The sequence below is a fragment of the Morus notabilis genome, unplaced genomic scaffold (genome assembly GCF_000414095.1).
Source record: "Morus notabilis unplaced genomic scaffold, ASM41409v2 Scaffold384, whole genome shotgun sequence".
In the NCBI taxonomy this organism is placed as follows: domain Eukaryota; kingdom Viridiplantae; phylum Streptophyta; class Magnoliopsida; order Rosales; family Moraceae; genus Morus; species Morus notabilis.
The window spans coordinates 909,020-973,766 of NW_010387635.1; the positions used below are offsets into that span (position 1 = coordinate 909,020).

The 64,747-nt window shown below is 32.4% G+C and overlaps 4 protein-coding genes across 4 annotated transcripts; all 4 read right to left on the minus strand.

Annotated features, from left to right (window-relative positions):
- Positions 1 to 14,794: 14,794 nt before the first annotated feature.
- Positions 14,795 to 16,798, minus strand: LOC21409315 (thaumatin-like protein 1). The gene is made up of 3 exons (XM_024177116.1): positions 16,664 to 16,798; positions 15,887 to 16,577; positions 14,795 to 15,436 (listed from the first exon to the last, which is right to left on the minus strand). The coding sequence occupies exons 1-3, from the start codon at positions 16,722 to 16,724 to the stop codon at positions 15,295 to 15,297; spliced, it is 894 nt and encodes a 297-aa protein (XP_024032884.1). The 5' UTR covers positions 16,725 to 16,798; the 3' UTR covers positions 14,795 to 15,294.
- Positions 16,799 to 22,909: 6,111 nt separating this feature from the next.
- LOC21409317 (cold shock domain-containing protein 3) lies at positions 22,910 to 24,214 on the minus strand. The gene has a single exon (XM_010115038.2). The coding sequence runs from the start codon at positions 24,083 to 24,085 to the stop codon at positions 23,309 to 23,311; it is 777 nt and encodes a 258-aa protein (XP_010113340.1). The 5' UTR covers positions 24,086 to 24,214; the 3' UTR covers positions 22,910 to 23,308.
- A 4,888-nt stretch (positions 24,215 to 29,102) lies between these two features.
- LOC21409318 (ferredoxin--NADP reductase, leaf isozyme, chloroplastic) lies at positions 29,103 to 33,843 on the minus strand. The gene is made up of 9 exons (XM_024177058.1): positions 33,645 to 33,843; positions 33,282 to 33,510; positions 32,749 to 32,882; positions 32,337 to 32,415; positions 32,017 to 32,108; positions 31,821 to 31,898; positions 31,653 to 31,715; positions 31,319 to 31,553; positions 29,103 to 29,442 (listed from the first exon to the last, which is right to left on the minus strand). The coding sequence occupies exons 1-9, from the start codon at positions 33,750 to 33,752 to the stop codon at positions 29,375 to 29,377; spliced, it is 1,086 nt and encodes a 361-aa protein (XP_024032826.1). The 5' UTR covers positions 33,753 to 33,843; the 3' UTR covers positions 29,103 to 29,374.
- A 6,453-nt stretch (positions 33,844 to 40,296) lies between these two features.
- Positions 40,297 to 43,055, minus strand: LOC21409319. The gene has a single exon (XM_010115040.2). The coding sequence runs from the start codon at positions 42,636 to 42,638 to the stop codon at positions 40,665 to 40,667; it is 1,974 nt and encodes a 657-aa protein (XP_010113342.1). The 5' UTR covers positions 42,639 to 43,055; the 3' UTR covers positions 40,297 to 40,664.
- Positions 43,056 to 64,747: the final 21,692 nt, after the last annotated feature.

Genomic DNA, 64,747 nt, shown 5'->3' on the forward strand with positions numbered 1-64,747 from the left:
TGCCGTTATGCTTTTGTCTTTTTAAAATTTAAATTTTGATTATTTTAATATATATATATTGTTTGAAACTTATTCACCTAAAGTATTGAAAACGAGTATTTACACAACACGTTACATATAAGTAATAGGGAGAGACGAGTAAAATAAATGTCGTTATGCTTTTGTCTTTTTTTTTAAAAAAAAATTAAAATTTTGATTATTTTAATATATATTATTTGAAGCTTATTCACCTACCCATAGTGTTGGAATTTTAGATGGGCCTCCCGCGACCACCTGAAAAAACTGAACTTGTGCCTGTTTTCTGAGCCCGCCTACCCAAAAAATCCGGGATGCCCGCTCGAACTCAAAAATCTTCTTGGACGGGTTTCGAGCAAGTCTTGACTGCCCGAGCCCGCCCGGAAAAGCCCAAAAATATATATATATATATTAAGTTATTTATTGGAAAAATTATATAAAAACTATAATTAAGATTAAAATCAACACACCCTATTAACACAATTTAAAAAATTAATTTTGTTTATTAATTTTTAAATTTGTAATTCATGATTGCTTCATTAAAAACCTTACTAAGAAAAACCCAATTGGGATAAAAACTTGGTAAGGAAAAAAAAGTGCAATCATTTTGTGACGAATTATAAATTTTCTAAACTTACAAAGTCTAAAGATAAAATATTACAATTACAATGTCCAAAACAAATAAATATTTACAAATTACAATTTAATATCAAGCTGAAGGATCGTCTTCAAAAGTAAATATTAATACATTAAATTTATCTATCCATTCTGGCTTGCAAGCGAAACTATATCTTGTAAACGTTGATCGGCACGATCCCAATCCTTAATGCACACCAAAGCTCAACAATACCCCTTTGCAATGCGTTTCGGCGTTCCTCAAGTATTTGGCCGGTCATACTGAAGGCTTGTTCAGATGAAATAGTGGAGACTGGGATTGAAAAAATATTCATTGCCAATCGAGTTAGGAATTGCCAAGTTAATGCTCGTGCCCTCCACCCTTTAACTAAATTAAACGCTTTACTACTATTGTCGACTACTAAGCTCTCGCTAAGGTACGCCATAAGCTCGTTGAACCTGCCACTGCCGCCGCCACCACCTCTTGATGAATATCCACTCCCAACTTCTCTTTAAGTCTTCTTCTTCTTCAACCCGAAAATATTTAGAAATGAATGTGGGTTTTCATCTCTTTGTTGCGGTTCCTCTCCTCCATGAGTGGTATTTCTAAACCTATTCTCATAAAAACTATAAAGAGAAAATATGTTATCCTTTATTAAAGGACATTGGTCAGAACAATTGATTTATAAAACTACACCAAAGTTTCCTAAACCACTTTCTAAACCTTCTAATTTTAATTTAAGATCAAAAATAGTACCAAAACCATACAACATTGGTAATTGAGACCAATATTTTTTAAATTTTATTTCCATAGAAGCAATAGGAACTCCTAAAATTGGGTCCTCCCTAAATTCACTAAATAAAATACTAATTCTTAAAATTTCACCTAAAGCTAAAGGTGATGTTGGGTAATATGTTCCACTAAATTTTAAAGTAACTTCATGAAACCTACCTAAAAATTGATACAAAGTTTCGGTAATTTACCAATCATATTGGTCTATATGTCCTACTCCTAATTTTACATTGATATAGTTTGTTATAACATCTTTATAAGAGAGGTATTGTTGAAGTATTATATAAGTTGAGTTCCATCTTACAGGCATATCTAGGGTTAAGGCTTTAGGAGTTAGATTTACTGCTTGTCAGAACCTAAACCAATCTTGTTCTATTTGGTTACTACCTTGAATCCATGTAATATTATCTCTAATTCTTTTAATGTGAGTAGCCATTGATTTCAAACTGGATTTTACTATTAAATTAATTACATGATATGCACAACGTTGGTGAAATATAGTACCATTACCAAATAAACTTAAATCATTTTCAAAATATTCAATTGCTTTAGTATTTGCACTAGCATTATCTAATGTTATAGCAATCACTTTATCCCTTATTCTATATTTATCAATGACATTTAAAATTATATTATACATTAGATCGACACTATGTGATCCTAGAACACATTTAAAACGTAATATTCTCTTGTTTAAATCAAAACCTTTGAAATAATGTCTGGTTACAGATAAATAATATTTATTAGCAACGACAGACCAAATATCTACCGTGAACGCAACGCAACCGCTAGTAGAGTGTAAAAGGTTGATTAATGCTTGTTTTTCTTGTTTAAATAATTTTAACAAATCTTTCCTAAGAGTAGTTTTCAAAAAAAAAAACTGCGCATTAGGATTGTGTACAATTTTAATATAACGGAACGAATTAGGATGCTTGACAAAACTAAGTAGTTGATCTAATGTTGCTATCAATCAAGCAAGTTCCATACGATCGACTTACGGATCGTATTTCTAAGTAGTTAGACCACCAGTTGCGCGATCAAATGATTATTGTGTTTGACAGAGTTCGGATCCTCCGGTTTGGCCATGCTTTTGAAGACACTTTTCAGAGTGTCTTCTCAAGTGTGTTGTAACATGAATAGTGTCACATTGTAAATTAGAATAGCAATATTTACATTGAGCTATGTGTTTAGTGTTACCGTCCTTGTCGACCTCTTTAAATCTGTCGAAGTGTTCCCAAACTGTGGAGGTGCGCTTGCATTTTCTTTTGGAGGTTGCAACACTTGCAGTAGCACTTGCCTCTCCACGCCCACCATTGTGACCACGACCTCCACTACATCCACCACGGCCGGGATTTAGAATTGGACATTGTTCTGGTGCTTGTGTTTGCGATTCCAGCGTAGTAAAAACATTAGTAGGAAAAAAAACAACCAAACCAAAGGATTCCATTAGAAAAAATAAATTAAAATTAATTTAATAAGAAAAACACAAAAAATAAACAATGAGCTTGAGAGAGCTTGAAGTTGAAAAGAGCTTTGAGACTTGAGATGGGAGCATTTTGAGAGAGAAAGAGCTTTAGGATTTTGTGTGAGCTTGTGAAAAAATTGTAAGAGAGATTTGAGAGCAAATGAGATAGATTGAGAGAGAATGTTATGAATGTTGTGAATAAAATGTTTGGGGGAGCGGGGTATTTATAGGAAAATTTTTAGGTTAAAAAAATCATTTTTCCCCAAAATTTGACCTCCAACGACTATTTGTTTTGTCTTCGGCGGGGGGCTTCGGGCGGCGGGTCGGGCATCTCAGGCAACAGTACACAATTGAGCCGTTGTAGTTGGACGGTCGGATTGGGCATCTTGGACAACAGGCACAAATCTAGCCGTTGAAGTCGGGTATTCGAGCGGCGGTCAGGTCATGCATAAATAGTCACAAAACTACCGTTAATTCGGGCTTTCAGGCATGCATATCAGCGGGCATCGGGCAGGGGGCTTCAACAGGCGGCGGGCATAGTTTGTATTTTCTTCTTCGGGCTGCCCGAGCCTGAGCCCGATTAAGGAAACTTGACAGACGGATATAGGGTCATGCCGGCTGAACCCAAAAAAATTTAGATATTGAGCAGGTTCACCGCTCGAAGTTCCAACGCTACCTACCTATAATGATTACTGACAGCCTATAGGTCTAAGAAGGTTTTGAGTTTGATAGCCTGCCCCCGTTGCTCTTTAACCCTCCGTATATAATTCAACGGTTAAATGTCATCAGCCTGATCAATTTGCCTGCCGGATGAAATACTTTTTCTAAAAGATGGGTCTCTTTTATAAGTCACCTCTTTTAATAGTATTGTTCACGACTCAAAGGATATACATGGAATTAACTATTATACATTTTGATGGTTCGTGAATATCATCGGAAATGGATGAGGTTTTGCTTCGAATTAGGAAGCAAGTCACATGGCGTAAATGTGGGGCTGTTTTTGGTGTTCTTCCAATCCCCGTCATGAAAAATGGCAAAAAAGAGCTTGTTTTGTTAATCTTTTTTTTTCCCCCCTTAAAGTTGATTTGTTGATCAGTTCAATGTTGCATCAAAATAAAAAGGGGGTCCCATTTTGCATGTGATTTATGTATTTTCAGTTGTAACGTTTCAGGAGGCTTTGTAATAACTTGCCCTAGTTGGTTTTTGTTGAGAATTGCAATACACAGTTTGGAAGTATGCATCTTTGGTCCAGATATTTTGTTCACTTCATGCATTATGATATGATTTTGAACGGTTCAATTTGGTCCATGTTGTATGTGATAAGCTTAAATTTGGTATTTGTATATATAATATACATATATAAAAAAATGAATTTTGTGAATATTATATATATATATATATTATGTTCTAATAGGATCTAATGTCACAAGTAGCGCAACCACCAATTTCAAGTATTTTTTTTTTATATACCTACCAAATAATTCTCTAAATTCACTAGGCGAAATCTGAAACTTTTTTTTTTGTCTACAACATGTTAGACGAAAGAACAAGTGAATTGGGAAGTGACTAATTCAGTCCAACAATCCCACATGGGTGATGTATGAATAACATCAATAAAATGTCCAAAATTATCTCTGCCCAACTTTTACACAAAGGATCAAAGTTTCTAGCTTTTAGTATGCAACTTCTAGCCTATTTCATTTGCTTGTATTCTATAAACTTGGAACTTTTATCAGCATCATCTTTTTAAAAAAAAACTTGTCGGTGGGACAACTCTGTCTTTCTTTGCAAGTAACAAAGCCACATTATATACATGTAAACCTCATTAAATCCAAACCACAATTATGAAATGTCTAAAATCTGAATCATAGACCCAATAAGATTTTGTCACTGTTAACAATAATGTTGCTGAAGCAAATTGTAACTCTAAAATTAGCCTTTTTTGTTATCCGAACTTAGTGAATTATGGGAAAACAATTGTTTCTAAACTTAGATGAATCAAACCGATATCATATTGTCGAATGACTCTCGATTTCACGACGCTTCTAAAAAACAAAGGAAATTTTGTTAACAACATTTAAAATTAATGTTTCTCAATTTCCACCCATGGAAGTTTCCTAATTAATATGAAAATGGGGTTGATGTGTGCAAAGTGCCAAAGATGGATATGGTTGAAAAGAAACATTGTGGAACCATGTGAAATTGACAAGATTCTCCATCATAACTTGTCATCATTACCAATTCAATGGACTTAGCAATTGAATTTAAGCAAGTATTAAGCAAGAGCTGCCCCACCCCAACCAACTTATAAAAAAAAACATACAATATATACATGTGTTGCCACCTACTTTTTTTTGTCCGCAAGTATGAATTCTGTGGTGCATATCCTACATTTGCAATAAGATAAACATTTCATAACATGGATTGTTGAACTTTACTTTGTAATAACAAAAAATTAAGGTCCCGTTCATTTCACCGATTCGAGTTTAGAATTCGAGTTTTGTTATAGTGAAAAGCTCTCAAAAACAGTTACATCTAATTTTTTTGCCATAGTAAAAAGCTCTCATATAAAATTATATCTCAACTTGAATTAAAAACTCGAATCAACGAACTAAACAAGCCCTAAAGAATGATGATAAGTACTTGATAAAACTTATCAAGAAATTACATATCTCACTTAAAAAAATTGTGACTACGTATCAATGGGAGCCCTCAAGACAAAATACTCTCTCTTTCCTCTTCTAAATTCTGATACTTTCCATGAACATCTAGATCAGGGTCTCCACATATGCCGTGTAAAGTGTCCCATGTAGATAAGATTTTTTACCTTTTCCTTTTCTCATTAAGCATCACCCTTTTCTCTTCCCTTTTCATTTTTTTTTCCCCTTCCTTCAATGTTAATATATGATCGTACTTTATTAAAGATTTTCATCACCCCACTATAGTTTGTGATTTTGAGACTGAAAAACATTCTTTCTGGAAAAAGGGGTTTAGAGGAATCCTTTGTTTCTTAGGCTTTCTTCGATCGGATTGTATTATACGATCATCGATGACGACGGAAAGGGAGGGCTCTAAAAGAGAGGTTGGGATGATCAAAGAGACATCACAAGAGAAGGGAATAAGGAAAGATTAGTTTTTTAATGTGGGAAAGAGGTAACAAAAATGATTCGCTTAAAACAAGCCATAGTGTGAAAAGGAACCAAGAGGGGGCAAAAGTAGTATGAATGAAATAGCTTTTGATATATATATATCTTGCTTTAGTTTCTTATTCTTAACATGGCTTGTTTATTGCACCATTATTGTCCAAGCACTCCAAATTTTACGCCTTCACCTTGATGGATGGAATCGGCAACCTTTTGATTAGCCGGAAGAAATTTTAAGGTTCATTGAATAACTTATGTGCAATGCATTAAAGTAGTTATTTTACCAAGACCTATAATTAACGATCAACCAACAGTCTTTTTTTTTTGTTTTTTGTTTTTTTGTTTTTGTTTTGGCTAGCTAGCCATATGTGATATAACCACTCAACAATTGGCCAAAGTAGGCAATACTTTTCTTGTTTGTAAAACCTAACTAAAGGGAACTTTTATGGTGCTAAGAGAAGAATCTATCAATATTAGATACTAAAAATATGATAAGTTTACACAATATTTTACATTAGAACTAGTGAATTTTAAGCGTTAGAGTTACATAAATTATGATAGATGACTTACAGATTTTATAAAAGAATGTAATAACTTGTGTATTTAAACGTTGATTTTTTAAAATTATAATATACATGCAGACCAGCACGAAACCATGCAGGACTCCTAATTAAATCATGGGCAAATTATGCTCTATATGTTACTAGGGCGGGTAGAGCTGTGGCTCAAGTAGTCAACTAGGGGCAAAAGAGAAACTAGATGGCTTTTAACTTTTCTAATCTTTTATTGTTCTCCATGCGAGTCATTCTTTAGCTTGGCAACTTTTTATCTTGAGATTTGTGGACGTAAACCGTTTATCTCGATTTGGCTATATTATCCTACACTTGGTAGACATGTCAAATCCAATGGCAATAATGGGGTTGGCAAGTATGAGGCTTTTGTCATAGACACTTCGGTCGTGTTTGAAATTAATTTCGTTTTTATTTTTTACGTTTTTTAAAAAAATAAAATAAAAATATTTTTAAAACGGCGTTTGACGTAATAAAGATAAAAAACAGAAATAAAAATAATTTTTTAATTTAGTGTAAAATGAGAGAAATGAAAAATGACTTTTAATCGTTTTTCATTTTTTGTTTTCATTTTCTCCTCTCTTGAGCAGAAAGAAATAGAGACATTAATAGATTTTTTTATATTAAAAATAATATTTTAATAAAACTATTAAACGCATTTTTAAAAATATTTTATGTATAAAATTAAAAATATTTTTATTTTCATTTTCATACAAAAAAAATAAAATTATTTTAAAATAAATTTTAAACGCACCTTTCAATTTTAAAAACATGGTTTATGTGGGGTAAAGGTACTCGGAAGTAGGAACAGACCCTATAAACAGTTGGGAAATATTCGTTGGCTACGGTTGAACATGGCCAATAACAGTGAGCTTGATTGTAAAAAAAAAAAAAAAAAAAAAAAAAAGACCACAAGTTTTCAATAAAGTTGGTGGGCTTCTTTCTTTTTGGTAGCCTTTTGAGTTGGCATTGACTTTGATGAAAGCCCACATGAACACTTGCCCGTTAGAGAGAAGCCCATAAGGTACACCAATTAATTCTTTTTTTTTTTTTTTGGGCTAGAACATAAGGTACATTAATAATTTTCTATAGAGAATAGGCTCCGTTCTTTTCGCTGATTTGAATTTATAATTTAAGTTTTGTTACAGTAAAAAGTTCTCAGAAACTGTCACATCTAACTTTTTTGCTACAGTAAAAAGCTCTCACACAATATCACATCTCAACTCGAATTAAAAACTCGAATTAACGAACCAAACGGGCCCAAATCTTTCGGTCTATAATTTTATCTTTTATTCTTGATAAATACTCCTTTATTAGTGTAATTATTTGATTAGGGGATGTTTGGTTGGAGGATTCAAACTATGATTTGAATCGTAATTCATGGTTCGCTACAGTATTTTCTCTTACAAAAAATACACGTAAATCGAAAATGATTCTAATCACATGATTCTAATCCATGAACCAAACATCTCCTAAAAATGTTATGAATAAAGAGTAAATGATAAAAATTTTGACTCATGCACTTTTAAAAGTATTTGTCAAGATTATCTTAATTTCTTTCAAAAGTTAATTGATATTGACGACCTTATCCATTTAGAGGCAGCCACAGAAAGATTAATTTCAAAAATTATTTCCTCTGTGTTGAACCTTTATTTTTTTTTTGGTCACAATGAAAGTGATTAATGTTTGAAAATGTACTTAGCAAAGGCGAAAGAAAATGAATGTAAGCCAAAAGTTCAACGTGACAACTCGTGCGTACGTGTAAGAAACCGATTGACGTGCATGTTTTTGCAGCACATGGGGAAAGAGAAACGACACGTTTTAGTAGGTAGTTTTTGACCATGAAGAATCCGAAATCATTTTTGTTTTGTTTTGTTTCGTTTTCCAAGTTAGCAAATATTTTAATCGCTTACAAAACTTTTGGAAGAAATTAATAATTTGAATCCGAACAAAAATGAATTGTGACTCACATTCCAGCGTTCTAAAATAAAATGTGATCATTTTCTTGCTTTTGTATAGGCCAGTACGATCTTTGATGATCACAAGGGTCAAGAATCTTCAAACTTTATTTTATAAGTTCAACACTAATTAACTATAAAAAGTCACAAATATATTGGAAGATGCTCTGACCTATAAAAAGTCTAGGAAGTATTCCAATACCCCTAAACGTTTATTAGCCAGAAACATATGAGAGAGATGTTAGAATAATTGCTTTAGGGTGAAAACCTTCACCAAATACCTGATCGTTCATGTTGTACCATTAAAAATTTATAATCTAAACAGAAACATACCCAAATCAGTCATGATGGAAGCAAACCACAAGCCTTGTAGTTAGTCTTCCAAATCTACACGTAGCTCTTTAGAGTTTCCTTTGGATTCTCTCTATTCTCTCTGATGATGGGATGTCAAAAAATAGAATGAAAACGTACGTGTGATTTAGGGACCATAACCGTATATAAGTTAACTGTCTATTAACTTTCATTATTTCTAAGTTGGCACATCATAAAAATAGAAATAATGATTTAGTCTCTACACATAAAAGGTCCACACTTAATTAGATACATTAAAGCCCAAAATACTTAAAACCTTATCAGATTACTTTAAATGGGCTCAACCTAATATGATAGCCTCTAACACAATAATAAACATATAAGCTCACATGGTCAATTAAAACCTAACAAGAGAGAGAGAGAGAGAGAGAGAAATCTAGAGAGAGAAAGAGAATCTGTTCCCATGCCTAACAGAAACATTCATAGTTGGTCTAAAGAGGCAAGTGGGAAAAAGGGACGTTCGACTAAAAATGTTGCTTTCGAATCGATAAAAATCAAATTCCTTAAGGAAAAAGTAAAATAATTAATTGGTGTTATCTTACTCAAACCTCGCAATAGTTAACTTGCATGCTTGATGAAATTATTAAGAAAAAGTCAGAAAAGTAAATGTGCATGTCTAGATAACATGTCATTTGTGTAGTAATAAAGCTAGAGGCTACCAATAATAATCTAATATGGCGTCGAGTTTACTTTTTAAGTGATTTAGTAGATAAAATGTCTCAAGTTTGAGTCATAAAAACAATTTTCATATTATTATTTTTAGACTACCCTTTCAATCTTTTGATAGAACCAGGTCGTTGAGATAAAAAGTGGTATGATCTTTTTAACACAAGTAGGTATAATTTAATGCAAATATCGCTCAATATAAGGCGGTCTCTTTTAGTCTTGTCCGGTAAAAATAACTATAACTGATCATCTTTACTTTCTTCCACCATAAAGAAAGTTAGAGGCAAATAAAGAAAGAATGACATAATTAGGATATGTGGAATGCTAAAAGTTAATTTTTTTTTTTTAATTAAAAAAAGTGGATGAATATGAAGAAAGACATACGATAAAAAGGGTTAGGCAGCAGGGGTCAATTAGCAGCCAATTGCAGAAGATTTCTAGGTGTAATTTGCAGTATTGTTTAATCCTCAACCTTTTTATCCAGCCGCAGACATTTTGTAAAATAAAGCAAATTGTTATCTAGTCAGTTTGTCTTTCGTTAATCTTTATTAGTGGATAATCTAACCAATGTACGATTTAAATACCATATCCCTTAATTTCTTGAAGGTAAGCGTTCACACACAGATATATATATATATATATAATGTTTACGTACACAATTTATAGTCTTAATACGGGTCTTACTCGATTTTCTTTTTCAACTTTTTGGAATTAAGAATTAAAAATATGTTGGACGGTCCAACCAGATCAATGTAGACTAGTGATATAGGAATATAGACTGCTTAGTGCTTAGGCAATTTTCCCCTTTGCAACATTGTTGCAGTAGTTTTGTAATGCGCGTGCTGATTTGACGATGGTTGTGTTAAATAGATAGTGAAAAATGATGTTCGTTAAAAAATTTCAATATTTTAATTCAAACGATAAAATAAATCTCTCTATTTTTTTAACTCTCAATCGCTGAAATCTGACAAAAAATTAAATCAGAGTGGATAAAATAAGACAAATTGTAATAACTTGCAAATTAAATGGGCATATTATTAAGATTAGAAGTTACAAGGGCATGTTATTAAAACCCTACAATTCATGGAGCAAATATGTAATCACCCTATTTTCTTAACAGCACTCAATTTTTTTTTTATCTTTTTCAATTTTTATTGGGACCCGCCATATTAATTTCCTTCACTAATGAAGAGAATTTGAGAGAAAAAAGTTATAACATGACCTAAAATAAGATATAATTACTTATTTAATCTCATTTTCAATCAAAATATCATAAACAAGAAGGTAAAATAGTAATTATACAATAGCTTAATTTCTCTCCCTTTTACACCAAATAACCAAAAAAAAAAAAAAACTATTTCATTTTCTTTTCCTCTCCTTATATTTTTTCTCTCTTTCCTACCAAACTTAATTTTAAATAAAAAAAATAAAAATAAAATTAGATTATGCATTCAATTTTTAGTGTCTCAAATGAGGTCTGGAAAGCCGCCTTAATCTATTCCACCATCCCTCGGGGGCAAATTGCCGTCCTAATTGATTGTGACAAATTCGTATTAGCAGCTTCTGATGTGTCCTATTTCACAAAACAAACATTAATTAATCATAGTTCATATATTGGAAGATTTTTCTGTCGAACGATCGTTTTCTTACAAATGTCTGGTCTAAAACATTATCATTTTTTATCTACTTGGCTTTCCCCACTAAAACATATCACATCAAATGAGCATGATTAATTATGAAGCCAACGACTTGATAAATCAACGTCATTATTTGAGACGTTGGCCTTAATGTAAATAAAAAAATGTGTACTTCGTGTAAAGGGTAAAAACAAACCCAAATCTCAAATCATTTAAATATAAAATCATGTAAAATTCAGAGTAAGTATCAATTTATACGGATATTGAACCACCTTACTTAAAATGAAAGTCCAAATTCATATAAAGTCTAATTTTCCATTAATTTGATCTTATAATAGTAATGATATTAACAATAACAATAATAATTATTATTCTTATTTATCAGAGAAAATTGTTGAACTTATTTTTAGAGCGCACGGGTCTGGATTTTTACCTATTATTCTTGATTAGTACTCTTTTAACTAATATAATTATTTGACTAAAAATAATATTAATCAAGAATTTAAGGGTAAAAATCCAGATTCATAAACTTTAAAATTTATTTATTTTCCTTATTATCATCATCATTATTATTAATTATTAATATCATTATTACGTAGAGTACTAGAGATCCATTTGTATATCTGGCGTGTGAATCAATAAGCAACATGCCTGCTTCATGCAATTCCCACCATGTATCCATCAATTTCCCTCATAAATTAATCTTTATAAATGACAAATTAAAATTAAAAATGTTGCTCTTCCTTTGTCAAAGACTACGATTAGATCACATCAATATTTCTTTTTAAGCAGACTCCAAAATACGTTGGGACGAATAATATATATTGTCCCCAAGCTCTACTATATGTAACACTTATATATATACATGTTTTATTAATTACTCTAATATTTATCTATCAAATGGATGTTATTGTTTTAACCGTGTAATATTATTAGATGATTGTAATAAATTAAGCAGTTGATTAAAAAAATGCATGACATTTAATGAAATTAAATTCTTAGCATGCCAATATAATCAAAACATAAACATTAAAAACTATCAAATTTACATATTTAATGGTAACCACTGATGAAAATATAATCATTAAAAATAAGTCTATATATATATATATGGTTTCAAATATAACTGTCTTTAATATAAATTGTACTGTGGGTTCCTTGTTTCTCCATTAATTGCCATTAATTATCGATCACGCATGGGGCTGCATGCACTGATCATGTTGTTTTTATTTAGGTGTCGTTTGGCATAGGATACTAATTATTAGTTGCAAGCTAATTAAGCACGTTCAAGCATGATGCTTGCAGTTAGCATAAAAACCATACTTGCAATTAAAAATTCATAAAATGAGACTCAATAATTTGAAGATGGATCTGAAATGAATAATATATATATATATATAATGCAACTTTTACATGACATCAAATCCCACACGCATATATAATTAGTCCTCTAATTAAATATTAATGGCCGTTAAAACAAGCCAAAGGAGATAGAACATTATCACATTAATAACTATAAAGTATATAAATAACTTATGAATATATATATGCTAAAAAAAAAAGAAGGGATTAATACTAACTCATGATCTCCTTGGCACTAGTGATGCAAGCCAAGAGTGAGAAAACAATTACATCTTTCTTTTTTCTTTTTTACTATTTGAATTTTGGAAAGTGACCACATATTAATAAAAGGGAAATAGTAGAAAATAGACTAATATAAAAAGCTTAAAAAAGTATATAGGTCAATTTTTAATTATAGAAATTAATATGCTATAACTTGTCAAATTATGGTTCATAGCCAGACAAGTTATGGATAATTATGGACAATAACTTGTTAAGTTATGATTCATAATCAGATAAGTTATGGACGAAAACAGTAATTTGACCTATTTATTAACTAATGTAAATTATTGACCTATTAATTTTAATTCATCTCAAATCTTGGCCTATTTCCCTCTTTCTCTCTTAATAAAATGTAGAAACCCATTTTGCCAGAGCATCGGGTGACGCTCTCTTTGCCAACCAAAATAACTTCTCTTGTGTTGTTATGCATTTGTTTCTTTTAGAAATTAAATTGATCGCATCTAGTAGCTTTTTCAACGATAACTTAATTAATTTAAAAAAGATAATTAACTTTAAAAAAAAAAAGATAAGTCACACTATCTTTCAAGTAAATTTGAATAGATCAAAGTAAAATTGAATCGGATCATTTTTGTTCTATAATGAATCTCACAATTTTTTTAAAAAAAATAAAAAATAAGATACGTGATGACATTAATAATCTATTATTTTTTAGCGAAAAAAAGGTGGAACTAGCATATGCAAATACTATGAACTATCATACAAGTATAAAAACAAAGTGAAGTATCACTTATTTTGTCACTCACTTTCTTACTATCTTTTTCTTTTTACCACATGTCATTTCTTTTTTAAATAAAAATAAAGCATAACTATAAACCATTATTTTATATTTTATTACAATTTTACCACAATTGTTCTTTATTAATAAAAAGATAATCATGAAAGTTTGTTTTATAATCTATTACAATATTACTAATTCTATTATTTTATAATCTTACAAGCGTATAATGTATATATTTATATAAGCGTATAATGTATATATTTATATATATAACGTTTGTTTAAAATGAACACTTAGGCCTCGTTCATTTCGCTGATTCGAGTTTAGAATTCGAGTTTTGCTACAGTAAAAAGCTCTCACAAACAATCACATCTAACTTTTTTACTACAGTAAAAAACTCTCAGATAAAATCACATCTCAACTCGAATCAGCGAACTAAACGGACCCTTAAAACTTGTACATATTATTGTAATCGTTATTACACGTATATGTATGAGTCTACGATTTTTTTTATGGTTATAAGTCCACATATACGACTTTTTATGGTTACACGTATATGTGGCAGACTTGTAATAAAATGGAGGAAAATGGTTTATTATTATGCTTCAATTTTACTGAAATTGAAATGACATGTGGCAAGAAGAGAATAAAGAGAGTGATTTAGATCCATTTAATTTTTTGATTTGAGTTTTTAATTTGAGTTAATACGTGATTTTATGTGAGAGCTTTTTACTGTAGTAAAAAAGTTATATATGACTGTTTCTGAAAAATTTTTACTGTAACAAAACTCAAATTCAAAATTTAAATCAGTGAAATAAACGGAGCCTAAATAAGTGACTTTAATATTAATGGTTTATTTTTAATTTAGCGAAAAAGAGAATAAAATACAGAGTGACATTAACGATCTATTTTTAATTCAGCAAAAAAAAAAATGAAACTAGCATATGCTAATACTATGACCTATCATACAAGTATAAAAACAAAAAAGGTGGACACAACTTTGGAGAGATTTCAATTCATTAATGATATTCTCCAAAACGGTGCTTACTTTACAAAATTATTACGTGCATTTAGAATGGAGATTTATGCTATAGTTTAAATTATAGTTCGTGATTTATTATAATATTTTTTTTATAAAAAAATACACGTAAAATAAAAATGATTTTGAATCATAATTTTAAATTTATGAACTAAACGTTCACTTGATTTGATCTTACGATTCCTACTCTCTATTTACCAAACATCTGTCTAAGAAGTAAGAACTAATTTTTCCCAACCAGAAATATTATTCTACGAAAACAACAACCATGCAGGCTTTCACCGGAGGCTCCAATAATTGGACAAAATTCCATAGCCAATCATCCGTCATTTCAAAAAATTGCAAACCAAATGGTTAAAAATCATAACAGGTGGGCCCCAATATTCCTCCTTTGGGGTCCAGATTCAGCTCACAACCGCCAAGAGAAAGAAGTAAGAAAAAGTTCCAAATTTGCTATTCTATCACCTTCAGCATTAAACGATACTAAACACCGTCAATTAATATAAGAATTGGGTGCTCGCTAATGTCCTCGAGGCACTCTTTTGTGGCAGCTTTTGTATGTTGTCGTACGTGTGACGATTATATTCCCAAGAGTGACAAATTGCAAGTTGCGCCTTTTAAAAGACTGTCAATGCCAGCCTGGTAATGGAGTTGAGAGGGTCAAAATAGCTGTCGTAGCCCCCAAATTGCCGCCAATACGGCAGCGGCGGGACAGCCAAAGAGATTTGGCGTCGTTTCCCGAAAACCGGCGGAGACTTGCAACGCCGCGGGGTATTCCACTTGCCCATTCGACGACTTCAAGCTGCACCCACACCGCCGCAACAAATAATATTGAAATTAAATAACTTATAATTGCACCAAAAATCCAATAATTCGTTATATTACATATTTTCCACTTTAAAATAAGAAAGAAACGTGATAACCACAATCTTTGAACTTTAAAAAAAAAAAAAAATTTTGAGGTAAGCAATACGCATCTGAGTTTGTTCACACCTAGAAACGATCGAAGGGAAAAAAAAAAAAATCAAAGTCGGTCACAAGTCACAAATCCAAACCGACCTTCAAAATTTCAAAGAAGAAAAACATACAACAAATCAATCCTAATTATTATGTGATTTGATCAATGTAACGCCTAAAATTAGCAATATTTACTCAATAGAATTTGATTAAAAATGTACATTAATATGAATTTTTTTTTTTTGTTGTTTTTTTTTTTACTAATCATAGCTATAAAAAAAAAAAAATAGATTACCTTCGGGAAGGAGAAGGGCAGAAAGTGATGACGTAGTTGGCGGAAGCACAAGTGAATGTGCTGGTTCCGTCGTCGTAAGCATAACTGTAAGCTCTTGGGCACGCACTCTTGAAAAACTGAGAATACGCGCTAGGCTTGCACGCATCGGGGGTCCCGTAGGCCCCACTGCAGCAATACTGCGGGTCCCCAAACGCCTCACACGCGCTTCTACACGCGACGCCCTCGTCGCTCTGCACGACCTTGAGCTCCGACGGACACGACGGATTCAAGTCCTCCACACACCCAGTCGCCGTACAGTTTCCCGCACCGGTGCCGCCCTGTGGAACCACCATCATGGGGAGGTTGTAGCCGTCGACGAGGCTGACGTCATAGAAATCTAGGCCGTTGGCGCCGTTGAGGGTGAACTCCGCCAGGGTCGCCGGCGGAATTGCACCGGTGCCGGCGCATTCTACTCTGGAGGAGCCACAGTCGCCGGTGACACAAGTGAATTTACCCGTGGCATTCTGAGAGCATAGAGTTCGTCCCCATAGACGGCCCGACCATGCACTCGGGATGTCCAGGGTGTTGGATTGGCCCGGTTGGAGGGCGAATCCAGTGGTCGAGAGCTGGGCAGTACCGGCACCAGATAAAATACCTGGCCACACAGTATAGCTACACTCATTTGTTATTGTAAACGTTGCTGAATAAACGCCTGTAAAAATACAAGACACAATTTTAAAATTTTACATTTAAAACAACACAATGAGCTGATCAGCGCATGCAAAAATGAGTGAGTACCTGCAAATAATTGGAAGATGGAAAGGGAGACAAAAAAGAAGGCGGCTTGAAAGGAAGCCATAAGTTGAGATTGAGAAATGTATGGAATGGAACTATAGAAGTGTAAAAGAAAGAAGGAAAAATACTAATAAGAAATTGTAGAGTTAAATGAAAAGAGAATGGTTCTACGAAAGATGGGCTATTTATAGTTGTGGATGGTGTCATGTCGAGGGGAGGTGGGGGAATGTAGACATGATATGGTGGCTTTGGGGCCCGCGTGATGGCTGAGCACGTGAAGGCAAAATGCTTACGCCGCTTGCTGCGAGAAAAGGCGGCAATGGTGTCGTTTTTTGTCATTACTGGCCGCAACTTGCAACTGTTCTGTTATCACGTAAGACATGAGGATGGGAAGAGAAAGTCCATATTGATGAATTTAAGAGTAAAATATTATAAAAGAGAAAAAAAAAAAAAAAAAAAAAAGATAGTCGGAAGATATGGTGTCTTGGAACCATGCATGAGATTCCAAGTTTGCAGAATTTATGGCTCATAATTCAAATGCCAGGAATCTGTCAGATAGAGCGCAAAACCGACATCTTGAGCACATGTTCATGGATATTTGTTTTATTTTTTAAAAACCACTTTTGGGTGGGTGTGATATGATTTTGTCGTTTTTTTTTCTCCTTTTTTTTTTTTTTTTTTTTTTTTTTTTTTTTTCTCCCTTCCTGTCTAAGGTAGCTTATAGTTGTTGCTTGGATTTGAGGATTTTAGGATGGATCAGGTGTGTCAAACTAGAAATTGAAGAAAGTCTGACAAATGACGCGGTCAACGTTACCATTGTTTCGAGTTGTGGGATATAACTCTTTCCACCTTTTGGTTTTGGCTTTTTAAGTGGTCCGATATCTAAATACAAATATCGTGATTAAAATCGTATTAAAAATGATGTTTTAGTGCATGAAGTATCAAAACCTTGTGATAAGCTCGACGTTTTTGTCCCCTTTTTAAGTTGAAAGATTAGGAAACAAATCGAAACAATTTTTACCCTACGAGATTAAAGTTAAAAATTAACTGCGATTACCTGTGATAGTATGGTTATGTTTAGAATTGATCTCATTTTTTATTTTTTACGTTTTTTGAAAAAGAAAAAATGAAAACGTTTTCAAAACGGCATTTGACGCAATAAAAATAAAAATGAGAAATGAAAACTATTTTTTAGTTTAGTGTAAAATGAAAGAGAAATGAAAAACGACTTTTAGTCATTTTCATTTTTTGTTTTCATTTTCTCCTCTCTTGAGCAGAGAAAGAGAAAGAAATACATTAATAGATTTTTTACACTGAAAATAATCTCTTAATAAAACTATTACATGTATTTTTAAAAATAATTTTTATCTGAGATTGAAAACGTTTTCATATTTATTTTCATACAAAAAATAAAATCATATTGAAACAAATTCTAAACGCACCCTTTATAACCTTCCAGGGCAAAAGGTAACAAATAGAGTTAAGTAACTTGAGTTAATCATCAAATAGACAAGGTTCTCCACAGAGTAGATCGACGAGAAAATGGTTCCATTTGAAGAAATGGGGCTTTTGTCCATTAAAAATCAACTTGAGACATTTGTCAACATCAATAAAAAAGGAAACAAGTTGAGACATTCGTCTTTTGGAAAAGTTCAAGAGGTTCTTTATCAATATCTCTGTCTTCCTTAGAAGCAGCAAAAACAAAAGGAAACAATATAGGACACAGCAACATTAGCTGCTTTCCTCCGGGCAAGCAATTTAATTAACAATTAAGACCTTTATTAAACCCATAATTAAGACCTTAATTAAACCCCTTTCATTGGTTAAGTCTTGGAATACATAGTTCAACACGAAAATGGCTTCTCTAAAACAGGATTGAAGAAAACGCTACAAAGCCAAGATTAAGACCAATAGTTTATAAAATGCCTTCATTTCCACATTACTTGTACAACTTGTACGCACGGCAATTTTGGTATCAAACTATTAATCGGCTATTAATGGACGAAAGAATATACAAAGATATAATACAAGCAACTCCTACATACCCCGTTTAATTTGCTGATTCGAATTGAGATGTGATTTTATGTGAAAGCTTTTTACTGTAACAAAAAGAATTAGATGTGACTGTTTCTGAGAACTTTTAACTGTAACAAAAAAAATTAGATGTGACTGTTTCTGAGAGTTTTTTACTGTAACAAAACTCGAATTGGTAAAATGAACGAAATCTTAATCAACGCAAAAAGGCTTTTTGACAAACACAAAAAGTTGAGGCTTATAAGGAGATCAGAGCTTTAAAATTGCTCCAAGTAGAAGCACATCGAATAAACTGCTCCGGTCAAAAGCACTTCAGATATTGGTTTCTAAATCTAGTTAAATTCTTGTGTAAGAAAAAAGTCCGTATGATTGTGAAAGTTCTATAAGGAGCCCAAAACTTTTGTTTAGACGTGCCTCTAATCAGAATCACTTCAAACTCTTGTTAAATTTCTTTCTTGTTTTATAAAAGTGTGAATTAATGAATATTGGATGGAATATTAAGACAAAAGTTTGTGCAACTATAAAATTTTTTCACAAAGCCATTGGTTTAAATAGTGATTCTTTTCTTATACTTAAATAGAAGATGTATTGAGGCAAAAAAATCTGTGCTCTTAAACGAAAAAATTACTATAGAAGAAAAGCATACAGAATAGAAGAAAAGGAGAATGGAAGGAAACATAATAATTTTTTTTTTCTTTACATTTTATATTTCAGTTTTTTTTTTAATTTTATATTCTTTTTATACATTTTTTGATTGTGAGGGCACAAAATCATAAAACCTTAAGATATCAGGATAATACTCTGATCTATATTATATAGGATGAGATAATTCAATAAAATTATCGAAATACAGAGTTGTCAAAAATCACAGATATCAAGATGGTAAATTCATGGGTGAGTAAGAAAGGCATTATTAGTTGAAATAATGAAATATAACAAAAGGTTTCAAAATATGGTACAAATGACAATAATTAAATGCACTATAATATTTATTATATAATTTTATAGCGTAAATAAATGTTTACTTGACCATCACTCTTTATCTATCTATATGTAAAAAGTGTCTCAATTCTTTCTGGGTAATGTTCATGCATTTTTCAACCAAAACGTCGTCGTTTTGGTTGAAAACGCTACAGTAGTGAACAGCCCCCGCATTGCTACATTTTTGTTTTGCTCCCCAAGGTTTTGTTCTCCTTTCATTTTAGTCCCCCCCCCCCCCCCACCCCCCCACACTTTTTTTTTTTGCCCCCCCCCCCCCCCCCAACTTGCCATAAAACTTTTTTTTTTAATTTTAGTTTCGTTTTAGGCTTTTATAAGTTTTTTATTAATAACACGATAATTAAAATTTAATACACGATTACTCTTCACATACATAACACGCGTTCTTCAACTAATAAATATATAAAAAAATATATCATTAAGTGTATGACTTTAAATTTTTACATTTTATTATTTATTAATATCATTTTAATCAAATAACTACAAGAATATAAACTGAGAGAGATAAAATTTGAGACCCATTAACTCAAGGATTAGGTTCAGTAATTTTCGCATCGAGTAAGCCCGGTCCGATGTTGCCTCTTAACCACAGATTCTGTCACTCCCAAGCCCAAGCCCACAAACCTAAATGGAGAAACCATGGCCCATGGCTTCAACCTTCTCTCCACAGTACCAACCACGCAATCGCAATTCCAACTTGTTATTGGGGTGTGGGCCTATGTGAAAAAAGTGTAAATGAGGAAGGAAACAGAGAGAATGCAGTAAATAAGGTTAGTTTACGTATTTAGAATCATAATTTAAAATTATTTTTATTTTACGTGTATATTTTTAAAAAAAAATACTATAAAAAATTATAAATTATGATTCAAATCGTTTCTGATAACGAATATAAGAAACCGACGTACCTTGAGAGATTGATGAAACTAAATAAAATAAAATACTAATTTATATAAATGGTCTTTAATTTGTTTAATAGGTAACAGTTTAATTTTTAGCTTTTTTTTTTTTAAATAAAACGACTTCAATTTCTTTAAACGAGTGTAATCTCGTCATTTCCGTCTAAACAATAACGGGATAATGCACGTGACCCCTGTGTTATAGTGGAAAGACAAAATTGCCCTTAATTACTCTTCTTCTTCTTCCTCGAATTCCCTGGTCTTTTTTCGTTGTTCGGTACCTCATCTTCTTCTTCTGTCCTCTCCGGCGAAAGCCCAACGGGAGAAACGACGTCCATTGGGTGTTTCCTCAGCTGCCCGGGCGTCGGCAAGGGAACCGCGACGACCAAACCCACCTCCACCACGATCCTGCCGCTGGCGGACTCTTCGATTAAAATGGAAAATCCTACGAAGAAGATGTTGGGAACGATGATGATGGAGGAATTTTCGCATCGGACCGACTGATATCTCTAATTCATGGTTTCTATATTGAGCTTTTTGATCTGTTTGTTCAAAGATACATGGAGACAGAGCATTGCTTAGTTTTCTTATTTTTTCCAAAATACAAAGACTTGGTTTGGGAAAATTTTGTATATGTGGGAGAATATGGTCACCGACAACCTAAATCCTAATATCTTTGTTGCCGAACAGGGAAGAGAACATCCGACTGAACAAAAAACTCATTGCCGGATCTAGCATTTCTTGGTTTCTGTGGAAGCTGAGGAAGAAGATTGCCCTTAGGGCATTTTTGTCTTTTAATTAAAAAAGAAGCCACGATGTTCACATGTGAAAATCTGTTAAAAATTTAACAAAATTTAATTTAAAGGACTAGATTACACATATTTAAAAAGATTAGAGGTCACTTTGCCCAAAAAAAAAATTAAAGACTAAATTATCACTTATCAAAAAGGTTAAAGACCATTTATATAAATTATCCTAAAATAAATAATAAATTTTAAAATTATTTTAAATAAATTTATGATTAGTAAACAAAATTTCACATAATTTTTATTTTTTTTAAAACTAAAAAACAATTTTTTTTCCACGTAAATAACGATTTTTCATCACATAAATTATTTTTACCAGTTACATATAAAACATCTATGAACTGTTATTTATTTTAAAATATACTATTTACTTAGATTTAGTTTTATAAATTTGTTATTTACCACCATTTCCACACAAAGAAGAAAAAAAGAATTGATACTTGGGCCACAAACATTAAAAAAGGCAAATGTCGTGCTTAAGCTAGAAACCCACTGCGTTCCGACTCATACAGAAAGAATAAAAAAGAAAAACCAATACGAAACCAAAACCAAACAGCAAAAAAGGCTTATTTACAAATCATAGATGCTCAAACCGTAATTTACTAATATATTTTCAAATCATAGTGGTCCGTTTGGTCAGGCGTTCACCAATTTTGATCCTAAATTTAAATTGTGACAAAACTGTTCAGCGATTTTGATTCATTCTAAATTTAAATTTTATGAGAACATTATTAGTGGGAACTTTTTAAATTTTCTAACACGAAAAAGTACTATAACAATCATGATTTCAAATAAGTGAAATAAGTAGATTGTAACAATCATGATTTCAAATGCCTAAAACAAATAGGTAATCACCGTTTTTGAAGGAAACGTTTTTCGAAGTTTTTGGTACTGCTCCTAATATGAAAAGTAATATCTACAGCTGATATAAAGCATAACTTGCAGAATCTGAGTTTCATCATCTCCATTTCATATAGAAAAAATCCAGATTTCAGATAACAACATGAGATTTACGAACTTTAATCACCTCTTCATAAAGAAGAAGGTTTTTCCTAGCTTTTGATAGAGACCTCTCTTTCTGTGGAATTTTAAAGTTCTAAATCAAAATCAATCAGTTTATATCACAAGTAAGCCTAGATGTTAGAAATTCAAATAAATAAATAAGATAGCCCCAATTCCATAACAAATACTATCCCCTGTTATAAAGATTTTCATGAAACTAAAAGCCAAGAGAGTTAAAGGATATAACTTTCGGAAATAAATAAGATAGCCCCAATTCCATAACAAATACTATCCCCTGTTATAAAGCTCCTAGTGCAACTTGGTCCCAAATAAATCTGTTTTGTTATTGTCATTAGATAACCCAACCAAATATTCCAATAGCTAGGCTGTGATAAAATCACAAAATATATGTATATATATATGATTTGATAAATGGTAGTGCATCAATTACATTTACCAAAGGATCAAAAGGGGCTAATCTAAATTAGTACAACAATAAAAGAACAATGCAATGCAACACAACACAAATATTCACAGTTGAAGATTAAACCAGATCCATTCGAAATTTATCCAACATATCAGTAACTGAACAAGATATGTTTTTTTTTTTTTTTTTTTTTCCTTAAAAAAGGCCTGAAACTCTAAACGAACCACCACATTATATATCTGTGTGTGTAAACTGGAAAATTTCGCTTTCACAAAGCAGCGAATCATCAAAACCAACCAACCAAAGCAAAAAAAAAATCCCTGGAGAGCAAAAGGCATCATCCTATGTATAAACCACCATAGAGCCAAAATAAACAAAGAGATTAAACAACCAAAGGGATAAAAGTAAAGCAAAAAAAGAAAAAAGAGAAATATGTACTATTACTCTCTTTCTTTTCGTCTTCTTCTTGAGTTCTTCTCATTCATCAAGCGGCATCAGGGCATTCCCTCGCAAAATGCCCAGGATTTCCACAATTGTAACAGGAGTTTCCGCCTCCTCCGCTGCCGCCGCTAGCCTTGCTGCATTCCCTCGCCATATGCCCAAACTCACCGCAATTATAGCAACCACCAGAACCGCCGCCGCCGCCGCCTCTGTTACAGTCCCTCGCCAAGTGTCCGAACTCACCGCACTTGTAACAACCGCCTCCGCCGCCGCCGCCTCCGCCGCCGACACCTCCGCCGGCTCCACCGCTGGCTCTCGGACAGTTCCTCGCCATGTGTCCGAACTCACCGCAAGAGAAACAGCCTCCGCCGCCTCCACCGCCGCCACCGCCGCCAAAGTTTCCGTTATTGCCACGATCGCGATCGCAATCCCTAGCCAAGTGACCAGGATCGCCGCAATTGAAGCAGCCGGAGCCTCCGCCGCCATTTCGCCTGTCGCCGCCTCTCCATCCACCGCCGAATCCGCCACCGCCGAATCCGCCACCTCCGAATCCGCCACCGCGGCCGCCTCCTCCCTTCTTTGTCCCTTGCAGGGAGGATCCGCCGGGACCGGTAACGTCGACGGCCTTGGTCTTTCCGTCGTCGGCGATCGCGATCTGGAACTCAACCGTATCGCCCTCGGCGAGGCTGCGGAAGCCGTCGGATTTGATGGAGGATTGGTGGACGAAGAGATCCTCACCGCCGTCGTCAGGAGTGATGAAGCCGAATCCCTTGGAGTCGTTGAACCACCGGACCTTCCCTGTTGACCTCTCCTCCGCCATAGCCAAGAAGCTATTCGATGATCCCTAAGATTAGAGAGAGAGAGATAGAGAGAGAGTCACTGCACCAAGTGGCTGTGGCTTTTATCTCTCTTGAGTGGGGAATGCAGCAACAGTACACGAATCAAGAAGAGAAAGGAGAAGTGGAAATACGCTATTGAGCCGTTTATATATACAAGCGAAAACCCTAGTACTCTTACGAATCTTCTGTCCATGTCGTTGAATTTTAGGCCCGTATTTCGCTTTCAAGCCCAGTTTGTCTCATCTACTCAGCTGGGCTTAAACCCGACCCATGAAGCTTTTTTCCCTTTTTTTTTTTTTTTTTTTTTTTTTAATAGAGAAGGGAAACTCTCTTGATCTGTAAACCAAAAAACTTTAGAAATTATTTTCATTTTTCTTTTATAAAAAAAAGTTAACCCTCGTGAAAAGGGAGAAAATAAATGCATAAATCTTATTTTAAAGTATGAGTAAAATTCTTTTTCCTCCCTTACTACAGGTGCATTCATTCAGATTTTCCTTCATTAAAGCCTCCTTCGTTAAATCAGATTAATCAAACGTTGAAATGGTCTAATATATATATATATATATATATATATATATATACATATATATATATATTGGATGAAAGGGAAAATTTCATTAACGCAAAGAATTGGCAAATAATTTCTAATCTAATCGAAAGAGTCAAAGCTCTTTTTTAAGGGTTGTCACGTGACAGTCCCTCACTTATTTTTTTTTCTGTAAATTTTTTTACATTTTAATTGTTTGTGTGTTTTTTATATATTGTTTATTCAAAAAAATATATATTATTCCTCATTTTACTCTTATAAGAGTAATTTTTTCACATGTGTTCCTATTTTATTTTTTATTAGTTAAAATAATTTTCTTTAAATGTATCTCTGCTTAATTTTTTTTTTGTCAATTGTTATCTATAAAGTTAAAAATCTTTAAATAATTGTATAAATGAATCTTTTATTATTAAGTAAACAATAAACGTTTCATATGTCTCTAACACTGTAATACGTACGGATCACGTTACAACACTAGTACATATAAAAAGAATAACTATATCTTTTTTAAAAATAATAAAAAAAGATAACTATAAAGTTAATGAGCTAAATATGTCTCATGAAAAAAATGAGAAAAAAAAAAACGAATCAAGTAATTTTTAAAAAAATTAAAAAATAAATTAAAAAATTGAGTGTAGTATGGAATAGACCTACAATTTTTTTTTTTTTTTAACTTCACATGGTAGGTTACGTGGAACTGCAATCTAAACACAAAAAAAGGTTAACAAACAACTAGAAGCAAATAGAAATATATATATATATATATATTTAGTAGAGCCGATTCGGTGGCAAATTGATTTGAGTTTTATCTTATAGGAGCTTATTATTTAATTAGTTATCTCATCACATCTTTAGATATCAACTTTCTTCAAGGGAAAAAAAAATCTTAAAATTGCAACGTTTTTTTTCTTTCTAAAATTATAATAAAAGAATACTTCGAATGATGAAAATGACGCCTAATAAAGTGAATTTGTCAAAAGCCTTGCTAAAAGGGTGAAGTAAGGCTGATATAACAAACCTTATTGCAAAGGGCGAAAAAACATCAATCAATTGCCCATGAAAAATTGAATTTAAATATTTATGAGATGAAATACGATAATAAAAATTTAAATTATGATTCGAATTAGCGAAACGAACAGTACATTAGTATCGTGAATTGTTATACATGATTTTCAAACAATATGATAACGACATGTTGAGGTCGGGTATTTCGACCCATAATGAAAAGGTTTTTAAGGTAATAAAAATAAGTGACTATAACAACATTCGTAATAAAAAAAAAAAAAAAAAAAAAAAAAAAAAAAAAAATTTTTAAGTTTCTGCTTCACTCCTCCAACATCATACTCAACCCAACATTCAATCAAAAACCAAATTTGGTTTGTAAGTCTCTATTTTTCTTTTTCTTTTTTTTTAATTTGGTTAATCGAGGTATCTTTTTTAATTTGAGCCATACAAAAACAATCAGATGATTGATATTTTTTACACCCGATAGGGAAAAATTACAGGCCCACCATAGGCTTCTGTGTATATTACATTTCAAACGAGATAGACACAATTTAATTTTTATTTAACAGTTATTTATTATAATTTATTATTCATATCAATTATTATTCACAGTCGGCATACTGAATTCTTTTTGTTAGGGTACGCTTGTCTTATGTGTTTATGAAGGTTTCCTCTCTAGAAACATCATGGGGCGGTATTTCAAGAAAGGTCAATCGCTTGTGAAAATCCATCTTCGTTGGTAGAGTTGGATTGGGTTGATACATCAATGAGGGAAGCGTCTGTGGGAATTGGCCACATTACGGATAGTTGGCCATATTGCAAGATATAATGGCTTACTAGTAGCAAAGACGCACAACAATTGAAGATGTAGAATTTTTAGTGGACGTTTGGTTTACGGATTCAAAATTATTCTCAATTTACGTGTATTTTTTATGAAAGAAAACACTGTAGTGAGCTACGAACTATGATTCAAATTATGACACGAATTCTCGTACCAAACACAATGCTACGAAAAGGTCTGAAGGAGACAATGGTTCCATTTGTCCCATATGTGGGACAGTTTTTCCATTTGTTTTCTTTAGTTTTTATTTTAGTTTCACTTTAAGAGTTAATTTCTCATTCACTCATTTATTATTTTGAGTATATTAACACATTATTTTGATCTCTTCTCAGAGGAGAACATAAATCCAAGTTGAACCGTAACTAACACAAAGCGAGTCTTAATCAAAATTGAGCCTCAAATTGTCATCTCAAAATTCTGTTTTCCAACATTGGCCATGTTACATTCTCGGACCTCCGCGGTTCCCGTCCGTGGGAGTTGGCCACATTGCGTTTTTGGACCTTGTGATAAAGTCAATGAAAAATTCATGTTAATTCACGGCAAAAATGATGAGCAAAAGGAGGAAGTAAATCTTGCCATATTACCATTAAATGGATTTGAACGTTGAAGCTAAATTATGGCAAGGTGGATATAAAGATTTTTTTAAATGATTTGTTACCGTTGGTAATTTAAGAGATTTTCTTATTAGATACTTTGTTACCGTTGGTTTTTATGTGTATATACCCTTGTTTAAACAACTTATTTAGACAAGAAAGAGTGAATATAAATCTTTTTTTTCAATTCATTGCTTCTTGCATTTTTTTTTTATTTTATTCCATTTAGTGTAAAGTCATTACTTTGGCGGTGCCCGTCAGTAGATCTTGATCACATTGCGATCTTAGACCTTCGACTGTGCCCGTCCGTGGGACGACTGGCAGTGGCGGCCAAGTGGCCACCACCAGCGCCTGTTTTCAAGTCCAACGAAAACAGCAACGACGTTTGTTATTAGTTGTTCTGGTTTCAGAATAACACACAAAGGGCATGTCGTTTTCTAGGCTTGCCATTTATTTTTCGTCAACCAACATGATTTCAGAAATGACATTATGTCGTTTTCGCATTTATAAAAAAACGGACGTCGTCATTTGCTGAATAAAAACAGAAATGTCGTGCCCGGTTAGTTATTGTTTGGGATAGCATACAAGTGACATGTTGTTTTTGAAGACATTGTTTATGGGGCTGTCAAACGACATGATATTAGCTTGTCATGTACTCATGTTTTCGCGAAACATATAAATGTCGTTTTGATGTTATTAAAAACAGATATGTGTCGTTCTCAGCCCACAGAATTACGACTTACATGTCCTTTACTGGTCGTTTATTGTTCAACGGCATGATTTCAAAAACGAAACGACAACAATGTGTTTCATGTTCACAAAAATGGGAAAACCCGCTCTCTTATTAGTTATGGTTTTCAGGTGTTCATGTTGTTTTCTTATTTTCCAATTGTTTTCTGGTTTTATTGTGTAATCTAAATTATAATACATACAGAAAAGAACATAGTGAAAAACTATACGAAAATAAAATGTTATTTTAGTTTTGTTATAGCAACCAACGACTAGCTAATACTAAAATCAGCATAATAGCCAAGATTTCTTTCCTCCTTTTTTTCTTTTCCCATTTTTTAAAAAGCAGAGGTTGTATATAATATTTAAGTCGTCTCTGTGTCCATATCTCTTTTTTAGCCCCTAGAATGTTTCCAGTTACAACTTTTAAATAAATTATAAATACGTATATAATTCTGTTCTGGAATCATGGGAGATTTTTATTTCTCAATTGTAAGAACTTCGACGGCACTCAAAAACCATTTCCTAGTTATTCAACCAAAAAAAAAAAAAAAAAAACCCATTTTATAGCTGCGTGAGAGAGTGGTTTCTTTGCAAATAATAAAAATTCTTGCAATTTCTGATACTACCAAAAATTTTTGCTTGTAATTGTATCTCTGGTTCAGTACTAAATTTGTCCTATTTTTTTACCAGGACAGAAGAAGTTTGGAGGATAAATGTTCATAAGTGGTCTAACATTATAGTTTGATGTATACTCTCAACTAACTGGCCCTCATTTTAAAGGCAAGGTTTATTACTTACATGAAACCTCAATCCACTAATTTTCTTATATATATATATATATATATACATATGTATACATATTATAGATAATTAGTAAGGGTTCGTTTGATACGATGATTTAAATCAAGGTGATTCTAATTATGATTCTGGAATTAGAATAATGATTCATGATTTTGGATTCAAATCATAATTCTGAAACCATAATTCAAAATTAGGAGTTTGAATCACCTTGAATCAAGATGAGAACGGTTTTAGAATCATGATTTGAGCTAGTTTAAAATATCACATCAGATTCAGAATCATCCAAATTAAATACTGATTCAGAAGTATGATTTAGAATCACTGTAAACAAATATTAATTTTGAACCGGGATTCAAAATCATGATTCTGGATCCATCAATCAAACATACTCTATAGATAATTATTAATAAAAACGTAATTATTAAAAACTCGTTAATATATATAGATATATACTTTATTATGACAGGTAGCGTTCAACATTTATAGAAAAAAGTTGAAATTTGCTTCCATTATAGTTTAACCTCTCCCAGGGTTCCTCAGAAATAAAATTCATGTCGAGGCCATAATAATACAACTGCTTCGTTTAAAATTGGCACCAAAAAAAAGAAAAAAAAAAGTAAAAACAAAAGAAGAGAGACCAATTACAAAGACGTTATCTATCTACACTAATACCAATGCAGTGGAAATGGAAACTGGGGAAATCGCATGAGAAAGTAAGAAGGGGAAGATACTTTGTACAAGGTATCAGAAATTAGTAGACTTCCACATTCCATTGCTCTGCCTTCTTCAGCTGCTTCTTGTATTCGAACCAATCAATACCTACAAAGTGTTAAAAAAAAAAAAAACAAAACAAAAAAAAGTTCACTAATGTGTTATTAGTTTTTGTCAGTTAAATTATTATAATATCTTGTGCAGTATGTTATGTGTTATTGGTTGTCCGTTAAATTATGAGTTAAATTCATAGTTCCTCAATTTTTTTTTTTTATAATTAGTTTATGTAGTTAATTTTTTTATAAGCAGTTTTTAAATTCTAAAAGTGTTTTATAAATGACCGCTCTGATAAATTTTAGATAGAAATCTTTAATTTTATTTCATAAAATGTTCTCTTTTTAAAAATAATTTCTATGTTAAAGAGAAACAATAACTATAATAAAAATTAAAATTACAAATTTTTCTCTAAGCTTCAAAACCCACTAACCAATACACACACACACACACACATATATATATATATATATATATATTCCTCTAAGATCTAGAAAAAAGTAAAATAAAATAAAAAACCAAGACTTTTCAATTCCCCTCCCTCTGAAGATTTTTTTGTTTTAGATCTGCCAACACTCCTCTAGTCTCGTGCTCGTCGGCACCTGCCATCTGCTCGTCACCTCCGTTGCTTCTCTTCCTTACTCTTGCCGCGCACACGCGACCCATCGCGGTCATCTTTCCCTCCCCAACCTCATTCGACTCCGGCAAGGCTTTTGGATTTGAACTCAAGAGGATTTCACATCTTGGAATGACACTTTTCGGCTTCATTGACGGCGGTTTGATCAGTGCTCAGGCTTGGACGCTTGTTGCAGATATGGGCTTACCTTTGTTGCTCTTGAAATATTTTGTGTGTTTTTACACTAAGGAGAAATTTATGTGTTGTTGAACTTTTAGATTTAATTTCTTTAGATTCATATTTTTAGTGGAAAAGATGTTCTTTAGAGATTTTTAATTTTTTAATTTTTTATTTGACTTTTTTAGTTCTTTTTTTTTATTTCATAATTTTTAAGATAATATGTTTTTTTTTTTAAGTTTAGGGATTAAATTTAATAGAGAGAAGATAGTTTAAGGATCTTTTATGAGACAAAGTTAATAGTTTCCATCTAAAATTTAACAAAGAGATCATTTATGAGACACTTTTAGAGTTCAGGAATTAGGAACTGTTCATGAGAAAAATTGACTACATAGACTAATTGTAAAGAGAAAAAAGTTTAGGGATTATCAATGAATTTAACTCTTAAATTATTATAATATCTTGTGCATGATGATGTTTTGTGAGTTTAAAATAAAAGTTCAAAATTTTGAGTATTTTTTATAACTATTTTAGAAGTAATTGTAAGTCTAACATTTTAAGTTTATGTTGAAACCTCTAAATAAAATTAAGATAAAGTTGTTATAAACTACGAGCAACAATACTAAAAATGACAGTAACATTTTTTGAGGTTATTGTGTCGTTTGGTCCGTAAGTTTAAATTTTTGTGAGAGATAATGGTGCATTTAGAATTGGTTTTAAAATGATTTTGTTTCAATAAAAAGTAAAAATGAGATTGTTTTGAGAATCATTATGAAAACGATTATGAAATTACGTTTGGTTAGTTTTTTAAAATATTATTTTGAATATAATAAAATAGTGAAATCGTGTTTGATTATAATTATTAATTAATATATTATAATATTGTTGATAAGTATTAGAAAATGAAAACAACTTTCAACCGTTTTTTAAATTCCTTTACAAAAACTATTCTCACTGTTTTCGTTTCCGTTTTTCGTTTTCAAAACATTTCCCAAACAAACACCGTTTCGTTTTCAATTTTTATTTTTCTCCTTAAAAAACGTGAAAAACGTTTTGGAAACGAAACCAAACGCACCCAATATATTGTAACAAACTTTGGATTCAAACCTAAGAACAAACGGCACCTAAAAGTCTTACCATCCTTGGCGGCCAATGAGACCATAATGTCATCAATTCCCTTCTCCATTCCCTTAAGTCCACACATGTAGACATATGTGTTTTCCTTCTTGAGTAATTCCCACAACTCCTCTGCATATTGAGCCATTCTGGTTTGAATGTACATCTTCTCTCCCTTCTCATTCGTCTGCTCTCGGCTCACCGCGAAATCAAGCCGGAAGTTTTCCGGATATTTCTCATTCATCTTCTCAAATTCCTGTTAAAAAAAAAGTAAGCATATAAGCACATGATTTTAAGGTAAGAAGAGTCTTTGATCAATAAAATGTGGAAGCTTTTTTTGTCAACATATTTTCACCTCCTTGTATAGAAGTGAGCTACTAGTAGGGACACCCAAGAAAAGCCACGCCAAACCATTATACTGCAACACATGTCAAAAAGTTTAACACTTAATTTGATGATCACGTTCATTAGAAAGATCAATAAAATCAGAGTGAACCCGACAAAAATTCAGGTAAAAGTTTACCTCGTAATCCTCATGCTTCTCGAAGAACATCTTCCACAAGAAGGATCTGAATGGTGCAATTCCAGTTCCGGTTGCGAGCTACAATGAAAAGAAAAGAAAAAATAAAATCAAGAAATGGAAGCGGATATAAATTTTCATAACATAACGATATAATGTTGAAAGTTTTGTAATTGTTTAATATGGCAAATTTTTATACCATGATAACAGTGGCATTGGGGTCTTTTGGCATAAGCATTTCTTTTCCAACTGGTCCAGTAATCTTAACTTCAGCCCCAGGCTTCAAGTCACCTGAAAATTAAAGAAGAAAAAAGCTCACCAGTGAGACATTTCCAAGATTTGTTCCGGAAAATTATGTGCGTAGTTTTAAACTGTCATATCATATTAGACTCATATCAGCTTAAGAAAAATGTGATAATTTTAATGAAATTTGATGAAAATTCAACGACTAAAAACCATGTTCAGTCAATATGGTGTATATATATACATATACATATACACGCACAAGAAGATCCTTACACAAAAAGTTTGAACAGACTCCTTTAACAATTTCTCCTTGGTCGTTGGTGTAAACAAGCCGTTTCACACAGAGAGACACCTGAGTAAACACAATCACACCCAGCCAGTAAATTAACTTAAACAACGATAATAAAAAAAAAGAAATAATTTTAAAAAAAAATGAGTCACACATAAGCATAAAAGTTTCTCAAAAATGCAACAAGAAATATTCATATCACGAACCTTGGAAGAATCAATTCCTCCACCGTGGATGCATAACATTATAGTACTTAAGTGATGTAATGAAACAAAAGTGTTGCATAACAAAATATAAAAGTTTTCTTTCTGCTCTAAATTTATTTAGCCTTTGCCAATAAAAATGTGAATGAATCAAGACTAAGAAAAAAATAATAATAAAAAAAAAAAAACTCACAGTTTTGGAGTCACCAAAATCACCAAGGGCACTGCTGGCAATTGAGTATAACCTCAGCTTGTGAGGCTTTCCATTCTTGTCCTCACCATCAGCAATCACTCCAATTGATTGCCCTTCTCTGTAAGGAACCTCACCTATGCCATACCAAGGAACAAACATCAAAAAGTTAAAATATACATATATATATATATATGTATATGTATATATATATATATATGTATATGTATATATATATATATATGTATATGTATATATTAACTAGTGTATATATCCAATTTTGTTGAAACCTTTTTGTCACCACACGTACCATTTTCCAATTTCCAATCATCCCAAAAAATTCCGGTAAAAAAAAAAAAAAACTAAAATTATTGTATTTGCCCAACTTTTATTTTTTACCCTTAACAAATTATCATTTGCCAATTTCTAAACATGTCATAAGAATCACATAAATATGAGTGTATATATATGCTTTTTCATATATACATACATGTGTGTGTGTGTATATATATATTTATATAGATATAGATACATACCCTCGGTGCTGAAAACCATGTGCCAGGTCTCACCAGGAGCGTCATCGCCAGTGATCTTGGTGTTGAGAAGGCACCTACCAACGTAAGGATTCTTGGGCTTGAATTTGTTAGTGACAACACCTTCCTCATTCTTCTTTGATACTTTCTCAACCTTCTTAGCAGGAGCCTCTGTGGTCACCTGGGCTCTCACTGAAACCACTCTTCCACCAACACCCACCTGCAAAGGAACCTTACCCCCCCAAAACAAAAAAAAAAACAAAAAAAAAAAAAAAACCCATAATGTCAAAACTCAAACAAAAAATGAAACAAAATGTTATTATAAAAAAAATGTGATTTTTTTTTGTATACTTAATTATTTATTACCTTTTTGAAGAAGATTCTGTCAGGTGAGATGATGGAGGTTGTGGTGGGGAGAGAGGTGGACTTGGAGGAGGATGGGAATGAAACAGCAGCAGTTACTGCAGCTGCCATGGCTAACTATTGATATGTTTTGATGAAGAGCAAGAGCAAGAAGAAAGAAGAGATAAAATAAAAGAAAGAGAGAAGAGAAAAATGTGATATTGTTTTGTTTTATGGTAAGGTATTTTTTTTTTTTTTTTTTGTTGGTATTTGTGTTTTGTGTTTTGGTTTATGAGTTGGGTATATTTGGATTATGAGAATTGGGTGGAGGAGATTGCAAGGCTAATGCAGTGGTAGATGTGAGGATAAGTCTATTGTGTAATGTATGACTCTCACTTCCCCTTGTGTCCTCTCTGGTACTCTTTAACCACTTGATTCCATGGATTTTTGATATTTAGATTCTCTATGTCCAAAGGGTAATAAATTAATAATATTGAAGTGGGAATGGATAGTGACCTTCAAAAAGATGAGGGTGATTTTGGGCACTAACTTGCTTACACTTCCAATACTGAATGAGATTTTTTTTCTTGCTTTATGGTCCGATTGTATCCTGCCGTACTACCTAATATTACATTGCCAATATATGAAGAAAGTAAATGGAGTAATCTCGACAAATACCTTTTAAGTGTACGAGTCATGATTTTTATTTTTTACTCTTAATTCATAATCTTTTTAGTTAAATAATTACACTAATAAAAAGTTATTTATCAAGAGTAAATGGTAAAAATTCATACTCATATACTCTTATAGATAAGTTCTCTATTTTTTCAAGTAAATTACATAATTGGTCTTTGCTATAGTAAATTACATATTGAAAAGAGCCTTCTATCTTTTACTCATTTCCCCCCCTTTTTTTTTTGGGAAATGAGAATCGGTAAAAGTCTTTTCTCCTTAGTTAAAAAAGTTAGGGAGAAAGGGAGAAATAAGACAAGACTTGAGGTGAATTAAAATTAATAGGTCAATAGTTTATATAAGTTAATAAATAGGTCAAATTACTGTTTTCGTTCATAACTTGTCTGGTTATGAACCATAACTTGACAAGTTTGTCCATAACTTATCTGGTTATGAACCATAACTTGACAAGTTATGGCCTATTAATTTTTATAACTAAAAATTGGCCTATATACTTTCTTAAATTTTTTATATTGGCCTATTTTCTACTATTTTCCAAAAAGTTAAATAAAAAGCAAAAAAAAGTCTTCCATAATTGTTATCGTGGGCTTACCGATTGATTGGCCGATTTAGTATTATAATTTACCAATAATATATCAACAAAAAACATGTAATTTGTTAATTAAAATTGATTTTGAATAATTATTAACTGATATTGATTAATAATGAAGATCATCGAGTTAATTAGTGATGAATTGAAGTCAATTAATGATTGACCGCAAAATTAATCAGTGATTGACTACTAAGTTAATAAAAGAAACAACCATATTGCTAATTTTATAAAACTTTAGCTTTTTTTTAAAATTAAAATCCTTAAAAAGGGGGTCATTTATCTCTATATCTCAATAAGTATAATAGTGTATTAGTCAAAATGGTAAGTTTATTTTCTCTTCATCTTATGAAAATATAAAAATTAAAAAAAATTGAAAAATTAGGAAAAAATTGCAAAATTTTCTTAAAGAGTATATTGGTCTGTAAAGGGATGGCCAAGCCAAATAGGTTTTGCTTAACTGGATGGAATTCATCCCATCCTCTAGAGAAAAAAATAGAGAATTTATCTTTGAGAGTGCATAATTTTAAATATTTACCTCTTATTTTTTATAAATACTCTTTTATTAATGTAATTATTTAACCAAAAAAAATTATGAATTAAAAATAAAAAGTAAAAATGACTCGTACAAGTATTTCTCAAGATTACGCCATCTACATAGAATTATCAGGCCTGGTTTTCAATGGGCTTTGTCTACGCAACTAAGGCCTAAGTCTGTCAACAGACGAACAAAACGGTTTTCATCAAAAAAAGGTTCGCCTAATTTGGGGGCGAAACAGAAAGAGAAACTGCGCGCTTCAAAATCGCGCTAAAAAAAAAACAAAAAAGATCCCTCTCTTATCTCTCTCTGAGTTCTGCAAATCTTCGCAATGCCAAACACTATGGAATTCGAACGATTCTTCTTCTTCTTTTCTCTGGATCCGCTCGGCAACTCGGTGAGGTCCAAAACACCTCGTCTTCTATCTGTGTGGTATTTTTCTTTTCCTTGTTTTTCATTTTCAATTTGAATTTCGATTCATAATGGTTGAGATTTGGTTTGCTTCTTTTTTGCTGCTATGGCGATGATTTCCATTCGTAATTCCTTTGAAAAATGCAAGTTGAGTGATTTGTGCTCTCGTTTTCGTTTCATCAACTGAAATTCGCTGTCGATTTGATTTGCCTAATGCGATACAAAATTGGAGATCGTGATGAGGCGTAATGCGGAGAAGTGTCGTGAGATTGAGAAAAACATGAGTGTATAATTGATTTGCGTAAATTGTTCTCATTCCTCTGTAGGAGAAATTGAATTTTTATTTCAAAAGTGGAAGAACAATTTTGCTGGTTTTGTTTTTTGTCAAAATTCGCGGAAATAATATAAAATCTCATTCGACATTTGGCGTTTCCTTTGTTAATATGGTAGATGCACAAGTCAATTCGATTTTGAAAGTTTTGCTTCAATTTTCTTTTGTGTACGCGCGTTTTCTCCCTCATTTTGGTCTCATCTAGATGAAGAGTATACAAGTAATTGTCTCTGGTTTTTGTTTCGGATTCCAATTGTTTTCCAGTGTGTTTCGCATTTGTTAAGCATCACGAGGTTTTGTTATCATATGTCCAGTCTCTGTCTCATGATTTCAACTGGTTTTAGTTATTCTTCACTAAGTAATTTTTTTTTTAATCCTCTATAGGAGTGAGTAATTCCTTGTGGCTTGTTGAGTATTTTCCTGGTTGTTTGTTATACATTTCAGCCATGTTAGATTTCTTGGTTATGGAATTCCATGTAGACTTGTACTAAGAAACAAGTCTCCTTATTTTATTGCGTCTTTGATTGCTGTGCAGTTTTTAAAAATTTCTGAGCTGAAAAGCGTTGGAATAATATTTTTCTTTCATGTTATTGCACTAGGAGTCTGTTGCAGTTGCTACAACCGCAGTTCCAAAAGCAGTTGTGGATGTTTGAGATCTTTATGATATTTTGATTATCAGAATTTGATATAGTTAGTTACGCAGTTTTGATATCGGCAATGCAGCCTTTCAATTTGAAACAGCTTTTTTCATTTCTGTAGGAAAGTTGGGGAAAAGGTTAGCGAAGAAAAGGGTGATCAACTTGTGCATATTTGTATTTGCATTTCGCATAATACATTCTCATAAAAGATGCATCTCAATGCCTTATTAATTCAAATGAGTGATGCTGTAATTGAATTACTCAAAACTCCTTGGAGTCTTATGTTATGTTCTCAGCAATTTTCCTAATGATGCATTTGTACCAGATCTTAATCGTATAAAAGGAAAAGGGTGATGATTGATGAGTTAACTGACAAACTTAGATAAGGTACTTGACATGTCAATATGAATTAAAACGTCTTATTGACTTGTATTCTTGTTTTTTCAGTTATGATTATCAAGCATTTATCAGATCTTTTGTTGTCACTGTGTTAATTATTATGGAAATTTCATGTTCTCTCCATTTTTTCTTTGAGTAAACAATACCAATTATGGGGCAGAATCAGGCACAAACCGCAAAAGATCGTGGCAATTGTCTAATTAACAAAGATTTGCCAAATGCCACTCTTTTTGCGTGCTCATGTGGGTTACGGCTTACGGGTCCCATGGGGATTTGTGTATAATTTCCATGACATGCTTAGCCATTGACTGACTTGCAGTGGGTACTACATTCTAGATTTGTGTTGCATCAATATTATCTTAAGAGTCCCAGCAACTATACAAGCCCATATATACGTATGGATGTATGTATATGCATACGTATTTGAGAGGATTTATTCTGTGCATTATGTAGTTTAAAATTTGTATATTCAATGAATTGGCCCATGAAAGTGTAAGACTGAATATATGCACTTCAAACAGGGCCATCAAGTGGTCATGTTGTGTGGATGTCTCAAGAAAACAAACATAAAGTTAGGATATGTTTGGCGTTTGTATGGTTTTCATTTATTCAGCGTCTAAAATTTATCCACCCTGTATTCTGGGGCATCCTTTGTCTCATTATGTTTTGTATTGGTGGTGATGCACTGAAAATAGAATTATTGACCCCAGCATCCAGGCAGCTGTTATTATTGCAATTATATGATGTTTTGTATTTTAAAGGAGATGTACATAATGTAGATTGTTAAATATATATATATATATATCATACAATTCAAATCCGAATCCTTTATCATTTAGTGATTGCACAATTCCCAGTCTATATGATGCAGCAGAATTACGTTGTTTTTACCAATTTTGGAATTCATTTTTGTTGGAATTTTATGTGAACTTCTTTAAATTTAGAGATTTTAAGTTAATTATTAACAATAAAATAAGTCACTTACTTTTAATATTTTGTGTTTCAGTTTTATCCAATTAGATTTTGTTATTATTTGTGGTTAGCACGTCTTGCTTTCTCAATCAAGGATTTATTTCTTAATCTTCTCCTTTTAATTCTACTGCAACTACTCTGTTTCAAAGGATCCTATTGGTGGGTTGACCTCGTCAGTGTGGTCTCTACACAAGCACAACTTGTCCAGTCTCTGTACAACTTGTACAGTACCTACCGCCCAAGTGGTGAGTCGTGAACATTATTATTTCGAACTTCTTGTTCATCTCTTTAGAACCAAGCACACTATTTATGACCTGTTTTAATCGAGTTTTATTTACAGCCTCCTCTCTTTAAATTAGAAACCAGTTTGCTGCTCTTTTTTATATTTTTTGAACTCCTAAATGTCTACTATCGCACATGATAGGACGATAGTCGATAGGTGTTGAATGAATTTGATTTCCCAATGAACTTTTACCATTCTTTTAGCAATTTAATATTCTTTATTGACTAAGTAAAATTTCTTCCACCATGATGCCAATGACGTAATAATATCTTTAATATTCCCTTGGAAGAGTTCTTTTATAGGCAGCTTGACATTGACTTGTTCATTGTGTACGACTTTGTGAGAATCCTTTAGTTCCGTTTTTTTTTTTTATACATGCAAAGATTAGCATAAAATGTGTTTATTTGGGTTTGAAAATTCGTATGCTACCATTTAGCTTGAGGACAGAATTCCTTTATTTATTCTCTGTCGTATTTTGTTTGTATTAATTGAATTGGATATTTCACGGTAGTTCTGTTCGTCAAAGGAAAGTTGTCTTCTAGTGCTTATTTCCTTACCCAGAAGAGAGCTGCTAAATACTTGCATATGAATCATGAGCTGCCATGCAGAAAGTTGAACAATACAATAATTGGATTGTGTGCAGATTCGTTCCTTAAAAGAAAGAAGAATCGAGAGAAGCATTTTAGGATATGGACCTTCGAGAACTTTTCTGTATTTTCAGTAAAACTTATTTTTTTCTCCGTTCTGATTAAAACAGAAGAGATTCCCAAGTCCTTATAGATGTATGTCAGCTAGTGATCCCAGTCTCCTTTTCGAATACATTATTTTTGTTTTGTTTTGTTTTTTTCCAATTTTTTAGTGGGATAAAAGTGTAGAAATACATAAGAGTCATAGACGTTCCATTTACATCAACCATTTATATGTCACTGTCACCTTTTTCTTCCTCTCTCATTAGCATTCTCTTTCAAAGTTCGTAGTTACCATGGACTGGTTCGAACATTGAAAGGTGAGAAATGTATACAACACCAGAGCATCCAAATTTGGGTTTTATATAACTGACAGCCACAGCCACCTTTAGATGCTACTCTAATAGATTATTAACAATACAAACACGCTTTTAGTTATTTATTTTTAGAAAGACCAATAGAAAAACCCTCTTATCAAAAAAAAAAAAAAAAAAAAAAAAAAAAAAAAAAACCCCCAAAAAAAAAAAAAAGAAGAGAAACACCCAATAAGTAATTAGTAAGGACTAAGGAGTCAGAGGAGATTTTTTATGAAGACACGATTTAAAGCAGCGCCACAAGAGATGTATCCTCATAGCGGCCAGTGGCTGTTCCTATTTGAACAGTATTCCACCCATTTAAGCCTCTATTCTTACTTCTAGTCTTAATCTAAAGATGTTCTCTGAGGATTATTTTATTGTTACCTCTGTTAAAAGTGTTTTTTTCCCCTACTCAAAAAAGATCGGATGGTGCAATTCATGTTCCTTAGCCCCTTTAGCTATAGTAAGTAATTTTGAGGATCACCGAGTATGTGGAAAAAATTTAAACTAGTCTTTCACTGATCATCTGTGAGGCGCGGAGAGGTCCACTTAATTTCTCACAAGGGCTAGGAAAGCAACGCCCGCATACAGAGTATCAAACTTTGAGAAGATAGATAAAAAAAACCTAACAAAGACGCCCTCCCCACTATACCACGACCCTTGGTGGTACCTCTGTTAAAAGTTAAAACAACTATCTTTTGAACATTTCTTCCTCATCTTATCTCTTCCCAAGCTCTCTCTTCAAAATCATGCAAAAAAAAAGCTCTCTTCAGAGCTATGTTGTAGTTTTTCTGCATATAACGCAATATTTAACCATTTTCAGCATTTTTAGGAGAATTTGGACCCGAAAAAGTAAAAACTGTCTACTCTATTTCTGGATTCCCCGGAAGGTTGAGGGAAAGAAAAGGAAGATTGGAAAGTTCTAGAATCCGAAAGTAGTATATGCAGATAGGTTCATGTTTGAGGTGGGAGAAACAAAACACAGAGAGAAACAGCTTCCTCAAAGGACTGAGAATCTTTTAAACAATTACAAAGGGCAAGTAATTGTATTTACACTCCATGAGATTGACCAAACAGAAATAAAATAATGAAAATTCTTTTCTTTCACCAATTACACGAAACTACTAAACCTTTTTTTTTTTCTGGAATCAATAGAATGCCCTTGAGCCTCTAGACTGATAAAGCTCCAACCTACTCTTGGCCTCCTGCAACAATATCTCAATTGTTTCGTCTTGGTTCATGTAAGCTTGCTTTGTTGCCCATTCAATCACGGTCAGGACCTCGGCCTGTGCTAATTCTTCGCTATCTGGTACATGCAGTGCAATGTAGCACAGGAGAACCAATGCAGAGATTTGAACAATTTGTTCTCCAAAATACACTAGCTGGATTAAGTGCTTAGCCCCTCCAGCACTAATTATTGCCTTGGAGTGATCCAGATGAAGGTAGTTTACCGAAGAGGCAAACTTTGCGAGTGCAATTGAAGCCTGCCTAGAAACCTCAGCTTCTCTTTCGTCAAGCAGCTTCACCAATGGGCCAATTATCCTTGTCTCCGTGGCTCGAAATGTCCTCGCCAAATTCCCGATAGCTTTGACACATGGAATCAGGAGTTCTGAATCTTCCTTGTCAATGATGTTTATCAATTGATCAACTACGGCTTTGCAAGCGGGTGAACTCGGCTTGAATGCAGATCTTCTCAACTCAGCATCTTTCTCTGCGACTGCTGTGATCTCCATTAATGCCATAGCCGAATTGTATTTGACATCTTCAGGTCCTTTCTCCAGTAACACCGCGAAGCATAGCAGCGCTCTTGATTCCGTTATGTTGCGGCAAATAGATGAGTTTCCCTTGGCAAGAAGCCAAAGTGCTCTTGCTGCCATGGCTTTCATGTTGGCCTTGGTGGCAGGGTCTTCCAATTCCCTTCCCTTAATGCTTGTCCCCGAGAGGGAAAGATTCTGCTGATTGTGCGGTTGGTGCTGATAATTTTGCTTTGCGTTGCCATTGTTGTTGTTCTTGGCCTGGTTGGTCTGATTTGCGCCGTTGTTTATCTGTTGGAGAGGTTTGGACCCTGCCTTCATCGCCATGGTGTTGGTAACCACATTGTACATTTGGCTTGGGCTGCGATTTCCGAGTGGATGAGAAATCTGATTCTGGTTCTGCTTGTCATCGCCGTTTGCCTTGTTCATATCGTTGTTGTTGGAATTGTTGCTGGCAACCACAACGGCGTGGATAGACGTGGTTTTGTTGATGTTGTACTTACTATGCTCTTGAACAGTTTCAAAAGCAAGATGGCCAACAAGCAAACGAATTATGTTGTTCTGGGCAAAAAGATCTTGGCATTTAGGGTAGTTCGCGGTAAGCTCGGACACCGCCCACGCCACCATAGCCTGAACCTTCATCGGCCCGTCTTTGAGGCTTTTCGCAAACACGGAGCAGACACCGGCGTGGATCATGTGCTCGATGCTCTCGGGGTCACGCCCGAGCAGCCCAATTGCCCTGGCGGCTTGCTCCTGGCCCTCCAGTTGACCCTCTTTGATCAATTTCAGAAGAGGTCCAACCCCTCCTTCCTCAATGATGAGCTTCCCATACCGATCATTGTCCCTGGCAAGCGAAACCAGCGAGGCTGCAGCGTCGGATCGGCCCTCGAGCGAGCCGGTGAAGAGAATGGCAATCTGTTCCCATATCAAGCACAGAATTGGCTCGTTGGCGGCAATGGGAGGCAGGCCAAGGTATCCGTCGTCGCGGGCATCAGCCGGAGCCGAGACCCGGAGAAGCCAGGAGACGTCGCCAATGGAATTCTCCAACTGGGACCACATCTTGCGGAAGGCCGCGGCGGGGATGATGGTGAAGACTCGCTTCATAAGGCCGTTGGCTCGGCACTTGAGGACGAGGGACAAGGCCTTGTCGAGGACTTGCTCGGTGTCGTCGATGATCCGGCGCGTGGGCCGCTCGTAGAGGTCGGAGCTGGCGCGAGCCGCCTGCCGCAGCAGCCCCGCGAGCTTCTCCGTCTTGGCCTTGACCTCGCCGCCTTCCTGCTTGAAGGAACTCGCCTCGTCGGCGGCCTTTATCCCCTGGTCCGCCAATTGAATCGGCTTGGCAAGGATCTGCTTCACTATGTCCGCCATGGCGGACCAACTCACAAGCCCCAAAAACAGAGAGATCAGATCAAAAGGAGAAGTGGGTTTTCTCTGGAATCTCTCTCTCTCTCTCCTCTCTCTCCTCTCTCTCTCTCTCTGGGTCGTGATAGACGGAGTAGATGGAGGAGGCAAGTTGGGTTGTTTAGACTAAGAGGGGGAGAGATGAGCTGGAAATGGTAAATTTTGGCCAATCTAAATGGGTCGGGCCTGAGAGAGAGAGAGACCAAATATGAATTGTGAAGAGATAGAATCAGGGATTTCTTTTAATGAAATTTTGGGTGCTTTAATTGCGACTGAGTCTGGGGAGATTTTAGGTGTGAAGGGGATTTTCTCAAGGGAGACGTGGTTTTTTTGTTTTTTTGTTTTTTTTTTATTTATAATTAAGGGAGACGTGGTTTTACAAGGTCAAATGTGTTCTTCTTCCTCTTCATCTTTATACAATTATAACTATCTAGTCTCTATCTGCTAATTGCCTTTGCCTGATTGAATTCTTAACTTTTTTTTTTGGTTTTTTCGTTTCTCTCAAGTAATGCTTCTTTTTTGCCAATCAATCAATAAATATAGAGGATTAGTGTATATATTAACAGATTGCTGTCACTCCTTAACTACCAGCCTCAATGGGTCCACCTATGACGGGGAATTGGCTAGCTAGGTTTACTATTATTAAGGCCTTTTTTTTATCTTAAAAAAAAAGTTTTTACTGTGAGACTTCTTAAAAAAAATTAAATAATAAAACTCTGTTTTAATTGTTAGATTAAGTTTTTAACAGTCAGATTTATACAGATCCGTAATAAAAATTTACAGTTCGCTATATAGAACTGTTCTCTCTGCAGTTGACCGTTGAAAAAGTAATTTAAAAGTCAAAACAAGGTGTTTCACCAGTAAGTTATTTTAAGGGGTCGTACCATAAAAAAAAAGTCAAAGAAAAATCAAATTCATTTGGCTAGAAGGGGGTTTTTTTTTTTTTTTATATTTCGAATTTTTGGCTAGAAGTTTGTTAAGAAAATGCTAAAGTCTGCACTAGCTGCAATTTTCGTTTTTGTATAAGCCCTCCATTCTTGTGTATTCTGTTTACTTGCACCTTGTGATTAAATATGGAAAGTACAAAAAAAAAAAAAAAAAAATCTTAGTGCATATTGTTCTAAAAAATTAGGTTTTTATGTATTTTCTTATATTTCTATGTCATTTTATTATAATGCTGCATTACATTTAAAAACGTGTAATAATAAACATTTTCCACTATAGAAGCCTAACTCAGAAAATAAATTTATACATGTTTTCTCTTTTCTCTTAATATCTAAATGTTGTACATATTTGTACTGATTCGCATATGTTGGCATAATTTCAGCAAAAAAGCAAAAGAACAAGTATAAATGTGTTACCATAGAAATCAGATAGAGTCGTAGCAAAAATAGAGTAGGGGGATCAAAAAAGATAGGTATGTCTTATCATTATATAATTTTTTAATAAAAAAAGATAGGTATGTCTTATCATTATATAATTTTTTATCAAAAAAGATAGGTATGTCTTATCATTATATAATTTTTTTTTTCTTTTTCTTCTTCAGGTGGATCAAAAGAGACAGGTATGTCTTATTATACACAACAGAGGTACCCCCCAATCGTATACCTAAGCTTTCAGTATCATGCTTTATTATTCATTTCCCCCTTTTTAAGGGATATATTGGAATGTAGTTTTCATTCCACAGATAATTGCTTTAGAATAGAGGAATAGACAGGCTCAAGAGGCCAAATCTTTCTTAATTTTTTTTTTTTTTTCCAATTTTCCTTTTTCCTTCAAGTGCTATTATAAATGATTGAAAGCTTTCAAATATTATGGTAATGAATTTATTTGCAGAAATATGCATAACCCTTTCGACCCTTTTAATTTCTAAACCTTATTTTATCATTATAAAACTATACTTTTTATAGGACTAAAATTAGGGAGAGTAGTATCATTATACATATGATCTCGTTTAGTTCGCTGATTCGAATTTTTAATTCGAGTTGAGATGTGATTTTGTGTAAGAGCTTTTTACTATAACAAAAAAGTTAAGGGTTCGTTTAGTTCACTGATTCGAGTTTTTAATTCAAGTTAAGATGTGACTTTATGTGAGAGATTTTTACTGTAATAAAAAAGTTAGATGTGACTGTTTTTAAGAGCTTTTTATTGTAGCAAATTCGAATTTTAAACTCGAATCGGTGAAATAAACGGAGCCTAAATGTGACTATTTTTTAGAACTTTTTACTATAACAAAACATAAATTTTAAACTCAAATCGATGAAATAAATGATGTTTTACACAATTTTATAATAAAATAAAATTGCAAAACATTTTTTAAAATTGAGACTAATAATTAGACATCTTATGTCATTGAACCATGTTTGTCATAAAACTATTGGGCCGAAAGGGCCCTTTTTCTTCACTTTGAACTGTGGCTAAACTAGCCCAATATGTCCGCTTTATATTTGCCAGTAGTTACGAAGATATCAACAGTTGAAATGGTGGTCGTTAAGTCGTTATGATTAGGCAAATTTTACGTCAATGTCAATCATTGCCTTCTTGCATTGAATGTTATCGCGTTAGCGTAAAATGGAGTGGAACACTATTTCTACCGTAAAAAGAAAATGAATCAAATTGCGTGGAGTTGCCAAGTACCAATTACCCTGGAATTATGTTTTTATAAGTATTACTTTTCTCATTCTCATTTTTGTCCATATTCTCTTATTTTAGAGGATTGCAAAGTAAGAAGCTGAAGCAACCATCATATATATATATATATATAGCTGGCAATGGGCGGGTGCTAACCACAAAGCATTTTGAGGGGTTCAATAACATTATGCTTGGAAGAATATACGGGTTGATTCGAATTTATAATTTAAGTTGAGATGTTATTTTATGGGAGAATTTTTTACTGTAATAAAAAAGTTAAATGTGACTGTTTCTGAGAACTTTTTACTATAATAAAATTTAAATTTTAAACTCGAATAAGCAAAGTGAACGGGCCTATGTTTTCTTTTTCACTTTTTGAAGAAGTTATTTAACTTGGGCTTTTCTGGGTTTCAGGTTACAAGATGAGTACAACTTGGATGGTCTCTATAGAAGCGTACAAGGTCTTTTCACAAATTTATCGTGACTTTTAAGGTTTATTTGTTCAAATTTTAAAATTTACAGGTATCATTTAAATATGTAAATTATTATATTTTTTTTAATCAAATTCACAAATTTATTGTAACTTTATGTAAATCCAATATTTAAAGTTTGCAAGTTCCAATATAAAATACACAAATCATCATATATCTAACATGGTGCAAGAAATTCTTTCTCCCGGCACTATACAAATTCTCCATATATGTAGTTGGTCTACCTTAATAACACCTATCTTTCCTCCAAAAATAAAAAAATAAAAAAAGACCCTGCTCTCTTAACATAAATCTCTTATACTTTTCTATTTAAGTAATATATTAAGGAGGGCAATTACTAAGTCGATTTCTCTCTTGGAGATTATTTTTCTAATTTTGACTGTTTTTCTGTTTCTTTATTCAAAATAAACGTCATATGACACTTTTTACTGATAAAAGAGGCTCGAGTGCTAATGGCAGACGAGCGGTGACTACTCCTTAATGCCCCCATCCGTGATGAAGCGTAGAGATTTGTTCAACCCTTGGTGTGTGAAGTTGAACTTGTCGTTGCTGGGCCGTCCGAACGCCGAGAAACACTCCTTAACTTAACACTCTCTTTATCGACAGGAGAAGCACCGCTCAAAGGAATTTTCACGAAAGCCGGTCATTTTGACCTTGTCTTATTAAAGGAGTGGACCGTACTCGAAGGAAAAAAAACCTCGAACCGAGGCGGTTGATGGGGAGCAGGGCGTCGTGGTTTTTGTTTCTTATTTCTGTTTGAGTTCACGATGGAATCACTATAAACTTACATAAAATCTCCTGATATCATGACATATATGAAATATTAATGTAAGGGAATTAATAATAATGGAACATCTATCTTTGTAAAATATTAGAGATTAGAGACTAGAGAGGAATTATATTTTTTTTTTCGATTTTATATAAACCATGGAATGACAATTCACGAACACACATGCACATGCACTTCATGGATCATCAGAACAATTATGAGGTTAGGAATTGTCCTATTTTTACCTTGTAATTTTGTTGGTCCGTGTTTAGAAACGACGTATACATATAATCAGAAGCTTCCAACGAAAATTAATGAGGCATGCATTTAATGAATTATTCCTCATTCAAGATACATGTGGATATATATATATATATATATATATATATATATATATTGCTATGCCAATACAGGCACATCCCTTTCGGTACCAGCATAAAAAAAGTGTTATATGGACAGAAGATTACAGAATAATAATGTAAATTAAGTTCTTTATCGCTATAAAGTTCTTATTAGGTAAAACAGTGGAATTAGCCATTGGGACTCTAGAAAGAAGGATTGATTGAACAGATTGCAGCCATAATGGCAATTAACCAGCTTGCTTATAAACTCTAAAAAACATGGAAATTTTCTATATTGATTCTCACTCAAATTGTGGAGAGCTTGAGATATTTGAAAGAGAAATCAAGACAGAAATACAAATATTCGAAAGTTGTATGAGTGAGAGGGACTTAAACTCGACACTTTTCTCTGTAACTATGTCAATAATTTATCCATAGTAAAAGATTAAATGTAACTATAACTTGATCAAAAAGGCAATGTTTTGGGATTAGCTATTACGAGTAATTTTAACTTAAACAAATGCATGTGCAATGTATAAAGAATTAAATTAATTAGTTGTTGTATAATCAAGATTGCGGTTTTTTTTTTTTTTTTTTTTTTTTTTTTTTTTTCCCCCCCCCCGCCTCTCTAAAGACTTTAGAATCTTTTTTTTTTTTTTTTTAAAAAGTAAAGACTATAGAATCTAGATTTCAATATCAACTAGTAAATGTGCGGATTTTATGTAACAAATAAATAATATCACACAACATACACGAAGTCTCAAGATAGAGAAAAAATAAATAAATAAAAATCCTTAGGTTTTATTCTCAGCACCGCACGAAACAAAGAATAAAGAGCACTCATGATACACAATAATTTTCAAGATATAGCTTTCTTTTCCACTCCCAAATACTGATAGGGTGGGGTACATTAGAGTCACTATCACTTTTCTAATTACAAATAATATAATAATTTAACGAAATTTGATAAAAATTTAAGAATTCCTACTGAAATTTGATAAAATTATAAGGTCTCGTTCGCTTTGCGGATTTGAATTTTTAATTCGAGTTGAGATGTGACATTTTTTGAGAGCTTTTCACTGTAACAGAAAAAGTTAGATGTTACATTTTTTAAGAATTTTTTATTGTAGAAACCTAAAACTAAAAACTCGAATCGGTGAAATGAACGAGTCATTTTATTGTATCCTTTTATAAAATTCTCTCTCTCTCTCAATCTTTATTCAATTATATCCATCTCATCACTCTACCGTTTTTTTTTTTTTTTTTTGGTGAATCTCATCCCTCTGCCATTGATATATAAATTATAATTAATTATGAAAGCATCTAGGCCTCATCCATTCCATATATATAGGATTGTCCGTACTCCTCTCTCATCATTATATACATATGAAGTACACCTAGGACTGTCACTGTTTTGAGTGATATTGGTCACTGAGAGAGTTGAGGATATGATCCTTACATATCTAGTTATAGTTCAATTATATGTGCAACATGATTCCTTCACGAGACCAGCTTAAACAAATAATTAAAGTTACCTTTAGGAGGTTAAAAAACAGTTTTTTTTTTTTTTTTTTTTAACACAAAAACACGTGGTGCAAACTTTTGAATGGTTTTTATCCACCAAAAAAAAACAAAAAACAAAAAAAAAAACCTTTTGAATGCTTTTTGTCAGATACTTCCAAGGAATCCGCTTTGAATTACAAGAATCCACGATGAACTGCGTTCTGGTCCCCATGCTACATACAAAAATTAGAGCATTGATATTTTAGTGAGAAGATTTTGCTATCACTTCAACTAAAAAGACGAGAGAGAGAGAGAGAGAGAGAGAGAGAGAGAACTCATGAGAGCGACGTGCTTGGGGATAGACAATCACAACTTTTCAAGTGCATGCAACCACTTCATATAATTTTATAGCATTTCAAATTATTATCTCTCCTTATATATGTTGGTGATCAACCAGTTATGCATTCATACATATGTATTTAGATATATAAATATACACACAGACACACATATATAAATATATAAGTATATAGAATTGAGTGATTAGATCAGTGAGGTTAAAAGCAATTCAAGATATTAATCACAAATCATCGGATGCTTTTTACATGAGCAGAACAGGAGATTTCTGCCACAAACAAAATTTCGGCCCGGTTTGTTTTTACATGTGAAACATGCAGTTTCCGCAAAGTACCATGTATCGGAAAAAACACAGGGAATAGACAATCTTATTAATTTATTATAGATCCCGTGAATTTGCATTATTGGCAGCTTTCTCCCCTCTTTATTATTTGTTCTTACAGATAGGAACATTTCATCAGTTGTATTCACCTCTCCACTTCATATACATATATTATCTTGTCTCCTCTCTCTAAGATACATATATATATATATATAAGGGCCATATTACTAATTATGACATGGATATGTGGGTCCAAATCACACATGTTGCACCAATAATACAAGACACTAGTTTTGCTCCTAATTGGCCACGTATAGCTTTCTTTATAGCCGGTACGTTCCTCGAAGTAACCTTTCTTATGGATTTTGATAGGAACATGCATGATGGCCAATCTTCAAGACTCTACTAGCATATTCGGACGAGCACTAATCAACAAATAAATGTGTATCTATATGTGATAGTGAAGGCGGAAATATTGTTTGCACATATATTGGTACATCATGTATATAATATACGTGTTGTGATTCACAATATGTGAGGACATCCATGGATATTTAATCCAAGTTATCATTTCTTTTCGTGTTGTATCTATACACATACATATGCATATATTCGTATATGTATATATACGTACATATGTATGCGTGTGAGTGTATACGAACTCAATTCCTAGTCAGTAGTCCCTCAGGAATATCTATCTATGCATATGTGTATATAATCATGTTGAAAAATCTAACTTATTACTGCAGCATTGTAATGAGCTAACTTCAATGACACATTTCGTTACTTTATTACATTGTTTAATTTTACAGTATTGTGATGTAACTTTTGATAAAGTTTAAATAACCTTTCACTACGGTATTATTCTTTTGTACTTACTATACATACTTCGTACAATGTTTGGTGAGAAATTAATTGTCACTCTGCGAAAAAAGTAGCGCCAGACAGGGCTGACGGCTGCTGCTTCCGTGAAGCTACGCCCACGCTTTGTTCACAAGCGAGCACAGTAACTGACCCTTTGCTTGCCTCTCCTTGGCCACACAAAATACGTGCTATTATTAATGCATATAAGAGTACAAACAAATAAAAGCTAAGTAAAATATTTGCACATAGATAATAAATCCAAATTCTTATATATAGTGAGGCATTGGTTTACATGAAAGAGGCTGAAACAGGACACAATCCCTTTGTCTTGAAAACATATGAAGAGAGCCAACGAATAAGAGCAAAATCATACATTATATAGAGATATGTTGTGTTATCTGTTGTATAAGTAGTGGTTGGACCACAAATTTTTTCTTTTTTTTTTATACTAATTAAATACTAACTCATTCGATCTGTCTGTAAATGTCAATCCGTTCAATTCACTAATTCGAGTTGAGATGTGATGTTGTGTGAGAGCCTTTTACTGTAGCAAAAAGGTTAGATGTGACTGTTTCTAAGAGTTTTTTACTGTAACAAAACTCAAATTTTAAACTCAAATCAGCGAAAAAAACAGAATAAGTGTTCTGTTTTCATGTGTTTTGTTTAAAACAAATGGTCGCCGCTAAAATGAGTGTCACAGGAGTGAGGTGCAGTTGTGGTATTAAGGGCTCAAAAGTTCCATTCCGATCAATAATATCACTAATAATCAGTGGGACCTACTCATAAGTCACTAGTAACGTTTTATCGGAGGATTCGAACCATGTGATTCGAATTATTTTCGATTTATGTGAATTTTTTATGAGAAAAAATATTGTAGCGAACCACGAATTATGATTCGAATCAGGAAACGAATCCCTTTACTAAACATCCTATAAGTGGATTTTAAATTCATTCTAAAATAATTTTATTTTTTTGTATGAAAATAAAAATAAAAATATTTTTAATCTCAGACGTAAATCATTTTTAAAAATGCGTTTGATAATTTTATTAAGAAATTATTTTCAGTATAAAAAAATCTATTAATATCTTTCTCTATACTAAAAAAAAAAATAAAAAATAAAAACGATTAAAAATTATTTTTTATTTTTCTCACATTTCACACTAAATAAAAAATATTTTTCATTTTTAATTATGCTAAACACAATTTTTTTTATTTTTTTATTTTTAATAAAAACAAAACCAACTTATACACGACGACTACTGTAGTGAGCATTATCTTTTTTAAAAGGCCTTACATATGGAACTGTGCAATTGGAGGTGGCCAAGTGTCTTTTTGAAGCAGAAATTATTAGCTGCCCGTACTCTGATCATAAACTGGAGATATATCTAGGAGCAAGAGTAAAGGAGTGGGACCCACTAATCTGCACATTTTTTATGATGGGACTTTTGGTGGGTCCCACACAAAAACAATGCTTTCCTATTGGGCAAAGACAAGAGACTCTTGGCTGCATCACATGCCTTTTTTAGTTAGAAGCTGAAGCTCGAGGAGGGTTGTGCCCCATTGGAATGGGTGGGGTCGATCCATGTTCCTTCACCTCTGTTGCCCATATTTCTTTCCTTTTTAAAAAAAAAAAAAAAAAGAGAAATGAAAAGAAATGTTGAAAATAATTATAATAAATATATATTATTTAAAAAAAATAAAAATATTAAGCTCGTTTAAAATTTAATCTCAAATAAAAATTATTTTTAAAAATATGTTTAATAATTTTATAAAAAAATTAAATTTAGTGTAAAAAAATCAATTAATGTAAAAATGTCGTCTGTACCAACTTGCAGGATATTAGCTGAAACCGGGAAAAAGAAAACTAAAAAAGTTTCTTTTTTGCAGTTTGACATTTTTAAGAGAACACTTATGATCCGTTCACTTCGCTGATTCGAGTTTAGAATTTGAGTTGAGATGTAATTTTATGTGCGAGCTTTTTACTGTAGTAAAAAGTTAGATGTGATTATTTATGAGAGCTTTTTACTGTAAAAAAACTTGAATTCTAAACTCGAATCAGCGAAGTGAACAGGGCCTTAAAAAAGCATGCATGAGATAGGGAAAGGGATATATATATATATATATATATATATATATAAAATAATTGAAACAATTGCTTTTGTTTGCTATTTTTCCTCGACGGACAATACAATTTTTTCTCTGCCTGAGTATTGAAACTATTTGTCAAACTGACGCTCCATTCGGTAGAGAACTTTCTTATGTTAATCTTAAGCTCTTTTTTTTTTCCTTGTATCGGAACAAATGGAGCAAATTTGGTTATATCGCCAAATATGTAAACATTTAGTGGGCATGACAATTGTCTTATCACTCTTTCAAGAATTTGAGACCGCGTTTATTTTACCGATTCGAGTTTAGAATTCGAGTTTTGTTACAGTAAAAAATTTTCAGAAACAGTCATATTTAATTTTTTATTATAGTAAAAAATTTTCATATAAAATCACATCTCAACTCAAATTTAAAATTAAATCAGCGAACTAAATATGCTCTAAATTAAGAAAGGGCTGTGATTTAGGCATTGGGAAAGGCCAGCATTCACCAATATAACTCTACTTGCATGTTGTAAGTAAGGAGTCTTGTAAGCTAGGTTAAAATTTAAAAAGTAGCACTTAAATATTACAAACAATTTGCAGGGCTGTCCTTGTAGTTTGTATGTACATAACCTAGCTACACATATAGTGCATTGCAGAAGCACAGGAAGATGCTAATTGTAGCTACAAGGCTAGCCCTAAATTGTTTTGTAGCTACAATTTCTTTACTAGCAAACAAAAGAAAAAAAAAAGTTGATAACATTTTATTTGATACCCCTACAACATATGTATATGTATATGAATAAATAGCCAGAATTGCTAAAATATATGGGGCAAAAATATTTAACAAGTTCTGATATTCAATTAATAGGTGCGTGGAAAAAAAATATTAACGATTTGCAAATATAATATCGATAAAGAGGTTGATGTGCCCTGTGAGGCTATGATCAATGCACTTTTGTTTGTGACATTATATGTATGTGTATATATGAGTATATATACTCTTACTTGAGATCAAACACATATATATTTATACATGTTTCGTAGAAAAGATCCATAATTACCATGTAAGTTGTTTATCGATAATTGATTCAGCAATAATCTTGATCTTCTCCTAACTAAATTATATGTTGTTTATCTTGCTTTTTCTGCAATATATAATAAGGATCAGTATTATCAAATCTGTCATATTATAACGCCCTGAAGAATTAAATGAGATTAATTAAGGTAATTAAGATTTATTAGTGTGTCTGATCTGAATTAATTAATTGGCTATTAATTAATAAATGTTTCTGACGTGTAAAGTTGAATAATTTCAAGGTATTTAAATATTCTCAGCATTTATATTTTTACCCAGAAGCGTGTATGTGCACATTTCTGGACTGTCATTTTAAATGTTTGACACCTGTCCATTTTCTTTTCTGTTTTTTTCTTTTCTTTCCTTTTCCTTCCTTTCCTTTTCCCTTCCCGTGCGCTATCTTTCTCTCTCTCACTCTCACTCCCACTATCTCTCTCTCGTTTTTGTCTCAAACCAACCGGATTTCGAACCAAAGAGGATTTCGAGAAGTTTTCAACGCCAAGAGAAGGATTTGAGGTAAGGTTTCTGAAAAACTTCTCTTGAATCTCGAATTTTCGGATTTAAAAACTTATTTTTGGTTTGAAATAGATTTTTATGGATTTTGAGTTAAACCATGGTAGAAATTAGAGATCTTGGGTTCTTTGGACTTGATTCAGTACCTAGAACCCGGATCTAGTGGGTGTCCCTTGAGATATTTTGATTTGGGACTGGATTTACAGGTTTTCGAACTGATTTTGTGAGTTTTCTCGCACTGGTGTTCTTCACCGGTCGGTCGATCTGTGCGGTCGACCGGATTGCATTGGCCTCACCGGTCGACCTGTTCGGTCGACCGGATTGCACACCACCGGTCGACCGGTGGTGTTACACTGCTCTGTCACCGGTCGACCGGTGTATACGGGGTTTGACCCCGTTTGGCCTGAAAATGTTGTTTTGACCTATGTTTTCGAGGATAACCCATATTAGCTTCATTTGAGGACTTGAGATAAATGGATTAGCATCTTTAATCCATGTTTTGAGATTAAAAACCCTTGGAATGGTGATTTGAAACATGAAATTTGATTAGGGCACACTAATAGGAAATCAAATGATATAATTGAGACTGAATTGTTTTAGGAATGAGAATTGAATCCTAAAGTGTTGTCTTGTATCAGTGCTAGCTGAGGACTCGGATTGAGTGGCTTGAGGAAGCGAAAGCCGGAATAGTGCACCGCTAGCCACAGGTTTGATATTTACGAGGTATGATTTCTTCCATTTTTCCTTATGAGTCTGATTTTAAATGAGTTTTGGCCTTGCAAATGTTTTAAAGAAAAGGGGCTTGTTTGTGAAAGAAAAGTATTTAAAACCCATGGCTTGTTGTAGTTCATGGTACCCATGGCTTGTTGTAGTACATGGGACCATGGCTTGTTGTAGTTCATGAGATTATAATGAACGATTTTAAAAAGTTTAATGAATGATTTCTTAAGATAAGAGATCTTGCGAATCGGTAAACCTGCTAATGGCCAAGATAGGATGTGGAGAGTGCATCCTTGGGGGCAGAACCCGAAACCCGGCCCAGGGGTGATATGGCTTGTGCACGTGGTTGTGTAAGTAATTTATCATAGTATAAATTACTTGCTGATGCCTATAATACAAATATTTTCAGATATATTTCCTTTGAGAAAAAGGATGTGAGGTTCCGGCTGTTGTGTCGGGACTGAATGTCTTATTTTATTTACTTAGTCATTTATTTATTTACTCGCTTATTTATTTATTCATTTATTTATATAGTTATTTCAAATTATATCATACTGGGCATTTCGCTCACGTTTTACTGTTTTATATATATTAAACCCCTCGCAGGCGACTCTAGGAGCGGTGCGGAGTAACTGGATTATTTGCTACCGTTCGATCAAGTGAGGATTGTGTTCATCATCTTGGGTATATGTAAGAATTTGTAAACTCTGATATTTGGATTTCTAGACTGTGATTGATGTCTGTAATGTCATTTACGTGTCATGTATGTACGATACTGAAAGATCATGTGGATAGATCATGTAATTTATTTTAATTTAGTGTGAGGCTCATTGAGAATTTCCTTTATTATCATGTGTTTAATCCCTAATCGAGCTCCACGTCATCTACCCATACCCGGAGTGTGACACATATATAGTCGAATCTATCAAATGGAAAAAGAGATAGATACTGCATATTCTTATGTCGCATAAAGATGGGTAAAAGATAAATGACATTGTCTATTATGAAAAGAGAAAAGAAAAGATATTAGGACCAGTCATGTTCCGTGTGTGTGTGTGTATAATAGACACACACACACACACACATATATATATATATATATATATATTTATATATATTTCTCTTTGATCCAAACATGTCTACATCTTAAATATTTCATAACTTTTTTTTTCATGACTTAAAGCCAAGAAGTACTCTCTTAATCATCATAAAGCGACCGCATACTCTAGGGGTTAATATAATTATATATATATTTTTTTTAAATGATACTTTAATTATTCAACAATATGCATGGGAAGCGTGGCTTATAAAATACACACAAAAATAAGGTATACTTTGTTCTCACTAAAGAAAACTTAGAGGAATATACTAATTAACTTGTTTATTATATATGAAGGTCACCAATTATGAGATTGGGATTAGTTAAGAGAAAAATAATATAGTTATCAAGTCATGAGTGGCCAAAAGATTAATTAGTTAAGCATACATAGACGTCTGAGAAAAAGAACCAATTATAATGGCCAACACTACTATTGTTAGGGATGCCTTTCCCTTTCATACGTGACCTATCTTTTGCACGTTATTGATAGAAAAATAGATTATTACATTGTACATATATGCATTAAACGACAAAGAAAGCTCCGGTCTACATAATAATTACTCAGTAGAAAAAACCCCTAAAGCTTGCAAAGTTATATATTTTAAAGCTACGGATACTCCTTTAACATTTTCTTCACTATTTATTTCCGTGGTATTGCCCAGACTAGATACTTTTAAATGATAAAAGAGAGCCCTTAAAAAAAAAAAAAAAAAAAAAAAAAAAAAAAAAAAAATTAAAAAATTTCAGGAACCAATATTGAAAATTTGGTTGATCACAATTTACAAGGTAATTTTTGTGAAGAAGGTCATGAAATATGGAGATTACTACATTGGGATGTTAATGATCTGATTTTTACCAGAAACTGAATACATTTTTTATTTTGATAAATTGATAATAAAAAAAAATGTACAGTATCAGCAGGAGCCTTACTATAGAAGGACCCCATGAAATATATGGCAACTTTCAAACTTTTATCTATATTTGTAAACTGAAGGCTTGGACATGTTACTTGCTTTATATTACACTACTTTTGTTTGGCATATAAGTGGGGTCATTAGTACGTTTTTCAATTGTGGCACATATTTCCTAGTTCATTACAAAAAAAAAAAAAAAAAAGGTTGTGTACATATTTTCTTTGGGAATCTCTTGCACTATGCAATGTTTCCGGGCTAATCTACAATATGTAAAGCAACGATAGTGACAAAGGAAGGAAGGGACTATTGCTATAACAATTTCAAACCAGTCCTTTTTGATAAAGATATATAATAATTGTGATATAATTATATAATACTGATATATCATCTCCAGCTACAGTCCATTAATTTGTTTTTCCCAACTTTGGTTAAATTTATTTATAGTATGCTTTTCCTTGTTGCATGTGCTTTATCTATATCAAACTATATCACTCGTGTTTCACGTGGAGATCATATAAGATTGAAGAAATTATTCAACCACATGCTCAAATTACTGTAAAACGGCCTTCAAAACAGGTAAGTTATCCAGAGAGAGACTTTGCTTGGAGTTACATCAAAATTAGGTAAGATAAAATAAGGTAGTACGTGTACACTTTCTTAAAAAAAAAAAAAAAAAACCCACAAAAACGAACATGTTGCCAAGAAAGACCTCTACTTTTAAGAATTACGTTTGTGGTTAATCATATATGCGGATTTATTCCAAATTGCAATATCGCCTTCATAGAAGAAAAGATAGAAGAATAAATTTATAAATTTCTTCTCCACTATAACCCCCTCTCTCCCTTTAAGGAACTTTACATATGTGTTACTTTTGTCCTCTAAATTATGAAAAAGTTGTAAGAATGTCCCCCTCCTAGCAATTTGGACAGTATTGAGCATGTTTCGGATTCTAGAGCTAGTATTTTTTTTTTTTTGTTCTATATAAATTTTTCTTTAAAAAAATGAAGACTGTGGTTTTGTACAAAAGATATTTTTATGCCAAAAATCTTCTCCAACTTTAAAATGTTTTATGCAAAGGATCTCAGGATTTGCTTTGCTTCATTTATGTTAAACTCTCAGACCAGTTGATGCCAATTGTATAATTACCATTAAAAAGTGTGATATGGTATGTTATTTTCAAATTTGCTCTAATATATAATGTTATTTAAAATGTTAAATTTATTTTTCTCATAATTATTAATGGCATGTTTTGGATAGTTTGTGCTTGTGCTTTCATGTAGTAGAATAAGATAAACATAAGTTGGGACTTTTTTATTAGTGTTTGGATAGTGTTTGAAAAAGTATTTTTATATCTAAGAAGAACTTTTGAACCTGTTTAGGTAAAAAAGTCAAAAACACTTATTGTTATAAAAAGTAATGTAATAAAAAGATATGGATGAGAGATTTAATTTGTTGTTCACAGATAAAAGGTTAAACATGTAAATAAAAAGGCTTTTCATAAGAACTAAGGAGATGACTTATTCTAAAAATGCTTAAAAAAATCAATAGTACTTTAAGGTTGTACATACATATAGGTTCAAAAGTGGCATTTAGACTAAATAAGCCAAAAGTAGTTTTTTTTTAAGCCATTCCAAACAGGTCCTAAGCTTTGAAAATTGTAAAACTAAACTTTTATGTTTTAAATAATTAGAAAATGTAAAAGTTGCATTGATTACATGAAAAGTAACATTTCAACCAATAGTAATCAAATGTCAAATAGCATTATATTGCTATTCATATATGCTATACTTGGTGAGAAATTTACCACAAACTATAGCATATGAGAAATTCAACATAATAAATAGCATTATATTGGAGAGTGTTTTTTGCACTCAAATGCTAAATTTACAATTGGCACATCAATTAATGTTCTAATTAATAACAGTTAGAGATGAAAAACAATTTGAGAAAATTACATGACATGCCATTGAGATTCAAAAACTTTACATTACCACTAAACATAAATAGATTAGATATTTTCAAGTGAATTAAGTAGTATTGATCGGAAGTTTATATCACAAGGTGGCATAAATATAAAGATGGCATAATTAAAGTGGCATTTCTGAATTTTATTGCCCGATGACCCATTTTTTCCGAGTCTAGTAGTGTTGCAGAGCTGCCGGACCAGCCCATGACCAGTTTACATTCGGACTGGGCCCATGCTCCTGTCATGCCCTCATCCTGCCCAAAGTGATACTTTGTAAAACAAAGAAGAAATTTAAGAATTAGCAAAAGCCAAGACACTAATTTTTAGCAAAACAAAGTACATTATTTAAAAATCCTAGTTCACTAAAAACTTCACTAAGCAAAAAGAGTGATGAGATAAAATCTTGTTAAGAAAAAAGAGTATATTTACGGTCCTATAGTTAAGAAGAGCATTGCATAATAAAAGAGTAAACTCTTGCTGCTACCTAATTGTTAAAACATGTTTCAAAAAAATATTAACTTCCTCGATATCTTCTTCAGAATGATTTTTTCAGAAGGAAGGAAATAAAGTGCAAATGTGATCATTTGCATAAAGTAATAAATTTAAGGAAAATTGTGATGGAAAATCTTAAAATCTGCCATACAAAACACCCTTGTTATAAAAATTGGGCTTCTTTAAGGATTTGGTCTTGAATCTTATAAGATCAGTTTGTGAAATAGGGTGGTCAAATCTCCCTATAAATTTAGGCTTATTTTTATATTTAAACCATCTTAGACTCACTAATATTTGAAAAAAGCATAATTTGAGTTTCCTTCCGTTCCACTTGTGGTCTCGATAGATTGTTAAGCGACGACTCGAATTGGGAATATGAGCACACCGCGGATCCCATTTTATTGAATAAAAAATTTGATGTGGAACTTAGGTTTATTTGACCCTTTATGCACCCCAAGATATTGCTCTTTTCAGCATCACTAATCCTGTCCATAAACTCGAAATAGATAATTTGGGCCTCATCCAAAAGACAACCCAAATCTGGGCTGAACTTTATTTCACTAGCCCAAACAGAGCCTTCCATCCGCAATGCTTCACTATATTTTGGAAGTAGGCTAGTTATTTGGGAAAAATTTATGGTAGATAAAAAATATATATATATATTGTATAGGTACAACATTGTTGTGAATGTTGGATTAAATTAGAATCATATAAATTAATCAAAACATTAATAATTTAACAAAACTTCATAAATATTTGATAGTTTTATCCTATTGGTGGTTTTTTTTTTTCCCTTTCTATAGACTTATCAATCCACAGTGCAAAAATAAGTTGCTCTTCATAGATTCAGCTTGGGATATTTCACTCCTTTCTGAGTCCCATCTACCAATATATATGTGTATGTATACACACCAATCCACCAATATTTGGCCCTCACAAGAACTACATGTGAACGCATCAGCATGAGCAACAGCAATGACCAGAAGTTTTATACAATAAATAAAAAAGAATTGGAAGCAGACATAAAGAAAAAGTTGAAAAGAGAAATTCCATATTTATTGCATAAGAGATATATTGTTTAATTGGAAGCAAAAAAAAAAAAAAAAAAAAAACCACTCAGAGAATCAGAATAGTAATTTGTGGAATCATCGTCAATGTAAATGCATATATCAATGTTATATTTGACATTAAAAATGTGAAAATGACATATTCAATATATTATTTTTCTTTTTGTCTCCAATGTGTGATATTATTTCAAAAGCTCTATTTTCTTTTTTTGTCATAATTATTAATTTTTCCAACTTGTACAATTAAATTTTTAATTTTTAAAATAATTAAAAGATTATTCTCACCCATATCTCCTAAACTTTATTCTCATCCAAGTCTCTTAAACTTTAGTCATTTTCATTTTATACGGAACTTTAAAAACTACCACTTTTTACCCCTCAAATTATGAATCATTCTCACCTAATCTCATTTATTAAATTTTCGTTAAAAAGATATGGAAAAAAGAAAATGTTAAGTACTGTCACGTTGTCTTATTATTAGAATATCCGTTTAAAATAAAAGAAAAGGACCAATGTCTCTGTAATAAACCCCTCTTTCTTCGTTTGTTTTTAATAGAAATTGTAAAATAGGGATTAAGTAGGTCAAATTTAACATATTTATACTTATGCCAAACCAAAGATAGTATGTACCAAGTATCCAAATAGCCCAGTGATTTTTCTATTCAAATGTTTAAATTAGATATTACCACACTAATTTATTATTGCATTAAAGATACTCTTATGGTGGGCACTAATTTGTTCGATTCTGGTATGAGTATAGTGCTCAGAGGAAAGCAAAATAATACTTTATAATGAAAAGCAAAATTCTTTCATGGAGTATTAAAAAAAAACTATTCTATAGCACTATATAGTCTTAATCTTTAGCACATTAAATTGTTTATTATGATATGATTTATTTGGCCTTTATTTTGTATCCCCACTCAAATTTTTCTTTCTTTTATTTTTTTTTACTTGGAGGTGGGCCAAAATTTTTCAGGAAAATGAATTTGATTTTTTTTTTTTTTTTGTAAAAAGTTGTCTCTCTGTAAGATTGTGCATGCGGACTAGGGATTACCGGTAATAGGATATACATAAATACATTCGAATTTATCAGTAGTTTTGTAAACAAAAAATGATCATATAAAAGCGAGGGATCCCTATTGAGTATGTTGGGCGCGTTTGAAATTCATTATAAAATGATTTTATTTTTTATATAAAAATAAAAATAAAAATATTTTCAGTCTCAGACATAAATCATTTTTAAAAATACGTTTAATAGTTTTATCAAGAGATTGTTTTCAGTGCAAAAAATACATTAATGTCTCTCTTTATCTTTATGCTCGAGAGATGAGAAAATGAAAATAAAAAATGAAAAATGACTAAAAGTCGTTTTTCATTTCTCTCATTTTACACTAAACTAAAAAATCATTTTCATTTTTATTTTTATTGTGTCAAACACTATTTTAAAAACGTTTTAATTTTTTCTTTTTTAAAAACGTGAAAAATAAAAATAGAATCAATTTCAAACACAGTCGTTGTTTTTTACTACTGTTTTTTCTTTCGTAATATTATAACTTTTATCTAAAGTTTTCTGTTTAAACATGTGAAGTGAAATACCCTTTATTTTTAAAATAATGGTGAAATAATATGCATAATGAAAGACATTGAACGGGGAACCATTGCAGGCTTCTACTATTGGTGGGTGCCCATCAGACACCAACTAGAATGGTCCCTTCTTTTCCTTTCTTATTTTAATACCATTAATGGGTGTTGTCTGTGATTCCTAAGTGATTATACCAAAATATCATTTAATTACTTTTTAAAAAATGATTTCTAATATATTTTTCAGAAAAAAAAATCATTTAATTATTTATTGCTTTGTTCTAGAAACTAAGAACCTCATTTCCCACCAAGAATAGTTGAATTATAATTATGTTCCAGATGATAAGGGTCTCTTTTTTCCTCCCATGTGCTTGGTCACCCAAACGAGAACAGAATTATCATATTGTTCCATCCTATTATTTTGTCACTTTGCAAATTAGCTTTAGATTTGATGTTAAAAAGTTGTCACAAATCTTCTAGAAGCGCAATAGAAATGTAAAAAAGTGTGTATAAGGCGGAAAGCCAAGCACCAAAAAAGTCATCAACATAATATCAAAAAAGAAAAATTTTAATTCCATCAACGTATTAAGGAAAACAGTGCTTCTTGGTAGTGAATGGTTTTTGTTTGTGAATAATGCTATAAATATAAAATATCAGTCGTGTTGAACATCTTTTAATAAAAAAAAAAAAACACAGAACCCGTTAATTTTATGCGTTTAAATTAATAAGTTTAATTATACTATAATATTTTTATCTCATAAAAAAATTAAATTATAAATATTAAAATTAAAAATCACTAATTTAAACTCATAAATTAAATGAGCTCATAATAAGGTTCATAAAGGAGACATAATTTCTATTAAAAATGATGTTTAACACTAATATGTGAGATATTGAACGAATCTAAACCCTCCACGTCATCTGTGTGGGGCCTATTTTCGGTGGGTCCCCCTTATATGTTGTCTATGCCATTCTTGCTGGCCCCCTCGTTGGGCATGCTTTTCTGATTTATGTAGAAAATAAACAGAAGGGTTTTATTTTTTTTAATTTTCTTGTTGGGTAAAGGAAAATGGACAAAAAGTTTGGCAAACAAATCCCAAACTTTGATAATCTTGATTGCTAGAGTAGAAAATTCAACTTTTTTTTTCCATCAAAAAAGAAAATTCAACTGCTTACTGAGTTGTATGAAATTATTTAGAGTTGTTGTTCCAATCGTCTTGAGATTAGTTTTTCGTCTATTGTAGAAGTTTCAGTCCATCATCTTATTAATTAGTTTGAGATTTTTAAAATAGCCTAATTAGAAATGTTTTGAACCGTTAGATATGTATCAAGTTATGTAAATTTTGTACTCTGTGATTTTAATAAACTCAAGTTTCATACATCCTACCGTAAAAACTCCACTACATAGAGATTGTTTGAGATGTTATCATTAGATCCCAAATATTTTTGCACTTATCCATACAAATATAGTATGTGAACTCGAAAAATTCTGCTTTTGAATTTCACTAAATAAATTTTGAACTTATTTAGGAGAAAAATCTCGAATTTTTTAACTAAGAAGTTCTATGAACTTATGTGCTTCAAAGTCCAAAAGTTTTGAGACTTGGGTCTCGAAAATTCATTGAATTTTGAGGTATTTAAGAGAAAAATAAATGGGGACTGATAACTGAAAAAAAAAAAAAAAAAAAAAAAAAAAAAAAGGGGTGAGTTTGAAGACCCAGATGCTAAGATTTTCAAAATGACACCCAAATTTCACAAGTACAAAAACTTAAGAAACTGTAGCTCAAATTTCTCATTTATTTTAGTTCGCTGATTTGAGTTGAGATGTAATTTTATATGAAAGCCTTTTACTGTAACAAAAATGTTAGATGTAATTGTTTTTAAGAACTTTTTATTATAACAAAACTCAAATTCTAAACTTAAATTGATGAAATAAACGAGGTCCTAGTCCATTAGTTATTTTGTTTATTGAGTCGGCTCACTGCCCTCATCAACCAATGTATAATTCAATATAAAATTATACCAAATGGAAAAAATAATTAAAATGTATCTAAATAATAATTCTACTTGAGAAGTTGACTTTGAGTTGTTTATATTGTCGTGATCATCATCGATTCATTAACCAGAAATATGTATACCCATATATATATATATATTCAAGTAACACACTATGTAAGAGAGTTCTTATGCGTTGACTTGTAAATGCCATTTTTTCGCTTGAAAAAAAAGAGAAGATCAAGAAGTGTACTAATTCTCTCTCTCTCTCTCTCTCTCTCTCTCTCTCTCTCTCTCTCTCTCTCTCTCTCTCTCTCTCTCTCTCTCTTTCTCTCTCTCTCTCTCTCTCACACATTTTTTGTTGGAAATATACTTAATTATAGTTAGTATTTTACACTTAAAATGAAGAAATACTCAGATTGAACACTGAAGAGAATAAGAAAAGTACAGAATTCAACTCCATGATTCCTTTCCTTAATCAATTTATTTTCCCTTTACAACCAAATAATTTAGAAAATAAACTAGTTTAGTTTTATAATTGAATCCAACCTTAACGCCAAATACAAAAACAGTTACTATAAAACTAATTTAATCAACTAATTGTGTTGACTTTTGTTACCTATATTCTCTTGAGCTTGATCAAATTAATTATGTAAAAAAAAAAATAAAAGAATATGATAGGCTATAGGATGGACTACGTGTTTCAAATATACCAATGTATAATAATTCATGTACTTGTAAATGCTACTAATTAATGCTAGTTATATATGCAACACATCATAAATAAAATAAGATTTAGATTGGACGTTGAATTTTGAGAAAAATACCAAATTTACTCAACGAGAGTTCCATTCCTTAACCAAATTTGCTTCTTCTCAAAATAATTTAGAAAACTAATCAGTTTGTTTATAGTCTATCCCAAAATTAGCCCAAATAGAAATAACAGTTGACAATAAGTTATTTGTATTCTCTTCATCATCAAGACATCAGCCATAAATAATGTGACATTATTAATATTCTCATAAACCTTTTCCTAAGCTATAGGAATCTTTATACATGTGTCGCATATGCATACTAGTTATATATATATATATATAGTAGTGAATAATAACTACAGTTAGTACATTTCTTATTTTTTAACCTTTAGATCTATATCAGAATATGCATGTTCTGTATACTTTTCAATCTAGTGTGATTTTGACCAGATTTAATGGCTGAAAAAATAGAAAATACTGGTGTTCTAAAAAAAAGAGAACACCGGAGAAACTCCTTAAGAAATATATAT

Coding starts and splice junctions, on each gene's coding strand:
- LOC21409315 (XM_024177116.1), bottom strand. CDS start 16,724: ATGGCTTCCTTTCAAGCCGCCTTCTTTTTTGTCTCCCTTTCCATCTTC. Junction 16,578..16,663: donor CATCTTCCAATTATTTGCAG/GTACTCACTCAT, acceptor GTATTTTTACAG/GCGTTTATTCAGCAACGTTT. Junction 15,437..15,886: donor TGCCCTTCTCCTTCCCGAAG/GTAATCTATTTT, acceptor GTGTGGGTGCAG/CTTGAAGTCGTCGAATGGGC.
- LOC21409317 (XM_010115038.2), bottom strand. CDS start 24,085: ATGGCGGAGGAGAGGTCAACAGGGAAGGTCCGGTGGTTCAACGACTCC.
- LOC21409318 (XM_024177058.1), bottom strand. CDS start 33,752: ATGGCAGCTGCAGTAACTGCTGCTGTTTCATTCCCATCCTCCTCCAAG. Junction 32,883..33,281: donor CATGGTTTTCAGCACCGAGG/GTATGTATCTAT, acceptor GGTATGGCATAG/GTGAGGTTCCTTACAGAGAA. Junction 31,899..32,016: donor CCAATGCCACTGTTATCATG/GTATAAAAATTT, acceptor TTTTCATTGTAG/CTCGCAACCGGAACTGGAAT.
- LOC21409319 (XM_010115040.2), bottom strand. CDS start 42,638: ATGGCGGACATAGTGAAGCAGATCCTTGCCAAGCCGATTCAATTGGCG.